Source organism: Triticum urartu, chromosome 4A (genome assembly GCF_056163025.1).
Source record: "Triticum urartu cultivar PI428250 chromosome 4A, HENAU_Tu73, whole genome shotgun sequence".
In the NCBI taxonomy this organism is placed as follows: domain Eukaryota; kingdom Viridiplantae; phylum Streptophyta; class Magnoliopsida; order Poales; family Poaceae; genus Triticum; species Triticum urartu.
Genome location: NC_141876.1, coordinates 529,222,679 through 529,292,113, shown reverse-complemented (window position 1 = coordinate 529,292,113; position 69,435 = coordinate 529,222,679). Strand labels below are relative to the sequence as shown.

The 69,435-nt window shown below is 48.4% G+C and overlaps 8 protein-coding genes and 1 long non-coding RNA gene across 11 annotated transcripts; 5 read left to right on the top strand and 4 right to left on the bottom strand.

The window, feature by feature from the left end:
* Positions 1-5,262: 5,262 nt before the first annotated feature.
* LOC125554078 (B3 domain-containing protein Os03g0212300) lies at positions 5,263-7,110 on the bottom strand. Its single transcript, XM_048717690.2, has 5 exons — positions 6,744-7,110; positions 6,539-6,603; positions 6,174-6,456; positions 5,913-6,082; positions 5,263-5,800 (listed from the first exon to the last, which is right to left on the bottom strand). Exons 1-5 carry the CDS (start codon positions 7,093-7,095, stop codon positions 5,510-5,512), a joined length of 1,161 nt encoding a protein of 386 aa, XP_048573647.2. The 5' UTR covers positions 7,096-7,110; the 3' UTR covers positions 5,263-5,509.
* A 2,730-nt stretch (positions 7,111-9,840) lies between these two features.
* LOC125552528 (DNA-directed RNA polymerase subunit beta) lies at positions 9,841-10,766 on the top strand. Its single transcript, XM_048716127.2, has 2 exons — positions 9,841-10,204; positions 10,277-10,766. The coding sequence occupies exons 1-2, from the start codon at positions 9,963-9,965 to the stop codon at positions 10,413-10,415; spliced, it is 381 nt and encodes a 126-aa protein (XP_048572084.2). The 5' UTR covers positions 9,841-9,962; the 3' UTR covers positions 10,416-10,766.
* A 1,798-nt stretch (positions 10,767-12,564) lies between these two features.
* Positions 12,565-15,190, top strand: LOC125552527 (protein MOS2-like). The gene is made up of 2 exons (XM_048716126.2): positions 12,565-14,482; positions 14,717-15,190. Exons 1-2 carry the CDS (start codon positions 13,886-13,888, stop codon positions 14,735-14,737), a joined length of 618 nt encoding a protein of 205 aa, XP_048572083.2. The 5' UTR covers positions 12,565-13,885; the 3' UTR covers positions 14,738-15,190.
* Positions 15,191-15,304: 114 nt separating this feature from the next.
* On the bottom strand, positions 15,305-15,978 carry LOC147976436 (uncharacterized). The gene is made up of 2 exons (XR_015601502.1): positions 15,896-15,978; positions 15,305-15,804 (listed from the first exon to the last, which is right to left on the bottom strand). It is a non-coding gene; the product is annotated as an uncharacterized LOC147976436 (long non-coding RNA).
* A 16,246-nt stretch (positions 15,979-32,224) lies between these two features.
* Positions 32,225-35,562, top strand: LOC125552529 (RING/U-box superfamily protein). Of its 2 annotated transcripts, none has more exons than XM_048716129.2 (2): positions 32,225-32,457; positions 34,522-35,562. In XM_048716129.2, exon 2 carries the CDS (start codon positions 34,561-34,563, stop codon positions 35,341-35,343), a length of 783 nt encoding a protein of 260 aa, XP_048572086.1. In that variant the 5' UTR covers positions 32,225-32,457; positions 34,522-34,560; the 3' UTR covers positions 35,344-35,562. The 2 variants fall into 2 exon arrangements, with proteins under 2 accessions (XP_048572086.1, XP_048572085.1); XM_048716128.2 differs by having other exon boundaries at positions 32,230-32,457; positions 34,514-35,562.
* A 764-nt stretch (positions 35,563-36,326) lies between these two features.
* LOC147976435 (uncharacterized) lies at positions 36,327-36,896 on the bottom strand. The gene has a single exon (XM_087520860.1). The coding sequence runs from the start codon at positions 36,894-36,896 to the stop codon at positions 36,327-36,329; it is 570 nt and encodes a 189-aa protein (XP_087376986.1).
* A 3,406-nt stretch (positions 36,897-40,302) lies between these two features.
* Positions 40,303-45,478, top strand: LOC125552530 (glucan endo-1,3-beta-glucosidase 4-like). The gene is made up of 5 exons (XM_048716132.2): positions 40,303-40,525; positions 41,626-41,729; positions 43,820-44,740; positions 44,832-44,859; positions 44,951-45,478. Exons 2-5 carry the CDS (start codon positions 41,660-41,662, stop codon positions 45,318-45,320), a joined length of 1,389 nt encoding a protein of 462 aa, XP_048572089.1. The 5' UTR covers positions 40,303-40,525; positions 41,626-41,659; the 3' UTR covers positions 45,321-45,478.
* A 153-nt stretch (positions 45,479-45,631) lies between these two features.
* LOC125552531 (uncharacterized) lies at positions 45,632-50,482 on the bottom strand. 2 transcript variants are annotated; one of them, XM_048716133.2, is made up of 3 exons: positions 49,049-50,474; positions 48,850-48,956; positions 45,632-45,991 (listed from the first exon to the last, which is right to left on the bottom strand). In XM_048716133.2, exons 1-3 carry the CDS (start codon positions 50,092-50,094, stop codon positions 45,906-45,908), a joined length of 1,239 nt encoding a protein of 412 aa, XP_048572090.2. In that variant the 5' UTR covers positions 50,095-50,474; the 3' UTR covers positions 45,632-45,905. The 2 variants fall into 2 exon arrangements, with proteins under 2 accessions (XP_048572090.2, XP_087374916.1); XM_087518790.1 differs by lacking the exon at positions 45,632-45,991 and having other exon boundaries at positions 46,102-48,956; positions 49,049-50,482.
* Positions 50,483-55,588: 5,106 nt separating this feature from the next.
* LOC147976434 (uncharacterized) lies at positions 55,589-56,110 on the top strand. The gene has a single exon (XM_087520859.1). It carries the CDS (start codon positions 55,589-55,591, stop codon positions 56,108-56,110), a length of 522 nt encoding a protein of 173 aa, XP_087376985.1.
* Positions 56,111-69,435: the final 13,325 nt, after the last annotated feature.

Below are 69,435 nucleotides of genomic sequence, written 5' to 3'. Positions count from 1 at the left end.
CCAGGAACTCCTCCGCCCCGTCGCGCCAGCCCCGACTCCTCCTCGAGCCGGCTTTGCTCAACTACAGGGCTCGGTGAGCCCCGTCCTCCCTCTCTCCCCTCGTTCTCTGTCGCCGGCGCCGTCCATCGCGCGCCGACCGCGCCCCGGCCTCCTCGCGGTGCTCGCGCGCGGCCCCGCTCGCGCCCAACACCGCCCAGCTCGCGCCCGCGCTGTGCTTCCCTCGCCCGCTTCGGCCGCCTCCTCCCGCAGCCATCACGCCCACCCGCGCCCGCCGTTCCCTCGCACTTCTCTGCAGCCGCCAACACACGCCGGGCTGCGCCCATCTCCTGCTACCGCCGCGCCGCCCTGCCTCCACCGCTGCTCGCCGTCGCCTCCCTGCCGCTAGCCCCGCCCGACTGGCCTCGCTCGGTCGCTTGGCCGCGCACCCGCGCCCGGGGCTAGCCCTGCTCGGCTCACTGTTCGGGCGATGCCCCATGCCCGTAGCGCCCGAACCCGCGTGCCCAGCGCCCGTTAAGGCCCCTGGGGCCTATGACAGATGGGCCCCACACCCAGAACATTTTCAAAAAAAAATAATATAAATAAAAATAATAATAATAATAATAACAATTAAGTAATTAATTAAGTAATTAATTAACTTAATTAATCTAGTTAATTAAACCTAATTAACTTGCTGATAAAACTAACTACTGTCAATTAGATAACAGCCTATGACATGCGGGACCCACCCATTAGTTGACTGGTCAATGGTCAACTTTGACCACTTGCATCACGCTGATGTCATGATGACGTCATAAATGCCTTTTGATTTAATTAATTCTGTTAATCCTAAAAATGATTTAAATCTTTTAAAACTAATATAAAATAAACCGTAGCTCGGATTAAAAAACTTTGTACATGAAAGTTGCTCAGAACGACGAGACGAACCCGGATACACAGCCCGTTCGTCCGCCACACATCCCTAACCTATCGAACTTGCAACTTTCCCCCTCCGCCTCCTCTGCCCAAAAACGCGAAACACCGGGGATTCTTTCCCGGATGTTTTCCCCCTTCACCGGTATCACCTCATACCACATTAGGGCACCCCTAGCACCGTTACTTGTCATGTCATGCATCACTATGCATATGCTTGCTTAAATATTTATTGTTTCTCCCCCCTCTTCTCTCGATAGACACCGAGACCGACGCTGCTGGTACCCCGATCGACTACGGTGTTGACGACCCCTCCTTGTCTGAGCAACCAGGCAAGCCCCCCCCTTTGATCACCAGATATCGCCTACTCTTCTCTATACTGCTTGCATTAGAGTAGGGTAGCATGTTACTGCTTCCCGTTAATCCTATACTGACGCATAGCCTGTCCTTGCTACTACTGTTGTTACCTTTACCTGCAATCCTAATGCTTAGTATAGGATGCTAGATTATCATCAGTGGCCCTACATCCTTGTCCGTCTGCCATGCTATACTATCGGGCCGTGATCACTCGGGAGTTGATCACGGGTATATACTATATACTTTATACATGATACATGTGGTGACTAAAGACGGGTCGGCTTGAGGAGCACCCGCGAGTGGATCTTTGAGGCGGAGCGACAGGGCAGGTTCCGACCACCTAGGAGAGAGGTGGGCCTGGCCCTGGTCGATGTTCGCGGATACTTAACACGCTTAACGAGATCTGGGTATTTGATCTGAGTTTGGCCATTTGGTCTATACGCACTAACCATCTACGCGGGAGTAGTTATGGGTATCCCGGCGTCGTGGTATCAGCCGAAGCCTTCGTGACGTCAGCGACTGAGTGGCGCGCGCCGGATTGGAACGTAAGCCTGCTCTTGTATTAAGGGGGCTAGTTCTGCTTCCGGCCGCGTACGCAACGTGCAGGTGTGCTAAGGGCGATGGGCCCAGACCCCTGTGCGCTTAGGTTTAGACCGGCGTGCTGACCTCTCTGTTGGTCTAGGTGGGGCTGCGACGTGTTGATCTTCCGAGGCCGGGCATGACCCAGGAAAGTGTGTCCGGCCAAATGGGATCAAGCGTGTTGGGGTATGTGGTGCACCCCTGCAGGGAAGTTAATCTATTCGAATAGCCGTGATCTTCGGTAACAGGACGACTTGGAGTTGTACCTTGACCTTATGACAACTAGAACCAGATACTTAATAAAACACACCCTTCCAAGTGCCAGATACAACCGGTGATCGCTCTCTCACAGGGCGACGAGGGGAGGATCATCGGGTAGGATTATGCTATGCGATGCTACTTGGAGGACTTCAGTCTACTCTCTTCTACATGCTGCAAGACGGAGGCTGCCAGAAGCGTAGTCTTCGAAAGGACTAGTTATCCCCCTCTTATTCCGGCTTTCTGCAGTCCAGTCCACATATAATAGCCTTATTCTAGTTGATACCAATGCATACGCATGTAGTGTAGCTCCTTGCTTGCGAGTACTTTGGATGAGTACTCACGGTTGCTTTCTTCTTCTTTTCCCTCTATCCCTTCTACCTGGTTGTCGCAACCAGATGTTGGAGCCCAGGAGCCAGACGCCACCGTCGACGACGACTCCTACTACACCGGAGGTGCCTACTACTACGTGGTGCCCGCTGACGACGACCAGGAGTAGTTAGGAGGATCCCAGGCAGGAGGCCTGCGCCTCTTTCGATCTGTATCCCAGTTTGTGCTAGCCTTCTTAAGGCAAACTTGTTTAACTTATGTCTGTACTCAGATATTGTTGCTTCCGCTGACTCGTCTATGATCGAGCTCTTGTATTCGAGCCCTCGAGGCCCCTGGCTTGTAATATGATGCTTGTATGACTTATTTTATTTGTAGAGTTGTGTTGTGATATCTTCCCGTGAGTCCCTGATCTTGATCGTACATGTTTGCGTGTATGATTAGTGTACGATTAAATCGGGGGCGTCACATGTTTGTTGTCTTTCCTCTAGTGGTGTCATGTGAACGTCGACTACATGACACTTCACCATTGTTTGGGCCTAGGGGAAGGCATTGGGAAGTAATAAGTAGATGATGGGTTGCTAGAGTGACAGAAGCTTAAACCCTAGTTTATGTATTGCTTCGTAAGGGGTGGATTTGGATCCATATGTTTCATGCTATGGTTAGGTTTACCTTAATATTTCTTTTATAGTTGCGGATGCTTGCAAGATGGGTTAATCATAAGTGGGATGCTTGTTCAAGTAAGGGCAGTACCCAAACACCGGTCCACCCACATATCAAATTATCAAAGTACCGAACGTGAATCATATGAGCGTGATGAAAACTAGCTTGACGATAATTCTCATGTGTCCTCAAAAGCACTTTCCTTTATATAAGAGTTTGTCGAGGCTTGTCCTTTGCTACAAAAAGGATTGGGCCACCTTGCTGCACCTTGTTTACTTTTGTTACTCGTTACCCGTTTCAAATTACCTTATCACAAAACTATCTGTTACCGATAATTTCAGTGCTTGCAGAGAATACCTTACTGAAAACTGCTTATCATTTCCTTCTTCTCCTCGTTGGGTTCGACACTCTTACTTATCGAAAGGACTATGATAGGTCCCCTATACTTGTGGGTCATCATGGGGCCGCAGCACAAACAAGCCCAAAAGAAAAAGAAGAGAAAGAAAAAAGAAAAAATGGCGACGCCGGCAGCTCAACTAAGCAAATATAACCGATACCCGCTGCACCCACCGGAGAAGAACCACCGCCTGCCAAGCACTCTGAAGCCTCGCGTAGGAAGCAACATTTTCAGGAAGAAATGCGATGACAACGCCGCTGCTGCCCGGACAAGTCCTAGGGTTTCCCCCGGTACGCAGATGACAGTGGGGAAGGGGGTATCACCGACACCCCTCAGGAAGGTCCGACAACGCCCGCGGGCGCAGCCGCGCCGATGGCGAACGAGCCGCCAGAGATTTCTCCCGCCCCGAAACCACCACCGCCACCTCAGACAATCGAAAGCGCACCGCCCAACATGCCGCCCACCCGCCTGTGCCACCATGGATACCGCACCATCTTCACCGTTTCACTGAGGTCACCAACACGAGACCCAGGGGTAGGACGAGAAGACACCGGGCTCGGAGGCAACCGCAACGCAGCCGGCAGAAGGAAACAACCTCCACCGCCGCGCGGAGCCGACCGGACATGGCGACAGGGACTTGCCAGGCCACCGGCCTGGCCGGACCCCAACGGGTCCGGACAGTCTCTGCAGCCACGCTGCAACACGCCGGCCGCCGGAGCCACCACCACCGGAGCCACGACCCCCTCGTCACACCACCAGGGAGCCACGCCATCGCGCACCGGACCACAGGCCTGCCCCAGCCCAGATGGGGCCCGAGAGGGCCCAGATCTGGGCCGAGCGGGCGCTGCCAGCCAGCCGCCCACCGCGCCGCCCCGCAGCCAACGGCCACGCCGCCACATCAAGGGCACCCGAGGCCTGCAGAACGCCGCCGCCGGGCCTCGCCGCCGCCAGCCGAGCAGCACCGCCGTCGGGCAGGAGGGAGCCTCGACTCCCCCTCCAGGCGCGCGGGGAAGGGACGTCCGCCGCCGCCGGCGCCACCCGGGCACGCCGGAGGCCACTGCCGGCGGCGGCGAAGGGAGGAGATGGAGGAGGGGCGAAAGGGGGAGGAGGGCGGGGGGCACTCCGCCGCCTCGGGGAGCGACAGGAGCACCGGGGGAGGGGGGAGGAGGGGTAGAGGGAGGTGGACCGGGGGGGCGTGCGACGGCGGCCTGCTCCGGCAGGAGGGGCAAGGGCGGCCGGCGGTGGCGGAGAGGAACCCTAGCGCGGGTCGCGGGAGCCCCTCCTAGCCCGTCTATCCACGCCTAGGTTTCCGATTGTGCCTTTTTTTAACATCAGTACAAACACGAGCGCTTATATACACGCGCATACACTCATGTTTCTGATGGTACCTAATAGATAGATTACCATAGAACATTTGTTGTACGGTCGTTGCTTTAAAAAAATTAAATAAATCAGGTGATGGTGCATGGCTTCATTGGAAATGGGTTTAGTCTCCGAGTTACTCACGCTGCTAGTAGCATCAAGCCGCGCAACTGGTTGGCACATGGATACCACTCCACTGCACTGCATGGTACATGTACAGGACTCAAATCACAGGGGAAGAAAGTTGCTTGGAAAGCCCATGGCAAAACCATGCAAGGCTCGCAAGGCTCCTGAGCACCCCACGTTCTTCAGCTCAGGGTCGGCGTCGTCGCGTTTGCTTGGAATGGCAATGCAGCAAACAATCGATGCAGCAGAGCACCACCCAGCAGCCTCACTGTCGTGCTGAGCGATTGACAAAATGCTCAACAATAATCATTTCCACACGGATAAACACAGCCAGGTTTAGACCCCACTCTCTAGTTACTCACGCTCCTGCTAGTAGCATCGGCAGTGGACTACCGAGAATTAAGGTCTTACAATCATTATTAAGCAAGCATAATAACGCACTGAGTCGTGCCGGCCGATGGCCACGGACGAGGTCACGCCGGCCAACCAGGCCAATGCATGCAACGGAGGCCGGCGGCCACCGCCCTCGCCTCAGACCAGGAAGCTGCCGTCGCGCCTCCTCACTTCCACCTTGAGTAGGTGGTCCTCGCCGCCGCCGCCGGCGCTGCCTTGGCGGAGCGCTCGGAAGAAGCAGGTGTCGCCCTCGCCGAGGGCGTTGTCGACGCAGAACTGGTGCCATCCGTACCTGAAAGACGCCCGCGGCCTGCCACCCGTCTTGGGGTTGTGCTTGAGGTGCACGAGCCACGACTTGCCGCGCATCCGCAGCTCCACCTTGCTCCTCTCCGCGTACCCGTGCGCGAGCTGGAAATCCACCGGCACGTTCTGCACACGGCCGGCGAGCAGCGGATGGAACCAGTGACCAGATAGCACCTCATGGATACATGCATCTGAACACGCTTGACTAGTCATGCTCGAGCATGAAGAACGCACTCACCAGGTACTGTTCCTGCTTCATGCCCAGGTTGCATTTCCTCAGCATGGCGCTGAACTGCCCCGTCGGCCCGTCCTCGACGTCCATCTCCGCCAGGCTCCAGTTGTTGCCACCACTGCCGCCGTCGCTGGCGTTGCTGCTCCCACTGTCACCGTCGCTGCTGCTCCCACTGCCTGGCCAAATGCAAAAACCACCTTCTTTAATTCCTACAAGTTACAACTTACAACCACCCAACTGAAACGGAGAGCAAGAAGAGGCGCGTACTGGTGTCACCGTCGTGCTGGTAGTGCCTGCGGCACATGCTCACGTCGAACACCTTCACGGTGAGCACGGCGTCGCCGTCGAAGCTGAAGACGAGGAAGTAGCCGAGCCGCAGGTCGTGCGCACGGGCGAACTGCTCCCAGCCGCGCCCTAGGTACATGTGGCCGTCGGCGTCCAGCACCACCTTCACGTCCCAGAAGCGACGCCCATGGCCGGCCTCCCGTAGCTTCACTTCCTGGGGCTTGCCGCCGTCTAGCAGCACCCTGGTAAACTTGTCAGGCAGCCTCTGCAGCGAGGGTCAAGCAGTGATTGAGCCGATAAAACACTAGGCAGCACAGCAGAGCGATAAAGAGAGATCATGTATATACCAGCCTGCTCGAGGAGTTGTCAAGTATGATCTGGAAGAACTCGAAACCTTCCATCTCACCTGTCTCTGCACGCATGAACAGATAGCTTAGATGCAAGGATTCGAATCGAAATCGCAAGAGATATCTAGGACACGAGCAACACAACAGGCTGAGAATTGGGGAAGAACAGAGGGATTGCAGCCAAGAACAAAAACAGAGGATTTGCCTGGTCGAAGCGGGGTGGCAGAGAGCAGCCGGCGGTGGCGACCTCCCGGCCCCCTCTCGGCAGCGGCTGGCTGCGAGGGCGGAGAGACTGGTGCTTGCGAAGAAGGAAGAGCAAGAGGCAGAGGTAGGAAGAGGAAGAAGAAAGAACCAACTATGCCATGAATTCCATGCCACGTAGCAAAACCCTCTTCTTCCTCCTTCCTCCTCCTTCCTCTGCCTCTCCTCTCGAATGTGCAGCGGTGATATATACAACGCCTCGCTTCTCTGGATTCCTCCTCCGGGATAGACTTCTTGACCCCTCCACCGAGAAATGGAGATGTGAGAAAGGGCCGGACGGCAATGGGCTCGCACATGCCGCACTGCTATGGGCTCGGGCAGAGAAAGGGACAGGCGGCAATAAATCATTGCACCGATCTGGCCTCTTTTCACGTAAATGGGCAGCATCCATTTTTCTCCCATTCTTGGCTCAACGATGGCGGTGGGGATGCCAGTGTAATGGCAGTGGCAGCGTGCCTACTGTGCATATATTGATAGTGATAGGATATTATTTTACAATCTTGCTAAATCTTATGTCTCTTTTTTTTACAGGGAACTAAATCTTAAGTCTCAGTTGATGCTACGCTCGTAAAATCTTACATTGAATTTTAACCCCCTTTATGGTCAAAGTGTCAAGCCATTGTGGTGATGATCAACAGCTGCTTATACCATAATTTGTGTGTGTGTGCGCGCGCGCGCGCGTGCGTGATCTTCTCCCTATGCACAGAAAAATGATCTGCTCCGTCCCGTTTTTTCTCTCGATCGGTGGATACTGCGTCCTGTCTTTTTTAGCACTGCAGCATGCACTTGAATCTGTTCTCTGCTCCTGAATTTCGAGCAAATGACGGTGTAGTGCATTATTTTTGTTTTAGGGGAAGGTGTAGTATATTCATCCCATGCATTGCTGGGAAAGCCCCATGGCTCATGTTTCGAGAGGAGCATTGATGACTTATCACTTGCAAGTGCTACTGTCCTACTGGCGGTGTGCTAGCCAGCCCTGCTCATTTTCACTGCTTGGGATAGAAAATGGCATGCATCATTTTTCCTTTTTCAAACAAAATGGCAAGCATCATAATTGCACAACAGAGGAATCAGCAAATTAGCAGCTCCATGCCACGGGCCAAAGCTTGATAAGTTGCACGGCGACCCTCCAATAATTCAGCCGACGCTTGCCCTTGTAGGTGCAAACCCTAGCAGCCCCTCCCCCCCCCCCCCCCCCCCCCCCCCGTCCCCCGTCCCACACTCAGCCCCTCTCTCATCCCTCGCCGTCGCCGCGGCCAGTCGGCGGCGGAGTTGTCACATCTCCTCGCGCAGAAGCGTCGGCGCGGGTCATGGCGGTCGGGCCTGGATACGACGCTCGCAGTGGCGCACCAGAGGACATCGGCGACAACATTATGGCAGCAGCGTGACGGGCGTTGTGGAGGTGGGCATGCTTGGAAGTCAGGGACACCGGCTTCGGCTGGATCCGGCAACAGCTCAGCCCGATATGACCCCTCAAGCGGTGCGGGCCGAGGGTGACGCAGGCCGCGGACGACCGTCTCTGCCGTAGCAGTCGGCTGTTACAGATGGTGGCGCGGTAGTGCTGGTCTTGCCGAGAGCGGCGTTGCAGCACCTGAGCACCAGTGCTCTCTATATTTGACTTTTTCAAATTTGTATTTTTGAAATTTCAAAAAAATGTGAAATTATTTCCCGGAATGCATATACACATTCCGAATACCCGTTGCAAGTTTCGGTACAAATCTCGTTTTGTTTTGGACTATAGAAAAAAACAAATTTCTGACAGTATATAGGAGAAAAAAGGTGCCATTTTTGTCAGAAATTTCTCTTTTTTGTATTTCCCAAAATACAAAGTATTTCATCTCTAGATTTCTACCAGTCCTTAGGAATATGTGTACGTATTCACATATTTGTTTGAAGATTTTTTTGAGCATCGAAAGTGTGCTTTTCAAAAAATTCAAATATCAAGAGCAATGAAGCTCGGTAGCTGCAGGCACTTTTCGTGGTCTTGCCCCTCCTTCCTCTACTCATGCGGTCTTGGGTCTACAGCCGATGGCAGACCCTCATGTGTGGTGACGACAGCTCAATGCGCGATGCTTCGGTGGCCAGCCGGTGATGGCAGGAGCGTTCCAATGAGGGAGGCAGGAGGCCTCCCGGTCTTGTTGTCGCCGACATAATGTGAGGCCAGACTGGCTGTGACGATGACCCTGATCCCTGGTGGGACAGTGTGGTGTGGCCGACGACCTCCCCCTCCCTGAATCTAGCTTACCGGGTCCTCTTCCTGCCAAGGGGCTCATTTTGGGGTGGGAGGAGGGGCCTTCTGCCCTTCACCGTCCGGCGGCCTCCATGTGATGTGGCGGCGGTTCAGGGGTGATCTCGGAGGCCGGGGTGGCGACCCTGGTGGTGGGATATTTATTTAAAGACGGAGCTATGTTCAGTTTCTTTCCTTTGTTTTATTCTACGCTCATGACGGAGATCATGCGTTACCATGGCCATGCAAGCGATATGGTGGCCGGTGTTATGCGTTCGATGGTGGTGGTGCGACTGTGTTCTTTCGACTAGTCGTACCTTGGTTGAGAGGCTGAGAGTGCTCATCGGGGGACAAACTATGTCTGGCTTTGGCCAAACTGACGTTGGTGGTATCCGTGGGCGTCGTCTCTTTCGTAAGACGTTGTTGCGGCTATTCTCTGGTCTTCATACTGCTCTGTGTGAAAATCATGATCCTTTGGATCAGTTAATGGCGGCGTTTCGGTGTCGTATGCTTTCTGAAGACACTGCCATGAAGTCCATGGTTCGTTTGGCGGGGACTTGGTCACGGTGGACTTCGACGACTTCAAGGAGTACTCTTGTTGCCATGTTTTGATTGCTTGGAGTGGTTTGAGGTGGTGTAGCTGTTCTTTAGCATCGTTGTATCGTGCGTTGGGCGTGTATGATATGGGTAACGTGTTATATCTTATGGGGCGTATGGTCGTTGCTTTAGCTGTTCCTTTTGTGTAAAATAATAACCTGTGGACCATACGAGCCTGCCAAAGCACTATTATCTCACTTCAGCTGCTGCAACAAGTCAGCAGGTCATACAAAGCGTTCCTCCTCAAAGCGTTCACGGTCAGATCAGCTCCACCTCCCGCCGCTAACACACGTGTGGACGAGAAAGAAACCTCAGCAAAGGGAGCGCACAAGGAGAGCAATGCTGCGCTCCTGCGCCGGCCACGGCGCCAGGACGGTCGCCTCTCCGCGCAGGGCCACGCCGCCGCACCGCGGCAGGCGCCCGCACCTCCTCGGCCCGCGCAGCAGCGCAAAGAAGTCCCCCGAGGAAGCAGAGCGAGGCGGGGGCAACGCCAAGAACAGCCTCGCCGGCGCGCTCCCCAGCAAGACCGTGCTCCTGCGCGCCGGCGCGGTTCTCTTCGCCCTCGGCTTCGTCGACGCCGGGTACGTGAGCTCTCACATCACGTCGGCCGGCGCGCACCGATCGTAAATAAGCGAAGCCTCGTTGGCTTGCAGGTACAGCGGCGACTGGTCCCGCATCGGCGCCATCTCCAAGGACGCCGAGGAGCTGCTCAAGCTCGGGGCCTACGCCGTCGTGCCTCTCTGCCTGGCCCTCGCACTCCGGGCGCCCGGAGACGGCGGCGATGAATCTTAGGAAGCGCGAGAGAGAGCTGCATGCCATGTAGTACTTGCTTATTCATGTAGTACGCGTCAGTACCTTCCTGTACTGCATCCGAGTGAGCGGTAGACGACGCTTTTGAGATAAGTACGAGAGAGTGTTCAACCATGGTTCTGTATTCTGTTGAGCAGTCAGCTGTAAACTGCTGAGTGCTGACAGAGTTTTAGAGGAGCGGGGAGGTTTAGGAACTTCAGCAGTGTTTCTTGTTGCCTGCCTAGCGTCTAATTTTGGCAAATTGAACTGCATATTCCTTCCTTACCTGCACCGCTGCACGGATCCATACACATGCCTCGTGAATTTTCATATGTGGCTAAGTTTAGGACTTCAGCAGTGTTTCTACTTGAAGCCTGACTTGCCACGTTCCTTCCTTACCTGCAAGGATCCATACACGCGCCCGCCTCAGGAATCTTCATGTGTGGCTTGCCATATCAACTACTCAGTCACTCCGCTCTAAAATAATGAAGTTTTATGTTTGTCCTAGATCAAACTATTTTAAGTTTGACCTACTCTATATTATTTTTCTAATATCTACAGTATTAAAAATTTATGGAATGAAAATATATGTTATGATGAATTCTTTTTGATATAAAAGACAAGTGCTCTGCCCATTTCATATTTAATTGTGTCACACTATTTAATTTTGTCATTAAAAATTTCAACTGCTCAAAAATTCAACCTTTCGTCAAACGTGTGCTCAAAAACACCACTCGACATCATTACCATTCGGTCAAAGGCCATTGACTAGGGTGAAGTGACCAAAAATGCCCCTGGGCCCCACTTGTCAGTGCTCCCTTATAACTTGTGGCCCCTGGTTATTAGCATACCAAGAATTAAATTAGAAGAAAATAATAATGACACGTGGGGATTCGATCACCCGCACCCGAAGCTATTTTTACTTCTAATTTCATTCTTTGAGGGCTGAAAACAAGGACCCATAGGTTACAATGAGTTGTTGAGGAAACAACGACAAGTGGGGTCCAGCGGTATTTTGGTAACTTCACCGCGGTCAATGGCCTTTGACGGGATGGTAACGATGTCGAGTGGCATTTTTTAGCACACGCTTAATGGAAGGATGCCATTTTTTTTAGTAATTAAAAATTCTAGTGCCAAAATTGAGTAGTGCGACACAACTAATAGAAAACCTTTCATATAAATAGGGAAAGGAGAAAAACTGTACAATGGTTATTTACAAACCTAGAGAAAAGCAAGCCAAAAAAAATTACATTTCCAAGGGGGCAACCACACAGCCGAAGCAAAAGCCAAACACACGTGGTGAATCTAATTAAGCTAATTTGGTGTAGTAGATGTTGGTATAATATTTTTTTTATAAGGACAACAATGGCGGAGCCAGAACTTTTCTGGAGCCTGGACAAGTTTGAGCCTTAGGTGAAAGAAAATTCGGTGTTTGAAGTACAACATATAAAATGACACCAAATTTTAGAACCATAAATTCTATCAATATATTATATGTTGGATATCATGAGAATACTCACAATTTTTTCGTCTTTCTTGGAAGATGCTCAATCTCACCTGGATTAAATTAATCGGCAACATTAGGTGGTGGTTGTGGCTCTGCTTCTGCTTCCGATTACACTCTATTCACATTTGGAGTGCTTGGTATATTAACCCAAAGGGATAAGTATATTTTTCGTCCTCGGATTTTTTTCGAAAGTTTAGAAATCGTCCCTCAACTTAAAATCGGATAATTTTCGTCCCTCAACTATCAAAACCGGATAGTTTTCGTCCCTCACGCTGCTTCGGGTGGTCCCGTCCGCGTGAACAGTAAACCGATGAACAGTATCTTTTAGAAAAAGCAAAAAAAGTCAAAAAAATCTGAAAATTTGTGGGATCAAAATTCCTCGGGTGCGCAAGGTGCGTGAATTTTTTTTGTGCTATTTAGACATTCCAGGAGCTCGTGACAAAGGAAAAACCATAAATATGTACGTCAATGAACAGTAAATTTATAAAATAGAAAAAAATTCAAAAAATATGAAAATTGTTGACATACAAGATGCTCGGGTGCTCAATGTGCCTGCAAAATTTCGTGGTGTTTGGACATTGTGGGAGCTCGTGGCAAAAAAAACATTGACTATGAAAGAAACTTTGAAAAAGTGCACTATTTTTTGCTAGAGCTCCTTCTATGTCATTTCAGCACGAAAATATGCGAGCACCTTGCACACTCAAGCATCTTTGATGCCAAAAAAATTCATATTTTTTTGCTATTTTTTAATTTACTGTTCACTGACGTACATATTTATAATTTTTTTTTGTCATGAGCACCTGGAATGTCCAAACAATATGAAAATTTGTACGCACCTTGGGCACCCGAGGAACTTTGATCCCACAATTTTTCAGTTTTTTTGGTTTTTTGCTAATTTTTTTAATTTACTGTTTGCCGGTTTACTGTTCATGACGGACTAAAACTGCCTGAAGCGGCGTGAGGGACAAAAACTATCCGGTTTTGATAGTTGAGGGACGAAAACTATCCGATTTTGAGTTGACCGATGATTTCTAAACTCTCGGAAGAGTTCGAGGACGAAAAATATATTTATCCCTAACCCAAAACCTCCTCATCTCCGAATTATTGTTCACAAATTATTATGTGCCTTGGTACAATAGAAGTGGTCTTCGGGGCCAATAAACCTGGACGGAGGGAGTAGACGTCTTCGTAGTCGAAGGGAACATCTTCTGTCACTAGATGCACATCATTAGAAGGTCCAAAATAAATCTAGAAAAATACGAGCATCAATGTCAACTCTAGCATTTGAACTCTTGTGGGCTCGGATACCGCTATCTTCCTAACCATCCAACCACGGTTTGGTTCGCAAAATTACCATGGAGCCAGTGACGGAGCTACACACGCTTCATTGGGCGGGCCATAACCGGCTAGCTTAGGAAATATGTCTGAAATTTTGCTCCGAGAGCCTCAATGCAGCACCACTCTACATTGTAATCTTATCTGACTGGACGGGCCATGGCATGGTTTTGCCCAGCCGTAGCTCCGCCACTGCATGGAGCTAAAACATTGATTCACCAATGATTGAACGGGTTGAGCAGCCTCACCAATGAAGAAGCCCGGCATGACCTCCTCCTCGATGCTTTTTGTGTCGGGTGAGGGAAGCAGGGCTCATGCGCCCTGTAAGCGTGGGCCGGCCCAACAAGCGAGCTTTCGCTCAGTCATCCCCCTTCGATCCCTCGGTTAGCCGGTCAAAATGATCATGGTTCTAACAAAATGTTTGTACATCTAATGGGCCGACCCATTTCAGTTTGCTGGTCTGGGCGCTATGAGCGGGTTGTACTGTTAAGACCAAATAAAGCCCATCCGATCAGGTGTCGAAGACGGTTTGGTCGTGGACTATAATTGATGCCAATCAGACCCCCAATGCCCCAACCCAAACTCCATATCAATCGCACCGGAGATCGCTGACGCCCGCCCGGCCGCGGCCATGGAGGAGGAGAAGAAGATGAAGCTCTGCTTCTCCATCCCCTCGAAGCCCAAGGTCAAGCCCGCCACGCCCCCCGCCGCCTTCTCCGTCGCCGCCGTGGCCCCCGGCCCCGCCCCGCGGTTCGTCACCGTGTTCGATCCCTCGGAAACCCTGACCCCAGCGCCCGCCGTCATCGCGCCCCTTCCCGACTCCCGCAAACCCTCCCCAGCCGCTGCCGCGCCGGCCGCGCCCGTCGTCATCGCGCCCCTTCCCAACACGCGCAGGCTCGCCGAGGCCCCCGCCTTCGTGCTCGGCGCCTCCGACAGCCGCTCCTCCAGCGCAGCCTACGGCCTCACCGTCCGCAACACGGATTCGAAGAGGAAGCTTGAGCCCCAGGACGATGCCGCTAGTCAGCAGCCGCCGCCTCCAGGCCCCAGCGGCGAGGACCTTATGCTGCGGCGGTTCAAGGAGGACATGGCCGTTCTCCCGGAGATCCAAGGCACGGACGAGTATGACGAGGTGCCTGTGGAGGGCTTCGGCGCTGCTCTCCTCGCTGGCTATGGCTGGAAGGAAGGGGATCCTATCGGCAAGAAGTACAAGGGGATGGGGGATGTCAAGGTTCGTGAGCACGGCCGCCGCCGCTGCGGCACGCAGGGTTTAGGCTCGTAAGGTTGCCAGGTCGTGACAGTTCCTGTTTCTTGTTTATTTTCTTGATTTTAGTTATCGTATGTATGTATGGTTTTATCCAGCGAGGGTGGAGCATTGTTCTGAACTTAATAGTAACATCAGACTTTGTATTTACCTATCTAGAAAATTAGTGTTTTCATTCTGAGATATTTCTGATTGGCACAGATTTGGGCATCCAATTCTTGAGTGTGAGCTTGGGAGTTGGGACAAGAGAGTGTCGGAGCGGGCTAGCTCAAGCACTGAAGAACAACACTAGTTCTTCTTGACATGAAAACCCGAAATCATTCAAGAGAGCTTATGCACCCCGGTACCCTTATCCTGAGCGTCCATGCTGCTAGGGATCTGAGTCAGCCTGGTCCGTAAAATGCCACTGCCCCGTTACATTTTCAGGGGATTACAGGGTCAGGCACTCGTGGCCCGCCGCAAGGCCGCTAGGGGCATTGTTCATACTCAGGGCACTGTTTCCTCTGACCGCTGCGCACACCAGATAAGACCAAATGCATGTGGACGTTTTCACCTCTTCCCGGCGTACTCACATGGGATCTACATGTACTGTTTCAAACTACACATATCCATGGCACAAATCGTCTTTGACTTGTAATTTGTATGCGTCATGTACAAGGTCCGTGTTTTGTTTTGGGAGAGGATGGATGTGTGATCCATCGATGATGAGCCAGGCACATGTGTGAACCAAAGCCGTGTCATGTACTAGGTCCATGTTTTATTTTGCGAGAGGAAGGAGCCTGCAAACAATGAACAGAAACGAACATATACCAACCGTTTTGCAGAACCATTCGACCGGCATTCTCCCTCAGGTGAACCTTAAATGTGTAATCACCGCCAGTGCCGATACGGACGACTCGGGGGGGCTTTCCCAGGCACGATCTGAGACAGATTGGGAGGAACGACGGGCTTGCTAAGGCCGTCGCCGCAAAGCACGACACTGAACTGAGTGAAGTCGTCATGAACGCGCTCGCCACGGAAGAAGCCAACACCTGGCTTTCTCCCTTTCTTCTTTCGCCTTGACGAGGAAGCAGCGCCAATATCGGCACCTCCAGCTCCCACGGAATCACGGCGTGCGCCGCTGCCGTTCAGATCGGTAACGCCATGTCCTGGTACATCGTTGGCGTTGTCCCATGGATCCTCGTAGTCGTTCATGACAGGTACACGCACTCTCCTTTGACCATCATGTAGCGCTTGAACCTCGGCAGGCTGTCCCCAATCTGGCATCTCAGGCAGCCATCACGGTGAAGCTGCGAGGAGGAAGAGAAGGCCAGGCGAAAATTTTAGATAAGCTCGAAACAGGAAGGGTACGGTGTACATGTTGCAAAAGCGGGCCAGTACCTGATCTTGCGACGCCGCGGCCGTGCGAGATGCTATGTCGTTTCCCATAGCACGAGTCAAGGAGGAGATGAGGTATAGTGGCTTGGGAGGAAGTGTTTCTGCCGCGTCAGAGTCACGGGCGTGCGTCCATATTCTGGTGGCAGAAAAGAACAAATATACACAGAGCCTTTGCTCGATTAGAACCCACACGCGAGCCTACGAGACCAACACATTCTGCCACAGTAATCGGTTCAGAACAGCAGTTCTAACTGCTGTGCATCTCGAGGTACACTGTCATGAGCCAAGAGTCAGGATAGGAGGACCCGGGTGCGTAAGCTCAAAAAATCTGCATTCCATGAAAACCAATAGTGGTAGTTCTTTTGCTGTCGAACAGCTGAGCCGCGACGCCGCGTAAACCGCTGCCGAGTTTAGGAATCCTCTCTACTTCTCATGCTCACACGTACGTACGTACAATAGCTCGTAGTCGTAGTCACCATCGTCCCGCGCGCTCTGCAAGGAGTTCACGGCCGGTAGCAGCGCGTCTAGCTTGGTGCATCGATCTCTGACTGATTCATGGACAGGCAGAGGTTTTGCCCTTGCTCTCATTAATGTGTTCAGTACACAAGTGACAAGGTGATGCTGCGGAGTTGCTGTCGAGTCGTCGCTTACCATGAATGCTTCACTCTCCCGTCGGTGCACCAGTTACCTCTGCTACCGTCGGCTGGTCTCCTCCACGCGATTAGCTCATTAGCAGTAGAGGGACTGGAAGGTAAGAGACAATCTAGTGCTGTTGACTTGAGAAGATTAACCACTCACAAGCAAGCTGCAGACACGTACTACACTATCTGGTGGGGAAAGATCTAAGCACATATATCCAGTTGGATGTGAGTGATCATGAGTTATTATTGTTGATATCACTGTTCAGATGAATAAGTTGGGAGGCGAAACTATAAACCCCTATCTTTCTATGTGTCTAGTTGAAGCTTTTTGCTCATATATATGTTGTGAGTGTTACTAGTCTCTGGTTGGCTTTGATTCCTTGATCAGCCAAGTGGATCGTTCATTACTGATACCATGATGAAATTCTAGAATGATTACGGGCCGAGCAGATCGTTCAATCCTAATACCGTAATGGAATTCTCAAAAGCGGAAAACCCGAGAGTAATCGCTCATGGATTGTTTTCCCCCGTTGCAACACACGGGCATGTTTTCTAGTAAGACTTATATAAACGAAACTATATGATTTGAAAACGTCACTCGCAAATAGTACGTAATCCAAATGGTCCATGTTGATGTTTGTTCCGGTTCTGCCTCTGGTCCGTTACATTGTTTTACGACCAGGCTTAGAGCCTTCATATATACACCAAGTAACCAACTGCCAATTTATTATTAAGAGGTGGCCTTGCATGATTTTGATCGGGACAATTTTTTTGTCATGAGCAAATGGCATGGCACGAGCGAATTAACCATAGCTTTGTTGGTTAGCTACGGTTCTTCATGCTAGAACCAACTCATCCGAGTTAAGTGTTAGACTTATCACGAGTGTTCGCATATTTCTTGTATTTATTTCAGTCTTTTGTTATGACATGACCGTCTGTTATGAGGTGTCTGTGATGATTTTGTTAATCTCAAAAATCTGCCAATCAAGTCTTCAAGTGGCGCTGATAAGGGTAGAATGTGATTGATTTTGCAAAAAAGAGGTACATGTGATATATTTATAGAGGTGAATGTGAGTGCATGAACAACTTTTCAAAAAAATCTTCTTTTATAATTGCTTATTGCACTAGTAGAAAACAAGGCTTTGGTCCAGGCCGGGTCAGCCCATTAGTCCCGGTTCAGTCCAGAACCGGGACCAATGTGGGCATTGGTCCCGGTTTGTGAGCCCAGGGGGCCGGCCGGGCCACGTGGGCCATTGGTCCCGGTTCATCTGGACCTTTTAGTCCCGGTTGGTGGGATAAACCGGGACTAATGGGCCTCGCTCCTGGCCCACCACCATTGGTCCCGGTTGGTGGCTTGAACCGGGACCAAAGGCTCCCCTTTAGTCCCGGCTCATGTCACCAACCGGGACCAATGAGGTGCCTATATATATCCCTCGCTCGCGAGCAGAGCACCCCAGTGCTCTGTTTTTCTCTGGCCGAGGGGGAGAGGGCTTGGTGATGCTCTAGCTCACCTCCTATGCACACAAGGTGTTCGATGGAATGCCCGAGCCACACTACTTAAGCTTTCTCCTCTCCAAGCTCGACCTCCAAACTTCATTTTCCATAATATTTGTCTAGGTTTAGCGGTCCGTCACGCCCCGTCCCCGTCTTCACCGCCGTCGATCACCCGCGCCGAGCTCATCGCCGGCACCACCGTGGTGAGCCTCTTGTTCTTATCTTCTTTCTGAAAGGAAAAATATTCTTACTTGTATGTTTACATAGATACTTGTATTATTTTCTTACTTTTATTGTTGCATCTTATATAGTGCGATGGTTTTGGTATCCGCCCCCATCGGCCCTCGTCCTGTCTATGATTCGGATGTGGTATATATATTATCTTTATAACTATTGGTTCATTTATTGTTTATAAAAATTATGCCGACCAACGTGACATAGATTTTATTTATGTAGGATGTATGTGAATCGGAAATGCCAACCGACCCTATTGTCGAGAGGTTAAATTTAATTGAAGAAGAAAACAATTTGTTGAAGGACAAAATAAAAAAAATTGAGGAGGAGAAGATGATATTGGAGTTGCATGTTGCGGATGTCGTCGATGATCACAAGATCAAGATGGATGCAATGCGCTTGAAGATTAGAAAGATTAGAAAATATGCCATTCATACCGAGGCTTGGTATCATTATGTTGTTGGATCAATTGTTACCTTGGTTGCGATTATGATCGCATTTGTTTCCGCATTGAAATGTTTTACATAGTTTCAATGTATGGTTTAATTAATTAGATGCTCTGGAGAGCTATATGTTGTTAGATGAGAACTATGTATGCACTTTGGTTTTAATGTGATGATGAACTTTTATTAATTTGGACACTTAATTATATATAATGCACGCAGATGAACCGGCAATGGATGTACGGTGACAGACACACCTGCCAGTACATTAAGGGTGTGCATGAGTTTCTCGATGCGGCTGAGGCAAACAAGCAGAATGGTTTTATGTGTTGTCCATGCACTGAATGTGGGAATACGAGGTCTTACTCTAATCGGAAAATCCTTCACTCCCACCTGCTTTACAAGGGTTTCATGCCACACTATAATGTTTGGACGAGGCATGGAGAAATAGGGGTTATGATGGAAGACGACGAAGAAGAAGAGTACGATGACAACTATGTGCCCTCTGAATACGGTGATGCTGCAACGGGGGGAGCTGGTGAAGATCAAGAGGAACCAGACGATGTGCCCAATGATGCTGCAACGGGTGAAGCTGCTGAAGATCAAGAGGAACCAGACGATGTGCCCGATGATGATGATCTCCGCCGGGTCATTGTCGATGCAAGGATGCAATGCGAAAGTCAAAAGGAGAAGCTGAAGTTCGATCGCATGTTAGAGGATCACAAAAAAGGGTTATACCCCAATTGCGAAGATGGCAACACAAAGCTCGGTACGGTACTGGAATTGCTGCAGTGGAAGGCAGAGAATGCTGTGGCTGACAAAGGATTTGAGAAGCTACTGAAAATATTGAAGAAGAAGCTTCCAAAGGATAACGAATTGCCCGACAGTACATACGCAGCAAAGAAGGTCGTATGCCCTCTAGGATTGGAGGTGGAGAAGATACATGCATGCCCTAATGACTGCATCCTCTACCGCGGTGCATACAAGGATCTGAACACATGCCCGGTATGCGGTGCAGTGTGGTATAAGATCAGACGAGATGACCTTGGTGATGTTGACGGCGAGCCCCCCAGGAAGAGGGTTCCTGCGAAGGTGATGTGGTATGCTCCTATAATACCACGGTTGAAACGTCTGTTCAGAAACGAAGAGCATGCCAAGTTGATGCGATGGCACAGTGAGAACCGAAAGAAAGATGGGAAGTTGAGAGCACCCGCTGACGGGTCGCAGTGGAGAAAAATCGAGAGAAAGTACTGGGATGAGTTTGCAAAGGACCCAAGGAATGTATGGTTTGCTTTAAGCGCATGGCATTAATCCTTTCGGGGAGCATAGCAGCAATCACAGCACCTGGCCCGTGACTCTATGTATGTATAACCTTCCTCCTTGGATGTGCATGAAGCGGAAGTTCATTATGATGCCAGTTCTCATCCAAGGCCCTAAGCAACCCGACAACGAAATTGATGTGTACCTAAGGCCATTAGTTGAAGAACTTTTACAGTTGTGGAATGGAAACGGTGTACTTACGTGGGATGAGCACAGACAGGAGGAATTTAACCTTAAGGCGTTGCTGTTCGTGACCATCAACGATTGGCCCGCTCTCAGTAACCTTTCAGGACAAACAAACAAAGGATACCACGCATGCACGCACTGTTTAGATGACACTGAAAGTATATACCTGGACAAATGCAGGAAGAATGTGTACCTGGGCCATCGTCGATTTCTTCTGACCAACCATCAATGTCGAAAGAAAGGCAAGCATTTCAAAGGCGAGGCAGATCACTGGAAGAAGCCCGCCATGCGTACCGGTGATCACGTACTTGCTATGGTCAATGATTTACACTACGTAATCTTTGGAAAGGGTCTCGGTGGACTAGCTGTTCCGAATGACGCTGAGGGACACGCACCCATGTGGAAGAAGAAATCTATATTTTGGGACCTACCCTACTGGAAAGACCTAGAGGTCCGCTCTTCAATCGACGTGATGCACGTGACGAAGAACCTTTGCGTGAACCTGCTAGGCTTCTTGGGTGTGTATGGGAAGACAAAAGATACACCTGAGGCACGGGAGGACCTGCAACGTTTGCACGAAAAAGACGGCATGCCTCCGAAGCAGTATAAAGGTCCTGCCAGCTACGCTCTTACGAAAGAAGAGAAAGAAATCTTCTTTGAATGCCTGCTCAGTATGAAGGTCACGACTGGCTTCTCGTCGAATATAAAGGGAATAATAAATATGCCAGAGAAAAAGTTTCAGAACCTAAAGTCTCATGACTGCCACGTGATTATGACGCAACTGCTTCCGGTTGCATTGAGGGGGCTTCTACCGGAAAACGTCTGATTAGCCATTGTGAAGCTATGTGCATTCCTCAATGCAATCTCTCAGAAGGTGATCGATCCAGAAATCGTACCAAGGCTAAGGAGTGATGTGGCGCAATGTCTTATCAGTTTCGAGCTGGTGTTCCCACCATCCTTCTTCAATATCATGGCGCACGTCCTAGTTCATCTAGTCGACGAGATTGTCATCCTGGGGCCCGTATTTCTACACAATATGTTCCCCTTTGAGAGGTTCATGGGAGTCCTAAAGAAATATGTCCGTAACCGCGCTAGGCCAGAAGGAAGCATCTCCATGGGCCATCAAATAGAGGATGTTATCGGGTTTTGTGTTGACTTTATTCCTGGCCTTAAGAAGATAGGTCTCCCTAAATCGCGGTATGAGGGGAGACTGACTGGAAAAGGCACTCTTGGAAGAGACTCAATAATATGCAGGGACGGATATTCTTGGTCTCAAGCACACTACATAGTTCTATAGAACTCTACCTTGCTGACCCCGTATGTCGATGAACACAAGAACAGTCTGCGCTCCAAACACCCGAAGCAGTGCGACGACTGGATTACATGTGAACACATCAGGACTTTCAGCAGTTGGTTGGAAACACGTCTCAGAGGTAACAACACTGTTTGTGATGAGTTGTACTTGTTGTCCAGGGGACCATCTTTGACTGTATTGACTTACAAAGGATACGGGATAAATGGGAATACATTTTACACGATCGCCCAAAATCAAAAGAGCACCAACCAAAACAGCGATGTCCTCTTTGATGCAGCAACTGAGAGAAGAAAGGACACATATTATGGTTACATAGTGGACATATGGGAACTTGACTACGGACCTGATTTTAAGGTCCCTTTGTTTAATTGCAAATGGGTCAATCTGTCAGGCGGCGGGGTACAGGTAGACCCACAGTACAGAATGACAACAGTGGATCTGAAAAATCTTGGGTACACTGACGAACCGTTCGTCCTACCCAATGATGTGGCACAGGTTATCTATGTGAAGAACATGTCTACCAAACCGAGAAAAAGAAAAGATAAGGAAGCGAATACATCGTACGATAAGCCAAAGCGCCACATAGTTCTTTCAGGAAAAAGGGACATCCTGAGAGTGGACGGCAAGACAGACATGTCTGAAGATTATGAAAAGTTTCATGAAATTCCTCCCTTCAATGTCAAGGCTGACCCAAGCATCCTGATAAACAATGAAGATTATCCATGGTTAGGGCGCAATAAGCAAATGACACAAGCGAAGAAAAAGTGAAGACTTTCTCCCGCAACTATTATGATGATACCATGCCAACTTTGTAACACACGAACATGCTACCATTGTTCGTTTTGTACATGCACATGCTATGTGGGTGAAATTATGATACCATGCCAACTTTCAACTTTTTCAGAGTTCATTTGAAATGCTTTCATGTCTTATGGTTCGGCCCTCGTAATACCATGACCATTAGTCCCTGGCCCATGCCAACTTTCAACTTTCAACTTTCTAAAACTAATGGGACTAACAGAAAGTTTATAATTTTGCTCCTCGCCCCTGGCCCATGACCATTAGTCCCGGTTTGTGCCACAAACCGGGACTAAAGGGTTGGTCCTCGTTGCGGGCAGAGTTTAGTCCCACCTCGCCAACCGAAGGGGGCTCACACCGGTTTATAAGCCCTTCCCTCTGTGCCTTATTGAGCTCCTCTCAAAGTGAAAATAGATACCCTAATAGAGAAAAGTTTAACCTAAATTCATAATGAATTTCTCTGAAATTCATAGAAATTTACTAGGAATTTAGGTTGAATTTTCTCTATAAACGCGTCTATTCTCATTTTTTAGTAAGTTAATCACAAACTTGTGATTCAAACAATTTTCAAAGAATTCAAATTTTAACTATTCAAATTTGAAAACTAATGGCACTAACAGAAAGTTTATAATTTTTCTAAAACTAATGGCACTAACAGAAAGTTTATAATTTTGCTAACCTAAAAGCAAACAGAATTAAAGCAAAAAACAAAATAAAATAAATAATGCAAAAAATCAAAAAACAGGAAAAAAACTATTTTATAGTAAAGTTAATCACAAAATAAAATGGCACTAACAGAAAGTTTATAATTTTTCTAAAACTAAAAGCAAAAAGAATAAAAAAATAAAGCAAAAACAAAAGAAAATAAATAATGCAGAAAACAAAACAAAAAAACTGGAAAAAAATAGCAACAATAAGTATTTTGTTGTAAGTAGAAACAAAATAAAATAAATAAAGCAACAAAGAAAACAAAAAAAAGTGTTTTCAAATTTGAAAACTAATGGCATTAACAAAAAGTTTATAATTTTTCTAAAACTAAAAGCATAAAGAATTAAAAAATAAAGCAAAAAACAAAATAAAATAAAATAAATAAAGCAACAAAAAAACAAAAAAAATGCCATCTACTGGGCCCCCATGGCCTGAATACGACTAGAAACCCATCAAAGGGCCAGGATTCAGGCTCGCAGGAGGCCCAGTAGGCCCACAGGCATAGCAGTGACAATTAGGCCCGTAAGCCTGCAATGGAGAGAAGCTCGACAGGGGTGCGGCAGTGGGGCTTATAAACCACTGCGTACCCCTCTCAACTAGCAAGGTGGGACTAAACTTTCGACGCAGCAGCCGCACAAGGCCTTTGGTCCCGGTTGGTGGCACCAACCGGGACTAAAGGGGGCCATTGGTCACGGTTCATGTCACAAACCGTGACCAATGCCCCCCTTTAGTCCCGGTTGGTCCCACCAACCGAGACCAAAGGATGCCGCTTCCCGCCCTTTGGGCTGCTGAAAAGAGGCCTTTGGTCTCGGTTGGTGGCACCAACCGGGACTAAAGGGGGGCATTGGTCACGGTTTGTGCCACGAACCGTGACCAATGCCTTTGCTATATAAGCCAGCACTTAGGAAAATTTCACATTTCCCTCGCAGTTGCCCCCCAACGACGCCGAGCACATCGATGCCGCCAGGCTGCCCTAACGCCGCCCGCCGCCCCAGCCGTCGCCGTCGCCCGCGCCCTCGCCCGACGCCGTCGCCCGCGCCCTCGCCCGACGCCGTCGCCCGCGCCCTCCCCCGACGCCGTCGCCCGCGCCCTCCCCCGACACCGTCGCCGCGCGCCGCCGTCCCCTGCCCCGATGCGCGCCGCCCCTGCCCCGTCGCCATCACTGTGCCGCCGTCCCCTGCCCCGAACATCGCCGCCTCTGTGAGCACCGCACGTCTGCCGCCCCCGCCGCCGCCGTGGATTTTTTTATTATACATGCTATTTTTTACATGTTTTTAGATTTTCATATATATGTGTATCTATGTATTTTTTAGATATACGTATTTTTTGATGTATGTTCATATATGTATTTTTTACATGTTTTTTGTATGTATGTATGTATTTTTTCAATTGTAATGATGTTTTAAAAATACATATATGCAAAAGTTAGATTTTTAATTAGAAATTTTTTATCTATATATGTTCTCTGATTTAGTACATTTTAGGTTAGTTTCATTTTAAAAAAAGTTTTATATATTTAGGAAGAAGGAATAGAAGGAAGAAAATGTTTTATATATGAGGGTCGAGAGGGGGTCGATGGTCGAGAGGGGGTCGAGAGGGGGTTGTCGAACATGAGAGGAAGAAAAGGATAAAAAAAGAAGAGGAAGAAGAAAAAAAAGAGGAGAAGAAACAATAGAGGAGATCTTCTCCTCTATTCTTTTTTCTCTTCTTTTTTCTTCTTCTTCCTATATGTATTAGTTTTTTTATTTAAGTTGTTAATTAGTAGATATTAATTTTGTTCATATATGTATGGATGCATGTGATATGTATGTATGTATGTATCGGGTATGTCGTTGTCGATATACCCCCTACCCGATAACTTCGACATGAGGGGGTCGAGAGGGGGTCTAGGGTCGCCGAGGGGTCGAGAGTCGTCGAACATGAGAGGAAGAAGAGGATAAAAAATAAGAGGAAGAAGAAAAAAAATAGGAGAAGAAAGAATAGAGGAGTTCTTCTTCTCTATTCTTTCTTCTCCTCTTTTTTTTCTTCTTCTTCCTTTTTATTTTATCGGGAACGAGGGTCGTCGAGGGTCGCCGAGCGGTAGAGGAGAAACCCTAAATAGAAAGAATCGTCGGTGTGAGATACATGTACCGTTGGTGTCGGACACTACATCCACGTCCCACAAGTGGCGCGGGCTTCGACGTCCACGTCACTTGTGGGACGTGGATGTAGTGTCCGACACCGACGGCCACATGTATCTCACACCCACGATACTTGCTATTTAGGGTTTCCTCTACCGTTCGGCGACCCTGACCCACGATACTTGCTATTTATCCTCTTTTTTCTTCTTCTTCCTCTTTTTTTTCTTCTTCTTCCTCTTCTTTTTTTATCCTTAAAGCATTGTCGAGGCCACCCCAAACCCTAGAGAAGCAGCGTCGAGGCCACTAATTAATATTAGTTCTACGTTTGCCAGTAATATATCCATCTGTCATGTTTGAATAATAATTGCCATGTTGTAAATATTTGTAGAACTATGGACACCGCCCGAGACGAAGTACAAGAAGAGTTGTTGGGGGACATAATCGCACGAGGAAGTGATGCCATCTTCTCGTTGTTTCTCAACGACTTCGATGGTCTGGAAGCAGTTGGCTATGATTATGATGGCTCCGGTGACCTAATGCCGGTGCAATAAGGAGACCGTGAGGATGGCTCCAGTGACCCAATGTCGGTGCAAGAAGGAGACCGTGATGACGTCTCCAGTGACCGAACCGAGTCCAGCCAGGTATATATATTAGTTAAGCTTCTGTTGACTAGCTAATTGATGCATTCATTGTTTTGGTATGTACACATATTAATTAAGTCTTTGTTCTTTTTTCTAGCCCTCCGGATCGAGCACAACTTCGGTAAAGAGACGAGGCCCGAAGAAAAAGTTGAGCTCGGATGAAAAGTTTGAGATCATAGCAATCGCGCCCGACGGCCAACCGATTGAACCCCTCCGGACAAAGAGCGCATTTGTTGCTCAGTGCAGGGTTTTGGTTAGGGACAAGATCCCAATCAGCATCCAGCAATGGTTAAAGCCGGCTACAGAAGACCCTGAGGTGTCTTATGTCAATGATATGCAGAAAAATGATCTTTGGACTGAGCTGAAGTCAAATTTCACCCTACCGCCAGAGGATGATCCAGAGAAGCCAGTTAAAGAGCAATTAATCAAGTCTTTTGCTCTTAAGAGGATGGCAGAACTATTCAGGAGGTGGAAGAAAGAGCTGAATAAGTTTGTCGAAAATAAAGAGACACAAGAATTCAAGGGCAGATATGAGAAGATCAGAGATCACTGGCCCGCATTTGTGGCCCACAAGACATCGGAAAAGAGTAAGAAGATGTCGGCGACAAACAAGCAAAATGTTGCGAAGAAGAAGCATCACCATCGCACGGGGTCAGGTGGCTACCTCGTAGCCCGGCCTAAGTGGGCCAAGACTAAGAATGATCTGGTTGATAAAGTGATCGAACCAGAGACAATTAACTGGCCAGACCGTTGCCGGACTTGGTTCTTCGAGGCTGGCGGAATCTTGGACCCTGTAACAGGGAAGTGCATTTGGAAGAACGATCAAATGGACATACCAGTTAGGAAGCTTCAGCAGTATATCGAAGCAGCGCAGCAAGGGACGTTCTTTCCAAATAGAGAGAACGACGAGCTCACAATGGCCCTCGGGAATCCTGAGCACCCTGGACGGACATGAGGCACGCCAGGCTCCATTCCGTGGAAGGTTGGGTTTCCGGACGCAGGCGGTTACAAATCCTAGGAGAGGAGGAAAAAATTGCAGCAGACCCAAATGCAGGCGCTGCAAGCAAGGGTACAAGCGATAGAGGAACGAGAAGCAAATCGCAGCAAACGTACTGCCGAAGCTTCCCCCGAAGTTACCCCGCCATCTCAGCGGAGAAGCAGCGTGGCTTCCACCGAGCTGCTTCAGCCGGAGCATGCCTTGACGGCTCCTGCCAGCTATCCCGTGGATGCTATCACGGAGTCTCAAAATTGCCACCTTATGACGCAATGGATAAAGTTGAAGGTCAAGGCGGCTGTTGGCTCTGTTTATCCTACTGAACCCGGCGCAACTTTTCACTGCCAGCCGATTCCAGAAGGATATGCTAGGGTGATGGTGGATGAAATAACGGAGGGATTTGAGAACCTCCAGCTTGACCACCCTACCGGTGAAGGGGAGACTAGGCTAGGGTCTGCTCTGAAGACTCCATGCCTATGGCGGAAGGAGCTCATCAACCTTTCGAACTGGACGCCTCCGCCTCCTCCTCCTCCTCCGGCAAGTCAGGGCACTCCGCCTCCTCCACCGCCTCCTCCTCCGGCGAGTCAGGGCACTCCGCCTCCTCCACCGCCTCCTCCTCCGGCGAGTGACGATCAGGGCACTCGACCGGCTCCTTCTCCGGCGCGTGGCGGCACTCCGCCTCCTTCTTCGCCTGCGCCGACGCGCCCGAGCAGCCAGCCTCCTCCTTCTTCGCCTCGTCAGCAAGGGCGGAAGAGACCTGCCGCCGCTCCGGCTGCTCCGGCGCGTCGTAGTCCTTCTCCTCCACCTCGTAAGCAAGTAAAGAAGACAGCCGCTCCGTCTGCTCGGCCGGCGTCTAGTAGTACAGCCAGAGGTGGAAGGACATACAGATTTGGTCCTTCTCTGAAGACTCCAGAGAAGTTACCATACGAGAGGACCCCGGAGGAGAACGCGAAGATCGCGTGAACCGAAGTGGATGACTGGTTTCAAGGGTTGAAAGCAAAGAGACATCCACCTCCAGAGGAGAAGGTAGATCCGGTGAAAGCGAAGCGCACTCTGGCTGCCCTGACAAAACCACCCAAGTCTCCGCCGAAAGGAAACTATGAGCGCATTATTGGAAAGGAATTTGCCGAAGCGGAGCGGTTGGGAAGTACTGTCAGTGATCAAAGGCTGAAAGAACGACGAGCTGGGAAACAAATTGCCCAGCTCGACGAACAAGCGAAGCAATCGTGCCCCCCGCTCAAGGTGCCTAGCGACAACGTCGCTAATGATCCGAGGATGGTGCCCGGTTATAGCAATCTTGCCGATTACCTGCCCGACGATGTACATTATGAACCCATGGAGGTGCAGATACAAAGATACGAGTACGGGAAGCCTCTCATCAAAGATGAAAGATCTCTATCAACGATGATGCGAAGATTGCATGATTGGTACTTGAAAATCTGCAGAGACTCTGGGGGGAGGAGTACTTTGTATGTGAAAGTTAAAAAGGAGCATGACCTCGTTGGAATTGAACTGTTGCCTGTTCCATTTGAAGAGTTCTTTCAGTTTTTCAATCAATTGGCCCTCGATAAAACAACGGTCACCTGCTACTGTCTGTAAGTAATACTACTTCTATCATTGAGTCTCTCTATATAGCTCAGCTCTTTCATTGCATGTATTTATAATCATCCTCACTATATTATGCAGATTGAAGATCGCCGAATTGAAGAAAAGACAAGTCGGTGATATTGGGTTCATTAACACATATCTCATAGATGCAACTCAGGTTAAATTTCATGCCGCAGATACCGAGGCCAACCTGCTACGATCATTGGTAATAAATGAAAACAAAGATATAATACTCTTTCCTTACAACTTCAAGTGAGTGTTACTGTCTTGTGCGTATTCGGTTTCCCTTATATATATGTTAGTCAAGGTTATAGTAATGTAATTGATGAGTTATGCATGTGTGTGCAGTTACCACTATATTCTCCTAGAGATTAAGCTTGAGCAGGGACTAGTAACTGTCTTAGACTCAAAACGAAAAGATCCCCAGGACTATGCGGACATGACTCAAATGCTCGAGAAGTAAGTTAAATCGATCATTATCCACCATATCAGCAACTTTGTTCATTTCCTGATATATCAAGTAATTGTTTTTTTTGTCTGGCAGGGTTTGGAAAAAATTCTCCAAAAAAGCTCCAGGACTCCCGAAGAAGCTGCAATTTAGACACCCGAAAGTAAATACTATAGTAGCATGTTCCGCGCATCTCCTATTGATTTGGCATTCTTGCTTATCAGTTTGATTGACCTCTATTTCTTGTAAAGTGGTTGTGGCAGGAAAAAGGAAATGATTTCTGTGGATGCTACGTTTGCGAGTCCATCTGCCACACGACCTGTGAGCGGGGATACACTGACGAACAATATGAAGTACGTAAATAACAACATTCACAATTTTATTTTATTACCATCATTTGTGTTGAGTTTCATCCATTCATATATATATATATATGTATTGACCCCCTTCTTCAAATTAGATGTTTCGGAAGCGGGATGAACTCCTAGCACCAGCTCGCATGCGAGCAATTCAAGAGGAATTGGCGGCATTCTATCTTGACCACGTGATCGCTGAAGACGAAGAATACTATGTGGACCATGAGTCCGTATGATTATATTTGTAAGAGATAATTATTGTATATATGTAGCCGGTAGTGTCGGATAGATATACGAGAACTTGTTGTTCGACCAATCTCTCGGAGAAGGAGAGGTGGTCGATATCACTTCTCTCTGTATGCATATATATTCATGACGATCTTCTGTTTCCTTCGTTTGCTTACTAGCTAGCTAGCGTGTCTAATCCTCTCTATACGTATGTATAGTACGTAGCGTCGACCAAGCACGGACATAAGAGAGGACATTTCTCTCTATTAATTATAGCTAGCTAACACAATATATGAAACACCTAAATTAACCCCCCAAAACCCCCAACCCTCCCCCCCTTTCAAAAAAAAACAAAAACCCCAGCCACAGAAATGCTGACGCGTGGATGCCTATTGGTCCCGGTTGGTGCCACCAACCGGGACCAAAGGGTCTCCTGCCTGGGCTCCGCGCAACAGGCCACATGGAGGCCCATCAGTCCCGGTTCTGGATTGAACCGGGACTAAAGGGGCAGGGCATTAGTACCGACCCTTTAGTCCCGGTTCAGGAACCGGGACAAAAGGCCCTTACAAACCGGGACAACAGGCCCTTTTTCTACCAGTGTTGGTTTTAAAGCGTTGTTGCAGCACTAACAACTTTTCAAAAAATCTTCCTTTATAATTGCTTATTGGGTTTAAAGTGTTGTTGCAGCAGATCCCCAATATACCCCCTATACTTAGACTAACATATGTACCCCCACCTTTCTCTCTCCCACTCTCGTGTGCAATAAACACAACGGCGAAGCTCGACCTACCGACAACATTCGACGGCGAGCAGAGGAAGGAGTGGCAACAGCGGTGAGGACGACGTGGTTGTCGATGACGGAAGGAGTAGCGGTGGCCGAATGCAGCAGAGGGAGGTGGTGGCGGTGCCACGACTGGCAGAGTTGCAGGCGTCGGGAAAGGCAGGCAACAATTAGTTCTAGCAGTGGCGCAACCAGTCAGTGCCCACCTCCACGTGATTGTGAGCACAAGCGACAATGGATTGCATATGGATGGTACCTGAGAAGCTGACTTCATAGGTTTAACAAAGGGCATCTTTAGCCGATCCCCTAAAACCGCTTAGAGGAGTAAATATCTGGTTTACTCCTCTAACCGGGACATAGCCGAACTCTTAAATCATATAAGGGAGTAAAAAATTTACTCCTCGCGGCGGCCGAGGAGTAAAAATATCCGCTCGCTCGTCCGCCCAATAAATCGCACCCAACACTCTCTCCATCGTCCGACCGCCCAAATCCACCCCCGTGTGTCTCCTTCCATGGTTGGATCCGGCCGGCGTCGCTCGCTGTCACCCATCTGCAGCGCCTGCCCGGTGGATAGACCCCGCACGGCCGCCTTCTCCCGCGCCGACGTCGCCTAATCTTCCCGTACCTCCTCCTCCTCTCGCGTCGTGCCGAGGCCAAACTACCGACCGAGACACCAGGAAAACCCACTGGTTCGACAATTTTCACTCGGAGAAAGCTGCGGCGAGTGCATACGACATCAAGTCAATGCACTTGTATGGCGTCATCGGCCGCCGAAACTTCTCTGACGGCTATCTGCCGCCTCCGGAGCCACCGTTGGACCAGCGTGTGGCCAATGCCCGTGAGCGCCGGGAGGACAGAGAAGCCCGCGAGCGACACGCGCCCGAGGCTGACGGTGAGGCGTACATGGGGGAGCTCTACCGGTGCTACCCAAACCAAGGCGGAGCACCGCCTATACACGGAGTACGCCGCGGGAAGGATCGAGGTGGAATATCGAGAACTACAGGGGGTTTCTGTAAAATTATCGACAGATGGGCAGAAGCACTATTCACTTTATTAGTATAGGTCTGTCAGGTCTGTTTAGGGCACATCTAGATGTGCCATAATTATTGCACATCTAAGTCCTCAATCAAATTAGAAAGAAAAAGAAAAAAAGACAAAAAGAATATTGCACAAATCTTAGTGTAAAACCAATGATATACTACATCCGTTTCAGTTTACAAGTCCTACGCGTATACCTAGATTGCCAATTTTATCACCTTAATATAAACTATATAACACAAAATTATACAGTTTGAAAATAGAACATCTGAAGTTTATATTAGTATATATTTTTTGTAATATATGACTTGTATTAGGTTGGTCAAATTGACGACTTAGGGGCACGCGCACGCCCTATAAACTGAGAGAGGGGTAGTAGCTAGGATTTAGATATGTAAAACTTATAGCACATCAATATGTCCTTTAGCAAAACTGATATAGATTTTGAATCGGCGCCGAACTTCGGCTAGTATGTTCAATAAGTACTTGTTTGAATCGACCTTGTGTTTGTTTGCTCGAATTCGTTTTATACTCGACTAAACTTAGAAGTTCGGCTAGGTTCAACCAAAACTTTGGGAGTAAATTCACTCCAATAATGTTACTCGACGGTTTACTTCGCCATTCTTTAAGATCGACTAGAGATGTCCTAACAACTCAGTACCACACCAGAGCCTTCATAAACCAACTGCCAATTTGTTGTTACATGATTTGGATTGGGACTTTTTGTCAAGAGCAAAAGGCATGACGCGGCATATCTTCTTTTTTCCTTCTCGAAGAAAACGAGATGTATCTACAGCATGGGTGCACCGCCAATGATCATGCCTTTGGACAGCTCGCCATACTTATCTTTACTTATTCTCATCTGATCACTAAGTTTTCCCAGAGCAAACCAAGATAGATAACAACAGAGGAAAAAGTGGCGTCATCCGAGCCATCCAAAGGAAAACGAGCGGTCCAGATATACTGCGCCCGAGCGAGTCGCACGAACGTACGGGAGAAAGAAACCGAAATCAACAACAGGTGGGACGGTCATCTTCCTCCCCCACCCCTCTCGCATCGTCTCCACCCGACCGCTACCCCCCACTCTGCCGCGACCCTCTCGACGCGGCGGCCGCCGCCGGGATGACCGTCTTCTAGCACACCACAACCGATCTCCCGCGGAGTCCCCCGCCCGCCCCTGCGCCGCGCCGACAGAGATCCGGGACCTCGTTGGTGAGCTGCCGACCCCCTCTGCCCCTAATCCCCCCAGCGATTTGTCCCGATTCGTTTCCGGCTCCTGCCCGCGCGTTCGTGATGTTACGGAGTCTCTCGTGACCAGATGCGTGGTTGGGCCGTGGCTTTTGGTCCTCCTTTTACCGTAGGGCGCTTGGGGTGGAGACCTCGCCGATTTGGGGATTTTCATGGCTGTTTGTAGGCACGAAATGTCAGATTGGGAAAAAGTATATATTAAACGATGGTTAGTGAAATCTTTGTGACTTGCACGATGATAGAGACATATGGTTTGTAGCCTGAAGCTGAGGAGTGACCAGTAGGCCGGATAATGTTGTAATTCCATGGGAATTGCGTGACTGGTACCTGCTTAGGATTTTTGGGTCTGATGACATTTTCTAGAAGGTAGGGCACATATAGACTCGATTATCTAAGCAGGGCTTAGTCGAGTTTGCTAGAAACTATCTCTGACTGAACCTGTTTGAGGAGTCATAGGCTTTATTAGGCTCTGGATACCGTATGATTGTGAACCTGTCATGATGCGAATGGCTATTTTATTTTCTCAAGTTGGTTAAAAACAAGAAATCATATCTTTGCTTAATAATTGCCTAGTTTATTGTGATACAATTAAATAGCTCAAATTGGGTGTATTGGCATCAACTCAGAACCTGCTATTGCTTTCATATAAATCATGTAGGGCTGAACTAGACTTGGTGGTCCTACGTTTTGTAATTTATGTTCAGAAGAAGCAATGTTTTCTTTTGACCACTAAGCATTCTTCTTATTGCAACTATTAAATGATGAGTAAGCCATGTGTAGAATTTGTAGGATTTGTTTGATCCTCCCATAGTTCTATTTAGAGATGCTTAGTTGGGCAATAGCTCAGCTAGCCAGCTTTTGCGTTGGTTCTTTTGCTTACCAGCCTTGCCCTGTGAAACTGTTGTGAGGAGTGGGTCATTGGTTTTTCTTTGCGAAAAGTTTGCCATCGGAAGCGAGCCGATTTGGCTTTCCTGATCTAGCAAGGTTTTTGTAGCCCACCCAAGCTAGCTGGCCCACAAAAACTAAGATATTTGAACAGTTCCAAACACCTAGCCTTGCCCGGCAAGGCTATAACTATTCTTGCCTAGGATCCAAAAGAGTCCTTAATGTGCTGCTAGTCCTCTGTAGACTTTACTGAGCGGATTAAAACAATGTCGTGATAATTTAGTTATTTTACCACGATTTTGTAACTAGAGTAATTTCTTCTAGTTTATATGTTACGGTAGGGATAATTAACTGTTTTGAAAAGCACTGCAGGTCTAATGTGATAGCACACATGTAGTTTATCTAAACAGTTCTTATCTAAAACTAGTGAATGATGCTCCTTCCCGATAAGTTTCCAGCAGTAAAAATGTTTACAATAACTTTCACGGATGAATTCCTGCTTGCCGAGTTTCTCACCTTCTTTAGATACCACGGTTATTGTCAATTTATTTATTAGTTTTTTTTATTAGAGAAGTGCTATATGTACTGAAAAATCTGTACAAATTAAGTACTCCCTCCGTTCGGAATTACTTGTCACAAAAATGGATGTATCTAGACGTATTTTAGTTCTAGATACATCCATTTCCGAGACGAGTAATTCCGAACGGAGGGAGTACTTACTCAGGGTAGCTACAAAGCCGACTGAGAAAATCGCCACCTAATCAACTAGGCCACACATTATTAATCCCTCCTCGACTAAAGTAGATACGTATGCAGTCAGTAATATCACTTGGCACTCTCAGCATTTCTGTGTTTGTTATGTGGTTTCTGAAATAGCTAATGCACAGGGAAACTGTATCATTGTTCTAAAAAATAAACATGATTATGTAGTTAATATGACTCATTGCCTGTCTTGTCAATTGGTTGTTTACTTGATTTTTTATGGACTGCTGGCTTTATTTCATTTATGAGAGCATTTCACTTTTTGCTCAACATAAATACTTGTGGTCAGTTTTACTGGAGAAATTGGCATTCCCTCTATGTAGGTATGGTATTATTCGCTTGTGAGGCATTCTGATTTTTTGCTGTACATCAGGACTGCAGATGCACAAAACATAGTGTACCAGCTCTTCCTCACTCAACATGTGGAGTTTTGCATCAAATGCCATAGCTGGAAGCATAAAGAAAAAGGTACAACCATCAAAAGGCAGCTTATCCAATCATGATTGCTCTGATGACGATGGTTCTTCATGTGCAAGTCGAGAAGAAGGCCTTGAATGCCCAATTTGCTGTGAATCCTTCAACATCGTAGAGAACGTTCCTTATGTCTTGTGGTGTGGTCACACAATGTGCAAGAACTGCATCTTAGGTCTTCAGTGGGCTGTTGTCAAGTTCCCAACCCTTCCTATCCAGCTGCCTCTCTTTGTCTCGTGTCCTTGGTGCAACCTATTATCTTTCCGGCTGGTGTACAAGGGCAACCTCAAGTTCCCACGTAAGAACTACTTTCTGCTGTGGATGGTTGAGAGCATGAATGGTGACAGAGCAAAGTTCCATTCCTCTGGTCATGAAGAGCGCCAATCAGTATGTCCCTCCAGTGGCGGCACCAGTTCCAGTCAACACCACCGAAGAACCCCTACGGCACGAGCAGAGACCTCCTTTTCTGCCAGAGATAGAAATGCCACTGCCAACACCTCCAACACTGCCAGCGTGTCTCTCCAAAAGCTTATGGTGTGCTTCGTGCAGCTGACGGCCAAGTTCCCGCTCGTGATAATGTTCCTCCTCATAGTTCTCTACGCCGTCCCTGCCAGCGCCGCGGTTCTGCTCCTGTACGTCCTTGTCACGTTTTTGTTTGCGCTGCCGTCGTTTCTGATCCTCTACTTTGCTTATCCCACCTTGGACTGGCTCGTGAGAGAGATATTCACTTGAGCCGTGCTGTTCTGAAATGTAAGTACAGTTTATATAGCTTTGTGAAGGTGAAAACAAAGCTTGGATATCTATTTCCATCCGTGGCGCCACTTTGCTGTTATGTCCTCTGTATAGATAGCCCTTTTCTGTTCCTTGTTTTATTTTTACCTCTTCTGCTCTGGCCTTTAGAGGCTGTGGTTTGCTGTAACTGTCTGCTCATTGAAATGTTGTTCTTGTTCATGAGTGCCCCAATCTTTGTAATTTTCCTTTTGTTGTGGTCAGGTGTTGTATTCCCTCCTATCCATATTTATTGTCGCTGCTCTACTAGAGGGAGTACCATGTTTTGCCGCTCTTTCGGGAATGCTTGCGTTGCAATGTTCTCATACAGTTGCTTACATTTTGGTACTGATTCTTTGCTTCGGGACATGGCTTTTGCATGTCGAAATGCGGTTCTGTAGACGTCTGCCTTCTCGGACTTGCCAACCAAACATGGAGTCGGCATTGCTGTTCATCAAGTTAACTAACGCTTTATACACTTGTGGCAGATGAGCATGTTGGCCACGGTCCTTGGCCCTGACGAACATTCTCGCTTTCGACCAGTCTGTTGCGGAGAAGGCCTACATCAAATTGAGATTCCGTCAGCCATGCTCCAGCGTGTGCGGTCCGGCCGCTCCGCATGTCTTTTTTAAGCATCTCCAACAGAGCGCGACGCGCTAAAAAGTAGTTTGCAGCGTGTCTATCGTCTGTAAAAGCGTGGCGGGCAGCGCTGGCTTCAGCAGCCGTGTTAAAATTTAGCGCACGCGCGTAGCTCCAGCAGCCGCGTTAAAATGCAGCGCGTATCGCATAAACATTGCGTAAATATTTTTAAATAAAAACGATACTAAATAAAATTCATAGATAAAAACGATACATATATATTTTACATAGTTCCATAGTATACATAGATAAAACTATGGTGCAACGACATAAAAAAAACTACTAGATAGTGCAACTACAACCTATTCTCAGTCGTCGTCATCATCATCATCCTCGTTGGTCTGGTTCGAGATATCGAGCCACATGTCGTCCCAACGAGGATCATTAGCCGAAAAGATCGACTGCCCATCATTTTCAACGATATCGCACTGCGATAGCGCCAGGGCCTTCCGCCGACGCCTCTCCAACCGATCCGCGCGGCGCTTTGCTGTCCTCTCTGCCCAGTAGGCTTGCTCGTTGGCGACGTTCTCCGGATGGCGCCGGTGCCATTCCGCCATGCCTCGCTCGTCCTCCTCGGCGATGAGGAGGCGGCGCTGCCGCCGAGTGTGCTCCGCACGGCCCTCGTCCGTGATAAGACGAGGCGGAGGGGCGACGTCCTGCGCCTGCTGGCGCATGTACATGTCCTGGAAGTTCATCTGCGTGCGCGGCCTGTCTAGGCGCCATGCCGCCACGTCGTACGCGCAGGCGGCGTCGTACGCGCAGTCTGGAAAGGTGCTGAGGTCGAGCCAGATGTCGCCGGACCGGATCTCGGCGTAGTACCAGCCGTTGGGGCGCTGACAGACGCAGCGGTAGCCCGACGCTCCTCGGCGGCGCGGCATGGTGGCGCGTCGGTGACGGGGCGCTGGAGCAGTGAGGAAGCAAAGGAAGCTACGAGGAAGCGGGAGAGGTGCGTGTGGATAGCCGCGCGGCGAGCGTCGCAATTTATAGACGTGCTGAAAGCGGTGCGTCAAAAATAGCGCGCGAGCTGCCGCCTTTTTCCGCGCGCGCAATCGTTTCTGGCGCGCGCTAGTTTTTCGCCCCTGTTGGAGCGCGCGAAAACGTCCTCGCGTGCTAAAAATCTAGTTTACCGCGCGCGCGTCTTTTGACGCGGCTGTAGAAGATGCTCTTAGATGCAGCTGCACATGCTTTGGGTCGTAGAAAGCACGAAGAGCCAATATAACACGCTGATAAGATTATGGATCTGCTACGCAACTAGGCGTCCACTCAGCTCACTTAGCATGCCGTTGTTGTGCCGCCTGCGTCCCGCCTCAACACCGAGCATCGTCAAGCTCTGGCTTCATGTGACTTGTGAGGGTGTGACCAAATCTGCGCTCCCCTCCAAGACGCTTCATCGTGGGTCTTGAATGTCGGATGTATCCGTAACTGTTGGTTTGGCACACCCGTCTGATGTGGTGCTACAGTCCGCTCTGGTGGTTCAAATTGAGCATCTGCAAGGCTTGCTGGCGTGTGTTGGGAGCATCCTACGGCAAGTAAAGGTTGCTTTGAGCAGGCTTTTTTTGGGCCGACTATGTTGCAGACCTCTCTGATGGTGCATCATCTTGGTGAGGTCGGTGTTGGCTCCGTAGAGGATACTGGAGCAGAGCTATATGGTTGTTTCTCCCCTCGTCCTCATGTTCGGGACAACTCCCAATCCATGTCTGCCTTGATCCCTATGTCGTGGCTCTGGTGCTATAGATCGTGACCGAGCTTCTGGAGCTATGCCCGAGCCTTGCTTCGCCTTTGTCAATGGAGCATACGAAGGTGGACTCGGTGATGACCTCGTGCGAGGGGTATGATTTGCCTCTATCATGTCAACAACTCAAGGTGAACTCGACTGGGCACTAGAATGTGGCTTTGGTGCCCACTCCACCCCCAATGTCACATTGGGGCTGTTTGGATTTCGCCCTGGCCAGCTCGACCAACACAGGGCGTGCCAATATTTTGGCGAGAGAAACGGCCGCCTCCGTTCCGCCAGCTCGCGGGCATGGAATCTGAACAGCGAGCCAAAAAATTAGTAAGGCTCCGTAGATTTGGCCACTATCCAAACGAGTGCCCATGTTTCCAGTCAACGCCCATTTTTTGGCGTGGTAGCTCTTGGCTACCATCCAAATAGCCCCATTATCCTGATGCTTTTTTTGCAAAAGGTCTTTGTGACGTGTCTGTTAGCTTGGAGCCGTTAGCCCTGGATTTGTTAAGGCAATTGCTTGTCTCCTAACGGGGACGATGCAAAAGCAAGAAGGGGGGTGGGAGGGGGCGTACGTAAGGTTGGAGGATAATTAGGGGCAAAACCGAGAGAGGGAGCTGGGAACATACTTAAGGTTGGACGAAACGTTCTACCTGCAGTAGAGATAGAGAAGAGAAAAGAAGGCTGGCTAAATACATATCAGAAGGCCGACGATAGCGCAGGTCGACCATCACAAGCGACCGATCCATCACCTCGCGCTTCGCTCTTCGCATCGCTTCAGTTGCTCGATCGGCCCCACAAGTTGTCCCTATCCTTCACCGGTCATCTCCTTCCTCACGTCAAATCCCTCTTCCCCAGAAGGCTCCTCCTGAGAGATGTGCTCCCCTTCTACACCCCGCCCCATCCCTGCAGAGGGATCTCTTGGTGTGGCGGCACTCCAACATTAGCTGTGGTGCCCTTCCCCACATTCTCTCATCAAGCAGGATGTCCTCCCCCCCCCCTCGCGGTTGCAGCATCAACACATACCTCATTGGCTCGCAGCGGCACCACCATTCGGCTCATACCAACACTAGATGTTGTTCCAGCACTGTTGTGCTAGGGTTGCAGCCCCGCCGCCCGATTCCAACAACACCAGCCGCCGGCCCAATAGTGCCGCCGGTAGGTTCCAGCATTTGCCGTGCTGGGGTTGCAACACTCATGTAGGCCCTCATTCCAGCAACACCGGTCGTTGTTCCAGCAATGGCGTCGGCCAATTCCAGCAACGCTAGACGTCGTTCCAACATTGGTATCGACCAATCGTAGCAACGCCCCCCCCCTCCCCCACCGTTCCAACATCGGCGTCGGCTAGTTTCAGCAACGCCAACACCGTTCCAACATTGCCGCTGCCCTCGTTCCAGCAACACCAGCCGCCGTTCTAAAGTATGTTTTGGTGATCCGCATCGGAGTTGCCCTAGAGTACCCAGAGCGGTGTGTGGGCTCTATCGCGTAGCATGGGTGGCGAGGCGGCCAATCACGCACGAGATCGGTCAGCCAATTTGCAACGCTTTTTTTTTTGTATCCTAAAGCCAGAAGAAAGGAGGGAATTTCCTTTTAGCCTTACCTTTTTCTTGGTGCAACTAGACGGAAAACCTTGGCGCTGGTGACACCGGAAAGCAGGGATGGTATGAGGATATCCACGAGTTGGCGTCACCAGACTGTGAAAGTAAGCCGGGATTGGCTAGCTAATTAATCAACAACACAGGCCATGCTAACATGCTTTGCTTTTGAGTCGGCTTAATCAAGAGCATAGGCCATGCTTTGCTTTTGAGTCGGCGTCGGATAAAGGAGGGATAGGGATTATTCGGCGGAGAGATAATAATAAATAAATAAAGAGAAGTAAGGGATCATGCATGTTTCGAGGGGCCGTTGGACGGCGACGTGCGGAGGATGGGTCACCTGCCGTCGATTCGGTTTGACGAACTCGAAGCTGGGTTCGCACTCGCACCGTTGCGGTAGGCTGTCTCTCCGTAGGGTGAGTTTGGGTTTGAAGTTGCACCCAACACCACCACACGTCCACGTAAACTTTTTGAACGCGGTACAGACACAAACGCTCATACATACGCGCATATATTCATCCGTATAAACACATACGCATATTTTATTTTTATGAGCATCTTCAAAAAACTAAGCCGGCATATCATCTTCAGATTTATTTCAGGATTGGTGGTGTGGCGAATGAGAACGCGCATCAAACAATCTTGATGTTTCGGCGACACGCGCAGCGACCGACGCCACGAATTAGAGGCTTCATCTTCATCCGACACTCGTTTAACGAACGGAATGACGGCGGACAACACACACACAAGCAAACTTAACCTGTCTCTTCTTTCCTCCTTTGCCGCGTGCAGTGCGTACGAGCCAGCCACACACGACACAAGTCGGCAAGCACTTTCTCTCGCGGCCTCGCCGCTGCACCGCCTTGGCATCTCTTGGTCGCGGCATCACCCAATCACAGTCAGCCGTGTGTGTGCACGTCAGCGTGATTGTGGTTGCATAGTGCGCGTATAAAAAAGGCCATACGCTTGTGCTCACATGGTCAGGCATACATAGAGCCCCTAGCGAAGGCCTCTCCCCGCTGCCGACTGCAGGCTCCAAGAAACACGAGGAGCGGATCGATCCAGGGGACTAGTCTAGTTAACCGTTAACAACTTCTCGTTTCCACCATACACACAGTAGCTTTTCGTCCGGGAGAAGCAAGCATAGCAAGATCTGGCCAGCTTCTTGGGGCCGGCCAGCCGAGTTCAGGTATGTATGTGTGGCCATCGTCGCCAGTTCCTCCTTCACCGAATTGAGCTTGCCCTTTTTTCTTAAATTCTCTAGCTTGTTTTGAGATACGATTCCTTCTCTTTTAGCTTCACAATTAAGTTGAATTCAACCGCTTCCACATGCATATAGAAAGATTAGGTTAGATTAGATTGCCCGATTACTTTCCTCAAGAATATGTAAGCATGCAGCAGGGTAGCCAAATTAAGCTTAATAACGGTGTCAGGAAGAACCTCTCCAACCCAACAATTGTGTGTTTTTCCTTCTTCCATCCATCCATGGAGCTTACATACCTCAGCTACGAACAAAAATAGCAGGATATGTTCTTACCCAAGAGCAGCGTTTCCTTTCCATGAACCGCCCGTTTGCAGTATTACTCCAAAAGAAGCCGCTGTTAGCTAATTAATCAGGAGCTATAGCTAGATAAACCAGTTAACTAGTTACGCTAAATCGTGATGAGGCATGCTTGTCAGGATAGGGATAGTGTTAGGTGTCCCCGTTTACCCACCAAATTGTGTTGCGCGGATGATATATAAACGTAACTGTCCTTGGACTATGCATGCAATCGTGGCCCTATCAGATGTTGACGCTTTTGATGGAATCGGTTCATCGGTCGGTGTCACACGCGGCCGTAACAACAGTGACCAAAGTGTTCCACTCCATCTTCTTCTCCTCGATCAATTGTATTGTTTCCTTCTTTCCGTGGGGCGTCGTGTCCTGCTGTTGTAGGACTAGCGTTGCTGGTGGCGATCCGTCTGGAAGCATGCACGCATCATGGAGCTCGAATAATGCCGCAGGCCCGCGTATACCATGCCATGTTTTCCGGAAAATAATACTCTCTTCGTCTGAAAAAACTTGTCCAAACCTTATTTTTCAAATACATGTATGTAGCACTAATTTGATGCTGAATAAATTCATTTAAGGGGCAAGCTTTTTCGGACGGAGGGAATAACCACTCACGATAATTCATGGTCTTTCCGAAGTCTCCTTACGGCTGGAATATTACTTTTATGGACAGATTACAAAATTTCATTGTTTGCATAGGTATATGTTCTGACATATCTGCTCCAATGTTTGCATAGGTGTTTGCATCGTCGCACGCAGGAAGAGGCTCCAATGTTGCGCGAGAGATGGCAGGGACGCGTTTTTACCCTCGTCCTTCTTCTTCTCTCCAACGCGGCGTCAGGTATGTGACTGCTTTTGTGCTCCGGCTTCAGCACGGGGTTGCCGGTGCAGGGTTCCATTCTCGCTTTCCTTTCTGTCCCCGGCCCAAGATTCGTAACTTAACTCGACATACGTTCCCGGACGGACGTACGTAGAGCATCGTAGAAAGCAGGAAAGCATGACAGAAAGGATGTAACATGGCGGCACTACATGAGGTGGCGTCTTTTCCCAAAGACGCGACGGCACGGCACACAGACAGACAGAGTTCTATTTTCATTTTCGTTTTCTTGAAAGCGTGCAGCAGCACAAAGGGACTTTCTAAGCTGCGATGCTTGTGCGTTCCCCTTTCAAGACTCTTATCTTGCGTTGAGTCATGAGCAAAAAAGCAGAAGCAGACGCGACACGCGTACTACAAGAGCTAGCTCATCGGTTGTGGCCTCGTGTCCAAGAAACTGAATGATGCGCCTACCTAACTATCTTACGTACTACTCCTTCCGTTCTTTTTTTTAGGAAGGCCTGGCTAGCTTTATTAAAATTAAACAATGTTTACATCGTCTATGAGCTTACGGACAACACAAACACAGCCAAAAGGCTCATCCAACCAACTGAAAAAAGATTTATTACAGAAACAAAATTAGCTAGTGCATGAGCTGCTTGATTACAAGAACGATAACAATGCTTACAAATGACCTTCCCGATCAACGAACTAGTATCCACACATTCCACGAAGATTGCCGCCGCTGAGTCCCACCATCTAGTTTGACCATTACAGAAGTTAATAACCTGTAGGGAGTCTGATTCCGCTTCCAACCGATTGAATCCAAGAGAATTAGCAAAAACTAGACCGTCTCTCATTGCCAAAGCTTCTGTAGTGATCGCATCTGCAACGAAAGGGATAAATTTGCATTGTGCCGCCACAAAGTTTCCTCTAACATCCTGTAGTATGGCCGCTGTAGCCCCCGCACCTTCATCTGGATAAAAAGCTGCATCAACATTCAATTTAATAAATTGAGGGTCTGGCTTACTCCATTTTGCTTCAGCGAAACTAGGGGTGAGCGATGACGCCCTCTGATGATTGCTCGCAATGGATAGCACTGACAACGCGCATCTCCACTGTGGTGGAACCGATTCATTATGCATTATTTGTCTTTTGATCCACCATAAGTACCAACCTCCCACGGCTATAACCTGTTTGAAGTTCAAAGATGGATGCATAGCTACTTGTTGATCCGGCAGTGAGAGTATATATTCAAAGATGGCCGAACCTGATCTGTCAACATGTATCGCTTGGTCAATGATATGAGTTAACCCAAGATGGGACCATGCATTAGTGCACAAGAATAGCAGATGTCGGATGTCCTCGGCGCCTTGATGACAGATGGGGCATGCACCATTTGAACCAACATGCCTATTAGTAAGGATAGCTCGAAGCGGAATAATTCCTTGCAAAATTCTCCAACCAAAAGTCTGCACTTTACGTGGACATTGCAGCTTCCAGAGAGTACTCCATACAGTCAAAGGGGTGGATCCACTTGGGCGCCCCATCATATTTGCATGCCCCCGAAAAGTATGCCTTCCATTCTTAAATATATAAGTCTTTTTAAAAATTCCATTATAGACTACATACCAGTGGCGTAGCCAGCCCAATAAACCAAGATGGTCCATCAATAATTTTTATTTACATAAGTTTATTTATTTACAAAGAAATATATTTTTACTACACTATATACAAGCTATGGGGAAATTCCAGGGTGGCCCATGGACCACCCTAGCCACCCTTTAGCTACGCCACTGCTATATATGGAGTAAAATGAGTGAATCTACACTCTAAAATAATCTATATACATCTGTATATAGTTTGTAGTGGAATCTCTAAAAGACTTATGTATTTAAGAAACGGAGGGATGTAAAAGCTTTTAACTTCAGTTATCCCTAATTATATTTGCCACTCAAGCACTGAACAGACTGAAACCTGAAGCCATGCGTGGCCGTAACGTGCAGCTAATACGAAGACGCTCCAATGATGCGGTCAAACGAGAAAAAATCTTTACTACACACTGGCAGTCACTGGCAAGTGCCAACTGAACTCAAATTTACCTTGATGATGGGCAGGCACTTCTATGAGGGACGACACGATGCTCCCCTCGGAGGCCGAGAATTCTCCGTCAGACTTGGCAAAACTCGTGCAGTCTAAGCAGACCAAGCAGGCGCGCGTGTGCGGCGGAGCAGACCACCGGCTGCTGCGATCCCTGGCCAACACCGGAGCGGAGGTCATGGTCACCGTCCCCAACTCGCGGCTGCACCACATGGCGGAGTTCAAGGAGGAGGCCCAGCTCTGGGTCGCCGCCAACGTGGCGCCGTTCCTCCCGGCGACCATGATCACGCACGTCCTGGCGGGAGACGACGTCCTGTCAAGCTCTCCCGGGGCCGCCTACTCGCTGGTCCCCGCCATGCTGAACCTCCACGCCGCGCTCGCCGCCGCCCGCCTCGACGGCCGCGTCAGGGTGTCCACCGCGCTGTCGTCGGTCCCGCTCGCCCCGTCCTGGCACGCCAGCGTCGCGGGGCACCTCCTGCGGTTCCTCAGCGACACCGGCTCGCCGCTCTTCCTCAAGCAGGCCCGCGCACGGGAGGCCGCCGCCGCCGACGACGCGTACGCCGCGATGCGGGCGCTCGGCTTCTCGGGCGTCCCGCTGATCGCCGCGGAGCCCGAGGGGCTCGGCGGCGCGGTGGTGTACCGCGGCCACTTGCGTCATGCTGCCGGTGGGGGCGGCGGGAGGCGGTCGCTGGCGGCGGGGACGTTCTGCGTGGCGCTGCAGAACGCGGACCCGGCGGCGCTGCAGGCGGGGCTGAGCTGGGCGTGCGGGCAGGGCCAGGCCGACTGCTCGGCGATCCAGCCCGGCGGGGCCTGCTACAGGCAGAACAACCTGGCGGCGCTGGCCTCCTACGCCTACAACGACTACTACCAGAAGGGCGCCAGCACGGGCGCCACCTGCTCCTTCAACGGCACCGCCACCACCACCGCCACCGACCCCAGTAAGCATGCAGTCTGGCACAGCTTCTTCCATCTCCTGTACCGCCATGGATGTATGTTCTCTGATTCTTTCATGGTGATCGCTCCTTGCAGGCTCGGGATCGTGCGTCTTCGCGGGAAGGTGAGCGTCATTTCTCGCGACACTCAGCATACTTTTGCTCCAAGATCATTTCACAAGTCTGACACGGTATCGATTTCGTGCATGCTTGCAGCACCATGGCAGGGGGCTCCAACTCGAGCGTGCCGAGCGCCAGCCCTCCGACGAGCCTCGCGCCTCCGTCGGGTGGCCTCGCGCCTCCGGTCGGCTCCAGCCCTCCGTCCGACTTCGGGCCCCCTCCGACCGGCTTCGGCCCTCCCGCGGGTGGCTTCGGTCCGCCGTCTGGGTTCGGCCCACCGTCTGGCTTCGGTCCCCCGTCGGCGTTCGGCCCGCCGGGGAGCTTCAACGGGAGCGGGACCTTCGGGCCGAGCGGCACCCTCGAGCCTTACGGCACCGGGTGCCGCCACGTCGCCTCTTTGGCCGCCTCCACTCTCCTGTCCGCCATTGTTCTTGCCGTCCTCGTCGCGTCGCCCGATCTGATGTAAATTATGTGAGTGTGTATTTGAATTAGCTATAGAGAGATCACGCCCGTTCTTGTCGGGTGTCACCCTGTCGCCCTGACAACTCCATACTAGTAACATGTACTATTAGCAGCGTTGTAAAATATACTACAGCACAATCAGAACAATATCGATATACGATATACAGGCGAACATACCGATTAAATTGTCGACACAATTCGATGTACTCATTAGTAACGGATTAAATTGTTAGACAATTTGATGTAGTACTCATTAGCATACTCGCAGTCTTGAGCAAACTGAAGTCTGTCCACTGTGTCCAACACATGCAGTTGTAGCAGTACCAGGTACAGAGATTGGCAGGCATACCACAAGATCGCAATCGCGTCGACTGGTTACATACTCTTAGTTAACCTACTGCTTGTGGTTGAACAAAACGCCATTAACGCACTCTCACTGTCTCTACCTTACCCGGCGAGCGCGATACTCATCGTCGGATCAAGGCACACAAGATAAACTCCGGGTTAATGCTAGATTGCCACACCGCTACTACAAGACCAACATGGCGGAATAGTGGTTAATTGTCTGAGTTCGGCATCCGCATTAGCACTACTCTGACTTTGGTGACTCTGTGCTTGAGCTTGCAGCACAGCCTTGTTCCGGTGTCTCCTTCTCAGCCCCGCTGTTTGCAATGCCTGTCCAATATGGCAATATATCAAAATATGAAGTGTATTCAACTGTGGATATTAAACAGCATACGAATAAACAGGAACAGAAGGTAGGCCTTAGCATCGGCAACGCTCGGTGCATCGCTTGCAGGAAAAGCACGGTTAGGGAAACTGAGATGAAATATCAAAGCTTAAACCAAACCACATTGACAAAAGCATGTAAACAAAGAGAAGTGGGTGCTTAGAAAAATAAACTTAAAGCTCTAGAACAGTGTGTAGCTTCAGAACCTCACAAATTACCAAGTATAGCATATACCAAATCTCTACTAAAAACTCACGGTTGCAGTAGCAGCATTAAACTAACTTTACTCTGTGTATCTTCCGTCATATAAACAATCTTGTGATTGGCAGGGGGTCACATGGAACAGTATACAAAGGCAAAGTTCCACCATACAAACGCAACAGTGAAGGTTTCTTATAAGCTCCCTAAAGAGCTGCGGAACTCAGCCGCTACTGCATGAGGTATTCTATTTTACTAGTATAATTTAGTTGCCAACAAAGAAATGTAAGAAAAATAAATGTTCTTCTCTAGCTGCTCATTACCAAGGGGAGATTTTTAACAAAGAGAATTGACAGATTTTAAGATATTCCCAAGTTAATATGAGACACTAATTTTGCATGATCCAATGACGCATATCTACTGTTACCCCTTCATTGGTAAGGACCCATAAATGACTATTCCTCTGCAAACTGTAGTGATCTAAAACGTCTTATATTAGTTTATAGAGGGAGTATATTGTTATGCATATAAGAACGCAAATAGTATCACCATTAAAGCACAGTGGTAAGGAAAAACTAAATTATGATAATTCACAATTTTCAATTTTTATACTTTTCTCGTATTTGATTTCTGTATGGTATCGATTTAACCGTCTACGAGTGTATTGCCCTGATACATAATCACTTCCCTTGTTCTGTAAGTACATTTAACTTCTGCATTTTTACTAATAGGTTTCTGCTGCTGGGGAGTTAGTACCTGGAAGCCATAGTTATCCTGATTATATGTATACTAGTCATCAACCCGTGCAGGCGCACGGGCTAGCATTTTAAAAACATAAAATAAATATACATGAATAACATGTATTCCACGAAAAAGTATGGTAATTTGAAATGTAAAAGAAGACTTACACCACTTTGAGATATTATTATCAAAACATGCAGAAGTTTCCAATGTTATCCATAGACCCTTTAAGATTAACTTAGGGAAGAAACTAATTATGTTTCCCCTTTCTTTCCCATCACCACTTCACATGAAAAAGCAGAAACATATGCATGCAGGTTATAGTGTTAGGAATCCATCTACACCAAACCCAGTATTACCCTGCTTCAAGGGAAGGAGATTAAAAATGCAATTTCTAACCGATGAAGCCTTGAGCTTTTACCTACTTTCCCTCCTCAACTTACAGTGCTGAAAAATCCATTAAAAAAGAAGACTATGTGTAAGGTACACAGGCTGCGTGCAGTGGTAATTTTTGGTGTCGTTTGATAATTTTGTGAGGAAACAGTCAATACTTTGAGATTGTGAAACCATAAAATTTCACATAATTAAAAAACATGTAACCATCCAATTTCTGTTTGATAAAGAATCAATGGTTAGGGTCATCGACTGTCAAATAAGAATTCAGAATAAAGATGTAGAGGTGCACGGATTGACAAACTACTGAATTAATGTCAAACACAAATAAAGAAAGGAAGTATTCTAAGCATCGATCTGAATTAAATAGGGTTTGGATCTCACATATAGGATTATGCATGTCTTACATATAGATGACGAGAAAAAAATGATCTATGGTCTCACTTGTCAGCTATATAAGTTTCAGAACAATGGTTTAATGCAACATCAAGATAGAGAAGAAACTGGTCATAATCACTCGTAATTGGAGAAACTCTTGTACAAATTTCTCAAATCAAAAAATAAATGTCAATATAACACATGTCATATCACTTGTGTTAAAACCATACAGAAAAGTGGACAGCATAAGTCCTGCTTGACTTGACTAAATGTGTCTGAGATAAAACAATCTAAAGGTGAACTGGTAGCAATGTCCTGGTTTAAACTTGCATTCCCTCTACATTAGCTTGGCAAAAAAAAATTGCGGCGCAGTGCTTTCTAAGAGAGACCTGAAGGATTGGAGTATCACCAAAGAGCTAGCTATGGACAGGGGTGCGTGGAAGCTTGCTATCCATGTGCCAGAGCCATGAGTTGGTTGCGAGATCTTATGGGTTTCACCTCTAGCCTACCCCAACTTGTTTGGGACTAAAGGCTTTGTTGTTGTTGTTGTTATTGTTGTTGCAGTGCTTTCTAAAATTCCATGATGCCTCAAGGATGCTACTCATGTATATCATAGTAAGATCCTTCCTTTACTAATCTAACTATCTTGAGATGGCTACTAGAAAATTATTCATATATTCCTGAGCTGAAAGGTAACAACTACCAAATTGTGTAAGCAAGAATAACAGATAACAATAATGAAGTATGCTACTCATGTATATCATAGTAAGATCCTTCCTTTACTAATCTAACTATCTTGAGATGGCTACTAGAAAATTATTCATATATTCCTGAGCTGAAAGGTAACAACTACCAAATTGTGTAAGCAAGAATAACAGATAACAATAATGAAGTATGCTACTCATGTATATCATAGTAAGATCCTTCCTTTACTAATCTAACTATCTTGAGATGGCTACTAGAAAATTATTCATATATTCCTGAGCTGAAAGGTAACAACTACCAAATTGTGTAAGCAAGAATAACAGATAACAATAATGAAGTACCAAGTATGGAGGGAAGTGGGAAAATAAGGATGCAGCACAAAGTTTACCACTTGATATTGTTGGTGTCAACAACAATGATGGTGGAAAGCTGCTATATGCGCGCGCATTGGGGATGCATGAATTTGAGGCAAACACCCTCTCAAGCTGGAATGTCCTGGCATCCAGCGAGAAAAAGGCTCGATCAAGCGATGAGCTTTGGCGCTGATATAGGAATAAGTGCCTCCCTGTTGAACTATCAACACATACCCAGAATCCAGTGAGATTGTCCTCTCCAACTGCCACTGGATGGAACTCCCACAATTGTTTCGCCCAGTGGTATAGTTGAGGTATTTTGTGCCTTCGGTACGCACAAACATCCTGGACCTGCCTTCCCCTGACTCCAAAATGGCTATATCCACACCGTGTAAATATCTCATCTCAGGTGGGGGTTCAGCAATGGAGAACTTCATCCTCCGGGAGTCAAGCGCCAGAAACTTTTCCCTCCAATCTGTCACCCAATAGAAGAGCCCATAGGCGTATTGCCGCAAGGAGAACAGAGCCAACCCTGTGGACGATAGCAAGCCAGGTAATAAATCACTCCAGCTCAGGGACGAAATGGCTCGCCATTGCCCTGTGCTTGACGAGAAGACAATGGCAATCAGCTTAGCATTGCACTGTGCCATCCAGACCACGCTGAAAGACGTCTCTTCTGCCGCGGATGCCTCCTCGTCGCTGTCGCTTGGGGGAGCGAGGAAGGTCTCGCAGTAACGATGCGGTTTTATCCAGAGTGGACGCTTCACCGTAGCGGCTAGGTGGGCAGGGATTGGGGGAAGCAGGAGGTACCGACGGTACAAGGGGTCGCACACCACCAGCTCCGGGAAGACCAGTCTGTGCCTATTATCGATGTCGTGCTGGGGGGCTCTGTCGAGGAGGACGCGGCCGCTGAGGGCGTCCTGGACGCGCCAATCGGTGGCGGGGGCGGGGAGGAAGGAGAAGGAGAAGTCGGCAGCTAGGGCCGCGGCGCCGGCTGCCGGCGCGGAGGGGTGAGGCGGGACCGCGGGGTAGAAGACCTTGCGTTCGTGGTCGAGGAGGCCGATAAGGGGCGGAGCGTGGAGCTTGCGGTACTGCCGGAGGAAGGAGCGGTCGGCAATGAGGCGGCGGAAGGAGACGCAGGCGGCGGAGGCGCGGAGAAGGTCGGCTGGGTTGGGAATGCGGAGGAATATCTCCACCGATAGCTCGTCGGGGATTGTCAGCGAGGCCATTTCCTGGGGTCGAGGATGGGGCTCGCGCTCATCCGCCGCGCCGTCGACCATCGCGTCGCCGGAATCGGAAACCCTAGTTTTTGTTTGGTTTTGGTGAGAGAGAGTGTGAGTCCCGTGGGTGAGGATTTGGGGGAGAAGGATGTATGCACTTGTCGCAGCAATTTGGACATTTCGAGGCCCTTTCTGCAAATGACCCAACGGACGGAGGTGAGGTGCCTGCACAGTTCAATCCTGTCCCTTGCTTTCACATCAAACGGCCAAAATCTCTCCGAAGAAATTAACTTCATTGTACAGGATAGCTCAGTTTTCTTTTTCAGTTTGGGTCTGATTTTTTTTTTTGCGGGATGAAAGGGAGTTTTATTCCAAAATTATAGGGTTACAATCCCAAGCCAACTCCTCACAACATGGAAGACTCGAGTTCAATCATACCGCAGTACAACACTCGGTACGGCTATAATGTGCCAAGAAATGTGATACCATATTCTTCTCTCTACCAATTTTACAAGGAACAAACTCCCTAACATCCAGGTGAGCCTTAATCTCAGCGTCAAGATGACTATAGGCTGATCTGGATAGTGTGTCACCGGTAAGAGTTGCCAATGCATTTGAAGAATCCGATTGAACCATCACCGACTTATTTAAATGTTGGATAGCCGAAGCCATGCCTTGCATTATTGCATGCATTTCCGCTTTAAGGGTGTCATTACAATGAAAGACGTACCTATATGCCGCAAAGATCATAGAACCATCATTGTTCCGCAGTACCATTCCGGCAGAAGCGCGCCTGTCCCAGCTCGAAAAAGAATCATCAACAGAGGAGGCTACCCAACCAGCTGGAGGCCGAGGCCATGGTACAGGTGTTGACAACCGTTTACTACTCACCACACGGCTTCCTCCGAAATTGGCATCTTCCCTTTTTATTATTTCTTTCGTAGTAAAATTTCTTGCTAAATGAAGCGACTTGTAATAGCTATCCAAATAGTCAACTGTAGCATGAATCGAGGTCTCACCCTTTTCATGAGCCATGTCGTTCTGTAGCTGCCATATTCGCCAAATGGTCATAATTACTAAGTCCCTAGTATGTTCTGAACACTTTAATAGCAGTTGCAAGAGCCAATCCTTCCCTGAATCAATTAATAGTGCATCATCAAGCAATGACCAAATCTTGCGTAGACCTTCCCAGACTTGCCGAGCATGCATGCATGTTATAATGGCATGAAAACTACTCTCTTTCTCCTTGCCACATACCGGACAAGAACAACATGCTGATATATGACGTTGAACCTTGCCCAAATTAGTAGCTAATGCCCCGCTCGCCGCCTTCCATGCTAATATGCGCATCTTTAAAGGTGCCCGAGACTTTCATATAGAATTCGAAATTGTCCGGTCGCCGTCCGGCCTGTTACTGCTAGCGCCACCAGCATGAATATCATCATGTGATTCTGTAGCTAGCTTGTACGCCGATTTAACCGTGAAAATACCGTGAGGTTCAGGAAACCAGCCAATAAAATCTTGTTTATTCCTTGAAGAGGTACGAATTTTCAGAATCTCTATAACATCCATCGGCCAAAAGTGCTCCTCGATCCGCTCCACCATCCACGCTCCATTTGAGTCTAAGAAATCGGACGCTCGGTTAAACCGGCAGTTCCTTTTAGGGGTGATAGGACGAAAATCATATCGTCGAGGAATCCATGGATACCTCCATGTCCTCACCGATGCACCATCCCCAACCCTCCAAATAATACCCCTCTTAACAAGCTCTAGTCCATGCGCAATTCTCTTCCAAACTGCGGACGAATTTTCAGTAAATACTGTATCCAAGATGCTGCCATAAGGATAATATTTAGCTTTTAATATGTGTGCACATAGACTATCAGGGAACTCAATCAGTCTTCAAGCTTGCTTGGCTAGCAATGCTTGGTTAAAAGTGCGCATGTCCCTGAATCCCATGCCATCCTTACTCTTCGGCAGCCTCAGTTTATCCCAACTTAGCCAAGCCATCTTCCTTTTGCCTCTTTCCACACCCCACCAATACTGCCTCATCAACTTAGTAAGATCATCACAAACGATACAGGTAAGCGGAAAACACTCATAACATATGTAGGGATTTCTTATGCCACTGATTTATTAATATTTCCTTATTACCAGAGGACAAAAATTGCTCGCTCCAATCAACTAGTCTCTTATTTAATCTTTCTTGAGTAGTTTCAAACCTCCCCTTATACATTCTCCCTTCTGGGACCGGCAACCCTAAATATTTGGGTTCGAAAGCTTCACTTGTTATCTCCAGAATACGTTTAACCTCCACCGACATCATCTCATTGCAATTACTAGAGAAGAGGATGGAACACTTTGAGGGGTTTATGAGTTGTCCTGTAGCTCGTGCGTAAGTGCTCAATAAACCTTTTACAATAGTTGCTTGCTGCTCAAATGCGTGAAAGAACAACAATGAATCATCTGCGAATAACAGGTGAGAGATCATAGGTGCCCGTCGACATACTTCCACTCCCATCAGCCCCTCCTCCGAAATAGCCTTGTTGACCAACAAAGACAAAGCATCAGCAACAAAAGAGAAAAAGAAATGGAGACAAGGATCACCTTGTCGGAGGCTGCGGGAGGGGATGAAGGGCTCCAATAATTTTCCATTCAACTTCACCGAATATTTTACTGACGTGACACACGCCATAATCCAAGAAATCCACTGTTGTGAGAATCCCCATTTACTAAGAGCCTTCTCAAGAAAAACCCAGTCCACCTGGTCGTAGGCCTTTGATAGGTCTAGTTTGTATGCGCAAAAAGCCGGTGAACTGGCTCCAACCTCTTGGATGAAATCCAAGCATTCAAATGCTATGATAGAATTATCTATAATGAGCCTCCCTGGAATAAATGCACTCTGGTTTTTCGAAATAAGTTCAGACAAAATAGGGTGTAGTCGGTTAACCAAACATTTTGAAACAATCTTATAAATCACATTACACGGATTAATCGGTCTAAAATCCTTTAGTTCTTTTGGGAATTGAAATTTAGGGATCAAGACGATGGCCGTGTCATTAACACCATTAGGCATCACTCTAATAACAAAAAACTCCATTACTGCCGCAACAATTTCCTGTTTCAATATCGCCCAATTACACTGATAAAACCGTGCTGGAAATCCATCTGTTCCGGAGGATTTTAATGGCCCTACCTGAAAAAGCGCGTCTGAAATCTCCTTCTCTAAGAATGGAACGCATAACACATTGTTCATCTCATCCATCACTTTTTCCTCAATACATTCGATGACCACATCAGGAGAGAGAGTTGGGTCTTTCGTGAACACTTCCTAGAAGTATGACCGCGTCATCAATTCCATCTTTGAGGGCGCAGTACACCAAGTGCCGTCCAGTTTGCGCAGCCGCTGGATATAATTTCGCCTCGCTCGCCATACAGCTCGCCGGTGTAGATATTTGGTGTTCCTTTATCCCTCTTTCAACCAAGTAATCCTTGAGCGTTGTAACCATAGCATCTCTTCTCGATACAAAAGCTCGTCAAGCTCGTTCATCTTCTGCCTTATAGTCTGCCTATCTGCATTCCTTTGTTGAAGACCAGCTAACTCGAACCGCAGCCTTTCTATATCACGTATCACATGGCCAAAAAAATTACTACTCCATTCTTTGATATTCTTCATTAGTTCTTTCAAGGAGTTGGCCACCGCACCCAAGTTGCTTGTGGGTCTATTTCTTCTCCACGAACTAGCTACTACCTCCTGTAGCATTGGATCTCGCTCCCACATAATTTCGTAACGTTGTGCACCTCTTGGCCTTACGGTCTGATTAACTTCACCGTTTTTGTAATTGCTGTCAAACGTTCACTGCATTGTTATTCTAATATTCCTTTAAAATTATATATTGGATAAACATTCCATACAAAATCTAAATCGAAAAGAAAAAAGAAAATGGAATGCCTAAGAGCATCTCCAATAGATGGTACATATGTAAAAATACCTAATTTTTGGATCGCCTGGGGCAAAAAATGTTGCTTCAACAGACGGTTCATATGCAAAAAAAAGGACCGCGGCCTCTTCATGATGTAAAATACAACACCTCGCGATGCAAATATACATCACCAGATGCATCTGGTCCAAAACTAGCCGCCGCCCGCGAACGCCCAATCGCCACTTCATTTTCTTTCCCGCCCGTCCGCCCGCCCGTGACCCTCCCGGCCACCGCCGCCCCCGCCGTCCGGCGCCGCCATGTCCGATGTCGACGACCCCGCCGCCTTCTCCGTCGCCGCCGCAGCCGGTGGGCTGACCCACGTGGCTGCCACCGCTGCCGCCGCTGCCATCTCGCCCGCAACCGCGGCATGCCCGCGGGCTCGGATTGGTGCCGCCCCGGCCGGTGGCCACCACGCAGGCGGCGAAGCCGGCGAAGGGACGAGGAGGCAGCGTCAAACGGCCGGCCAACCGCAGTCGCAACCCGGCCGACAGTTCTACGCGGCCGGCGAAGGTCTCTAAGGCGGCCGCAGCGGCTCGGGGCGACGACTCGCGGACGGTGCGGCCGGCGGCCTCCTCCAGCAGCCACACATCCATTCCTCAACCTCCCCCGCCGCCACCACCAGCCGTGGAGGAAGATGTGGCCACGCCGACGGCCACCGCCTCCAACATGTTCGAGGAAATGTCGCAAAGGTATAAATTTTCCGGTTGTGCTCTCGTTTGTTGTTCCAAATTTTTTGTGTTCTTGATTGTTTGTGCGTGCAATTGTAGTGTTGATGATGAAGATTTCATGCACGCAACAAATGTGGCAAATGATGATTACATATATGAGTCACAAGAATATGAAACCCAATATGATGATGACAATCTTGATGAAGTGGAAATTATAGCACCGCGGATGATGTGTTGATATGCACCGCTTGGAAGAAAATCTCTCAAGATGCAAGCGTTGGAAGCGACCAAACGGTCAGCACCTATTGGAAACGCATCAAGGAGTATTTTGATGAGCGCAACACAAGTGGTATCTTCCGTTCGAGCGACTCTCTACACCAACGTTGGTCCACCATCAACGCCGAATGCTCAAAGTGGGCCGGTTGCTTGTCAAACGTTGCTCGCATGAACCCAAGTGGTTGCGGTGATAGTGATTTGGTAAATATTTCCTCTTCGTCCGTGCTTTGTCAAATATTTCCTCTTTGTTCAACATGTTGATGATGATATATTTTATTGTAGAAAATCATTGCACAAGGATTGTTTCGGGAGAGGAACGTGAAAGGCGAGAAGAAGAAAAGGAAAGGAAAACCTTTCACTTTTCATCATTGCTACAAAGAGCTCAAGGATGTGGAGAAGTGGAAAACTAGAGAGACTTTTGAATTGTCGAAGAAGAAGAGTGTGTTGGTTGAGGATGAAGAAGATGTCACCATTGAGGAGACGAGCCCCACTCCTCACTCCCCGACAAAATCTTATAGGCCCGATGGAAATAAGAAAGCGAAGGGAACCAAGGCCAGAGACAATGATCTCAAGGAAGGATTTGATGCCATTGTCATGGCAAGGAAAGAGTATGCCGAAGAGAAAAGAATGTTGAAGCTGAAGGAAATAGAGGAGAGGAGTGAGGCCGAGCGGAGAAGGGCGGCGGCCGAGGAGAAGAGGGCGGCAGCCGAGGAGAGGTTGGCCGCGGCCGAGGAGAGGAAGGTGGACCTAGAGGAGAAGAAGGTCGCGGCCGACGAGAGGAAGATGGTAGAAGAGAGGACACTCAAGTTTATGTTTATGGACACATCAACTCTTAATGCCAAGGCAAAGGCATATGTTGAACTTTGTCGCGATGAAATGCTCATGAAGAAGCAAATGCTCATGAGGCAAATGATGATGGGAGGAGTCATGGGAGGTGCCATGGGAGGAGGCATGGGAGATGCCATGGGTGGTGCCATGGGAGGTGCCATGGGTGGTTACATGAACATGATTGGAGGTTCCATGAGTGGTGCATTTGGCGGAAACATGGGAGGTGGCTTCGGTGGCAACATGGAAGGTGGCTTTGGCGGCATGGGAGGTGCTTTTGGCGGCAACATGATGGGTGCACTACAAAAAAATACACTTCCGTGATGACACGTGTTTGTCACAGTAGGTCGCGTTTTTTGTCATGCATGTACATCCATGACAAATTTATGACAGAATCAAGATAGTCATACCTGTGCTGTCGTAGAAGTATTCCATGACATTACCAAAATTATCATCACGGAAGTTGTAACACACTCGATGCGACTATATCTCCCACGTGTCGAGGCACGACTTAGAGGCATAATCGCATTGAAGGCATATGTCGCAAGTTAGGCAATCTTCACAACATCCCATGTAAAATAAATCATAAAGGGGAGATAACAAAGTTGGCTTACACTCACCACGTCAATCAAGTACATAAATAACATTACATCATCAAAACACTCATGGCCCGACTACGGCGCCAAAATAGAAGAGAACCCAACATGCGACACGGTCCCGTTCACCCCCAACTGGCCACCACTACTGATCATCGGGAAAGGAAACATAGTAACGCTGAGAGTCTTCGTCGAACTCCCACTTGAGCTCAAACGCGTCTCCTGGAGCGGAATCATCAGGCCCTGCATCTGGTGTAATAGTAATCTGTGAGCCACAGGGACTCAGCAATCTCGCACCCTCGCGAACAATACTATTTAAGCTTATAGGTATGGCAAGGTAAATATAAGTGGAGCTGCAGCAAGCGACTAGCAAATATGGTGGCTAACTTATACGCAAAAGAGAGCGGGAAGAGGAGGCAAAGCACGAGCGAGAAACTAGAGAACAACCTGCGCAGACATTACTCCAACACCGTGTCCACTTTCCGGACTCCGCCGAGAAGAGGCCATCACGGTAACACACTCGGTTGATTCATTTTAATTAAGTTAAGGTTCAAGTTATCTACAACCGGACATTAACAAATTCCCATCTGCCCATAACCGTGGGCACGGCTTTTGAAAGTTCAAATCCCTGCAGGGGTGTCCCAACTTAGCCCATGACAAGCTCTCACGGTCAACGAAGGAATAGACCTCCTCCCAAGACATTCCGATCAGACTCGGTATCTCGGTTATTCAAGACACTTCGACAGGTTAAAACAAGACCAGCAACACCGCCCGAATGTGCCGACAAATCCCGATAGGAGCTGCACATATCTCTTTCTCAGGGCACACTCAGATTGTCCTAGGTACGGGTAGGCCAGCCCAGAGTTGCCCCTGGTGGCCACTGGTAGCTGACAGGTGGACCAACACTCAGAGGAGCACTGGCCCGGGGGGGTTAAAATAAAGATGACCCTTGAGTCTGCAGAACCCAAGGGAAAGAAAAGGCTAGGTCGCAAATGTTAAAACCAAGGTTGGGCATTGCTGGAAAAGGTTTAATCAAGGCGAACTATCAAGGGGTTCCCATTATAACCCAACCGCGTAAGGAACACAAAATCCGGGAACATAACACCGATATGACGGAAACTAGGGTGGCAAGAGTGGAACAAAACACTAGGCGAGAGGCCGAGCCTTCCACCCTTTACCAAGTATATAGATGCATTAAGATAACATAGCAATATAATGATATCCCAACAAGTAAATAAATGTTCCAACAAGGAACGACCTTCAATCTTCACCTGCAACTAGCAACGCTATAAGAGGGGCTGAGCAAAGCGGTAACATAGCCAATCAACGGTTTGCTAGGACATGGTGGGTTAGAGGTTTGACATGGCAATATGGGAGGCTTAAAAACAAGTGGTAGGCATCGTAGCAATGGCATAGCAAAAGAGCGAGCAAACTAGCATAGCAAAGATAGTAGTGATTTCGAGGGGTATGATCATCTTGCCTGCATAGTTGTCAGAGTTGACTGGATCCTCGAAAGCAAACTCAACGGGCTCCTCGTTAGCGAACTCGTCTCCCGGCTCTACCCAAACAAGACAAACAAGCAACAAGGATACAATCAACCACGTGCAAACTCAAACAACGCAATGCAAAGATGGTATGCTATGCGGGATGCGATGCGGGATGCGAAATGCAAGATATGACAGGAAATGCATGAACCTGGCCTCAACTTGAAAAACCAAGTGTGCCACTGGAAAGATGAGATGAAATCTCTTGAAAACGATATAAAGAACGCCAGAATCGGAGTTACAGTTTGGAAATGGCAAGCGATTCAAAAATGACACCGGCCTGCGATTTACAGCAAGTAGCCATCTAAATGCAATGAGATGAACATGCTACAGCACCCAAACATGACAACAAAATACATGGCAGTGATGCACACAAGATGCTTAACAAAAGTCTAGCATTGATCTACGGCCAATTCATCCATTAACATGTTCAAACAAGCATGGCAAAAATGCATATGGCAAACAGATTTCAGACTTGGTGAAATTAACACTTGTCTGGAATTTCAGATCGGGTAGCACTCTTCGGAGCAACAAAACTACATGATACAGGACCTGAACATGGCAAAGTAAAGCATGGCATGGAGCTACTCAAAGAGCTTAACAAAAGTCCCTTAGTGACCTTGAGCCAAAAGGGATCATAAAATACAATTGCAAGCATGTGAACATAGCAAAAACATAATCAGTTTTCAGACTTAGTGAAAAACTGACACATGCTGAAATATAACTCAAGTAGGCATGTTTACGAGCTCGATGCACTCACTACGGTGCAAGTCATGGCAAGACAAGCATACATCCATCAAGAAGGCACAAAATAAAAGCTAGACATGGCAAGAAAAAAAGCATAGCATGCACGGATCAACTACAACATCATCGGCAAAATTGCAAACAAGTTGACAATCTGCCCAGATTCACAAAGTAGCAAAAGTAGAGCTCGATTGACTCAAGCTAGGGTGCTCCATAATTGCAAACAAAGGCATGGATGGATAGAGCACTACAATATTAACAAAACATCCTTACTGATCATCCTCAAAAGAGGCACGGATCACTAGGAAACAACATGAACATATGACATCATGAGATAAACAGATCAAGGACTTGGTGGAAATGCTAAGTCCCTGAAAACAGAATTAGCAAGTGCACCACTTTGCAAGCTTGCACTAGTCACCACACACATCACAAAAATACATGGGTTGCACCTCTGGAAAGATGACAAAACCCTTAACAAAACATATGTAGAGCATCAGGGCATATCATGCACACATTAATCATGGCAAAAATGACAAAAACCTAAATGGAGTAGCAGATCTGACAAATAACTCAAGTAGCCTACTTCTAACAGCATTTCGGGCATCAACATGAACTCAAATGAAAATGATGCAATTGAATGAAATGATGTACTCTCTGAGATGAACATTTCGGTATGCTATATGCATGAATCGGAGCTACGGATGCAAAGTTACGGGGTCATGAACATGTGCACTTGTACTAAAATTTCTGGGACTTAGACGAATTTGACCTAGGGTTTTTTTGGATCTAGATCTCGCGCACGGAAATCGAGGCGGCCGGAGCACTGTAGACCGGCGGCGGGGATGACGTCGGAGGAGGTCGCCGGAGTGGCCGGACGACGAGGAGGCGGGGACGACGGTGGCGGCGGTCGGCGGTGGCCGCGGCGGGGTCGAGCGGCGGCGGGCGCGCCAGCGGACGGCGGGGTCGCGGCACGAGGCGCCGGCCGGCGACGATGGCGGGCGGCGGCGCCGATGGCCCCGGGTGGCCGGCCGCGAGGAGGGAGGCGGCGCTCGGGCAGCGGGGCGGAGGAGGAAGAAGGAGGCGGCGGCGGCGGCTCCTCTGGCCCGTGCGCGGGCGCGGGCGGGCCAGCCACGGGCCGCGGCGGGCTCCGGCGGCGGCGGTGGAGAGAGAGGGAGGAGGGCGAATAGGAGGCTGCCACGTGGCGGCGGACACGGCGGCGGACACGTCCGTCGGCAGGGAAAGTGTCCGGCGGCGCGCGAGGTGGATTTTAGGGTTTCGGACGAGGGGGGATCCGGATTTCGGGGAAGGGGTCTTTAAATAGGCATAGAGGGAGCTAGGAGAGTCCAAATGAGGTGCGGTTTTCGGCCACGCGATCGTGATCGAACGCTCTAGATGATAGAGCAGAGTTTGGTGGGTTTTGGGCCAAATTGGAGGGGTGTTGGGCTGCAACACACACGAGGCCTTTTCGGTCCCTCGGTTAACCGTTGGAGTATCAAACGAAGTCCAAATGATACGAAACTTGACAGGCGGTCTACCGGTAGTAAACCAAGGCCGCTTGGCAAGTCTCGGTCCAATCCGGAAACGTTTAATCCCCACACACGAAAGAAAGCTAGAAATGACCACCGGAGGAGAACGAAACGCCGGAATGCAAAACGGACAACGGGGAAAAAGCTCGAATGCATGAGATGAACACGTATGCAAATGCAATGCACATGATGACATGATATGAGATGCATGACAACGACAACAACACACGGAGACAAAACCCGAACCCGAGGAAATAAATATAACTTAACGCCGGAAACGGCAAGAGTTGGAGTACAAATTGAGAAAGTTACATCCGGGGTGTTACAACACTCCACCACTACGAAAGGATCTCGTCCCGAGATCTAGGACTGAAAGAACGCCGGGTACTCAGAACGGAGGTGATCCTCGCGTTCCCAGGTAGCTTCACGGTCGGAATGGTGTGACCACTTGGCTTTGAGAAATTTGATTGACTTGTTGCGAGTCTTGCGTTCAGTCTCTTCAAGAATCGCAGCTGGGTGCTCACGATAGGAGAGATCTTCTTGGAGCTCAATGTCCTCGAAGTTGACGGTGCGGTCAGGAGTCTTGAAGCACTTTCGAAGCTGAGAGACATGGAACACGTCATGAACATTTGCAAAGTTTGAAGGAAGCTCGAGTTGATAGGCGAGGTCGCCTCTCTTGCTGACAACCTTGAAAGGTCCCACGTATCTGGGGGCAAGCTTCCCTTTGATACCGAAGCAACGAGTACCTTTCATAGGAGAGACGCGAAGGTAAACATGATCTCCGATCTCGAAAGCCAAATCACGGTGCTTACCATTATAGTAGCTCTTCTGACGGGATTGGGCTGACGGAACGGAGGAGGAGGAAGCCAAAACTTCTGCTGCTTGGCCACTTGAGTAGAGGAAGAAGGAGTAACATCTCTGACTCGCTTCTTGGAAGCATCACACCTCAACTGAGCAGCCTCTTGCTTCAGTGCCATGTTGTAGAACTCATCGTATCTCAAGGGCTTGAAGAGAACAAGAGCGAGCTGAATTTCTTCTCTGAGACCACCCCTGAACTAATATATCATGCTCTTCTCATCAGGTACGTCCTGCTTAGCAAAGCGGGCGAGCTTCTGAAACAACTTGTTGTAGTCATAGACAGACAAAGAACCTTGCTTCAGGTTACGGAATTCCTCACGCTTGCTTTCAACCACGCTTTGAGGAATATGATGAGCTCTAAAATCTCGACGGAAATCATCCCAAGTGATAACACGTCCACCTCTGGAGTCCTTGTACTGCTGGAACCATTCTGCAGCTTGATCTTTGAGTTGGAAGGAAGCGAACTTAACAAAGTCCTCAGGCCTGACGTTACTGCACTCGAAATGCTTGCACATATCCACTAGCCAATCGTCAGCATCGATTGCTTCAACACAATTGCTGAAAGTCTTTGGCCCGTTAGCAAGGAACTGGTTGAGTGTAGCAAAGTGATTCTGATTGCTGCCTTGATTCCCTTGGTTGCCTTGATTGCGCTCTTGGAGAATTTGCATGATCAACTGTGTGTTTGCATTGGTTGCGGCCATCACAGCTTGCCATGCCTCCGAAGGAGGTGGAGGTGGTGGCGGATCAGGATTCGGAGTCGTGCGCTTGGAGGAGCCATCCTGAAGAGGTTGACCACCATTAGCACAATGATAGACAAATATTGAAGCTGAATCCAACGGAATGAAAATTGCAACATATAGTCTTCACATCCGAACAAAATGAACGAATGCATTCCTCTTGAAATGGTCACATATCCATAAATTGCGAAGCCATGTAGAATTAAGGTAGAGAAATAATTCAACAAGGTACGGATCAAGAACGAATAATAGGTAAGAAATCCCAATCTCAAACCAATATCCGTGGAAGAAGAACTAGAGCTACTAGAATTCCCACCTATGAAACTCCCGAACCTTTCCGGTTATGCAATCAAGTGTTGGGGATACAGGGGAAGCATAATATCTCACCCAAACTAGCAAATCCTACATCCAGCTGTATCCATCCTTCAACACATAACCAAGAAACCTTCGGAAACCATCTACCTCAACCTTCAAAAAGCATCCGCTATACAAGTTATGGCGATACTCCCGAACTCCCGTCCCAGTACTGGGTGGCGTCGAGGTTATCTCACCAACGAACTGCATAAAAGAGATTTTCGATGTCGGCGTACTAAACTCAGGTATTCCAGAACTGCAACGATAACATTATGATGACAACACCTCAGAGCTCAACTCCTCGGGACACTTCCACTAAACCCCTGACAGGAGGCACCAAGACAATGTTCTCATCATAAAACCATCGGAACGATTTCAAGATACCCGCGTGATCCTAAATTTTTTTTTAGTGAAATTTGAGAAGAGAAGAGTCAAAACTCTACGTCAGGATGCCTTACCAGAGCGATGAGGAGACTGGGAAGTAAAAAGAATTCCTAATCTCTCCGATATATAATTCCTAAAAGACTCAAAACATTTTTCTAGACACAACTCGGCCGCTAAAAACGATCAAGCAATGGGGCTCCTAAGGTCGGGGAAGGCTCTGATTAGCAACTTGTAACACCCTCGATGCGACTATATCTCCCACGTGTCGAGGCACGACTCATAATCTCATTGAAGGCATATGTCGCAAGTTAGGCAATCTTCACAACATCCCATGTAAAATAAATCATAAAGGGGAGATAACATAGTTGGCTTACACTCGCCACGTCAATCAAGTACATAAATAACATTACATCATCCAAACACTCATGGCCCGACTACAGCGCCAAAATAGAAGAGAACCCAACATGCGACACGGTCCCGTTCACCCCAACTGGCCACCACTACTGATCATCGGGAAAGGAAACATAGTAACGCTGAGAGTCTTCGTCGAACTCCCACTTGAGCTCAAACGCGTCTCCTGGAGCGGAATCATCAGGCCCTGCATCTGGTGTAATAGTAATCTGTGAGCCACAGGGACTCAGCAATCTCGCACCCTCGCTAACAAGACTATTTAAGCTTATAGGTATGGCAAGGTAAATATAAGTGGAGCTGCAGCAAGCGACTAGCAAATATGGTGGCTAACTTATACGCAAAAGAGAGCGGGAAGAGGAGGCAAAGCGCGAGCAAGAAACTAGAGAGCAACCTGCGCAGACATTACTCCAACACCGTGTCCACTTCCCGGACTCCGCCGAGAAGAGGCCATCACGGTAACACACTCGGTAGATTCATTTTAATTAAGTTAAGGTTCAACTTATCTACAACCGGACATTAACAAATTCCCATCTGTCCATAACCGCGGGCACGGCTTTCGAAAGTTCAAATCCCTGCAGGGGTGTCCCAACTTAGCCCATGACAAGCTCTCACGGTCAACGAAGGAATAGGCCTCCTCCCAAGACGTTCCGATCAGACTCGGTATCTCGGTTATTCAAGACACTTCGACAGGTTAAAACAAGACTAGCAACACCGCCCGAATGTGCCGACAAATCCCGATAGGAGCTGCACATATCTCTTTCTCAGGGCACACTCAGATTGTCCTAGGTACGGGTAGGCCAGCCCAGAGTTGCCCCTGGTGGCCACTGGTAGCTGACAGGTGGACCAACACTCAGAGGAGCACTGGCCTGCGGGGGTTAAAATAAAGATGACCCTTGAGTCTACAGAACCCAAGGGAAAGAAAAGGCTAGGTGGCAAATGGTAAAACCAAGGTTGGGCGTTTCTGGAAAAGGTTTAATCAAGGCGAACTATCAAGGGGTTCCCATTATAACCCAACCGCGTAAGGAACGCAAAATCCGGGAACATAACACCGATATGACGGAAACTAGGGTGGCAAGAGTGGAACAAAACACTAGGCGAGAGGCCGAGCCTTCCACCCTTTACCAAGTATATAGATGCATTAAGATAACATAGCAATATAATGATATCCCAACAAGTAAATAAATGTTCCAACAAGGAACGGCCTTCAATCTTCACCTGCAACTAGCAACGCTATAAGAGGGGCTGAGCAAAGCGGTAACATAGCCAATCAACGGTTTGCTAGGACATGGTGGGTTAGAGGTTTGACATGGCAATATGGGAGGCTTAAAAACAAGTGGTAGGCATCGTAGCAATGGCATATCAAAAGAGCGAGCAAACTAGCATAGCAAAGATAGTAGTGATTTCGAGGGTATGATCATCTTGCCTGCACAGTTGTCAGAGTTGACTGGATCCTCGAAAGCAAACTCAACGGGCTCCTCGTTAGCGAACCCGTCTCCCGGCTCTACCCAAACAAGACAAACAAGCAACAAGGATACAATCAACCACGTGCAAACTCAAACAACGCAATGCAAAGATGGTATGCTATGCGGGATGCGATGCGGGATGCAAAATGCAAGATATGATAGGAAATGCATGAACCTGGCCTCAACTTGGAAAACCAAGTGTGCCACTGGAAGGATGAGATGAAATCGCTTGAAAACGATATAAAGAACGCCGGAATCGGAGTTACGGTTTGAAAATGGCAAGCGATTCAAAAATGACACCGGTCTGCGATTTACAGCAGGTAGCCATCTAAATGCAATGAGATGAACATTCTACAGCACCCAAACATGACAACAAAATACATGGCAGTGATGCAGACAGGATGCTTAACAAAAGTCTAGCACTGAGCTACGGCCAATTCATCCATTAACAGGTTCAAACACGCATGGCAAAAATGCATATGGCAAACAGATTTCAGACTTAGTGAAATTAACACTTGTCTGGAATTTCAGATCGGGTAGCACTCTTCGGAACAACAAAACTACATGCTACAGGACCTGAACATGGCAAAGTAAATCATGGCATGGAGCTACTCAAAGAGCTTAACAAAAGTCCCTTAGTGACCTTGAGCCAAAAGGGATCATAAAATACAATTGCAAGCATGTGAACATAGCAAAAACATAATCAGTTTTCAGACTTAGTGAAAAACTGACACATGCTGAAATATAACTCAAGTAGGCATGTTTACGAGCTCGATGCACTCACTACGGTGCAAGTCATGGCAAGACAAGCATACATCCATCAAGAAGGCACAAAATACAAGCTAGACATGGCAAGAAAAAAAGCATAGCATGCACGGATCAACTACAACATCATCGGCAAAATTGCAAACAAGTTGACAATCTGCCCAGATTCACAAAGTAGCAAAAGTAGAGCTCGATTGACTCAAGCTAGGGTGCTCCATAATTGCAAACAAAGGCATGGATAGATAGAGCACTACAATATTAACAAAAAATCCTTACTGATCATCCTCAAAAGAGGCACGGATCACTAGGAAACAACATGAACATATGGCATCATGAGATAAACAGATTAAGGACTTGGTGGAAATGCTAAGTCCCTGGAAACAGAATTAGCAAGTGCACCACTTTGCAAGCTTGCACTAGTCACCACACACATCACAAAAATACATGGGTTGCACCTCTGGAAAGATGACAAAACCCTTAACAAAATATATGTAGAGCATCAGGGCATATCATGCACACATTAATCATGGCAAAAATGACAAAAACCTAAATGGAGTAGTAGATCTGACAAATAACTCAAGTAGCCTACTTCTAACAGCATTTCGGGAATCAAGATAAACTCAAATGAAAATGATGGAAGGGAATGAAATGATGTACTCTCTGAGATGAACATTTTGATATGCTATATGCATGAATCGGAGCTACGGATGCAAAGTTACGTGGTCATGAACATGTGCACTTGTACTGAAATTTCTGGGACTTAGACGAATTTGACCTAGGGTTTTTTTGGATCTAGATCTCGCGCACAGAAATCGAGGCGGCCGGAGCACTGTAGACCGGCGGCGGGGATGACGTCGGAGGAGGTCGCCGGAGTGGCCGGACGACGAGGAGGCGGGGACGACGGTGGCGGCGCTCGGCGGTGGCCGCGGCGGGGTCGGGCGGCGGCGGGCGCGCCGGCGGACGGCGGGGTCGCGGCGCGAGGCGCCGGCCGGCGACGATGGCGGGCGGCGGCGCCGATGGCCCCGGGTGGCCGGTCGCGAGGAGGGAGGCGGTGCTCAGGTAGCGGGGCGGAGGAGGAAGAAGGAGGCGGCGGCGGCGGCTCCTCTGGCCCGTGCGCGGGCGCGGGCGGAACAACCACGGGTCGCGGCGGGCTCCGGTGGCGGCGGTGGAGAGAGAGGGAGGCGGGTGAATAGGAGGCTGCCACGTGGCAGCAGACACGGCGGCGGACACGTCCGTCGGCAGGGAAAGTGTCCGGCGGCACGCGAGGTGGATTTTAGGGTTTCGGACGAGGGGGGATCAGGATTTCGGGGAAGGGGTCTTTAAATAGGCATAGATGGAGCTAGGAGAGTCCAAATGAGGTGCGGTTTTCGGCCATGCGATCGTGATCGAACGCTCTAGATGATGGAGCAGAGTTTGGTGGGTTTTGAGCCAAATTGGAGGGGTGTTGGGCTACAACACACACGAGGCCTTTTCGGTCCCTCGGTTAACCGTTGGAGTATCAAACGAAGTCCAAATGATACAAAACTTGACAGGCGGTCTACCGGTAGTAAACCAAGGCCGCTTGGCAAGTCTCGGTCAAATCGGGAAACGTTTAATCCCCACACACGAAAGAAAGCTAGAAATGACCACCGGAGGAGAACGAAACGCCGGAATGCAAAACGGACAACGGGGAAAAAGCTCGAATGCATGAGATGAACATGTATGCAAATGCAATGCACATGATGACATGATATGAGATGCATGACAATGACAACAACACACGGATACAAAACCCGAACCCGAGGAAATAAATATAACTTAATGCCGGAAACGGCAAGAGTTGGAGTACAAATTGAGAAAGTTACATCCGGGGTGTTACAGAAGTGTCCACTTCCATGACGATAAATCGCGCGTCACAGAAGTGCTTTCGTCAAGGGTGACCGACGCATGGCATCCACCGTAACGGAACGCTGTTAAGCTATCAGGTCGGGTTTTGGATCCGATAACCCATTAACAGCCCCGACCAATGGGAAATTTCCACGTGTAAAATTCTTATTGGCCGGACGAAACACGTGTCAGCTCGTAAGTGGGTTAGATAGGCGCCTATGATACGTCGACACGTGGCACGACCCAACAGAGGCCCATTCCTGTGCAAAGGCCGGCCCGTTTGACTTGGTCAAAAGGTGGCGGGCCGGCCCATGTAAAGCCTGTTAACGGCCTGTTCGAATATAGCCCATTTACAGCCCGCTAACCCAAGGCCCGTTACGCCCTATCCGAATTAGGCCCAGTAGCGTCATCTGGGCCATCCAATATGATTCCAGTCCGTTTTCACTTCTGGCCCATGTATGGCCCATGACATCTTTCGGCCCATATGAGGCGCTATGTAACTCTTGGCCTATTAACGGCCCATGGTGAAACTGGCCCGTAATGAACAGTGTATCACTTTACACCCATTAACGGCCCGTGGTGAAACTGGCCCGTAATGAACAGTGTATCACTTTATACCCATTAATGGCCCGTTATTCCGTTGGGCTGTTTCCAGCCCATGTTATCTTTCGGCCTTCTCAGAGCCCATTTATTCTTGGGCTCATTTCCAACATTCGTTTACTTACGGCCCGTTACTGTCATTTTCTGCTTGTGGGCCAAACTCGGCCTGTGGTTACAGTCGGCCCGTTTGTGGTCCGTTAATACGTTGGGCTGTTTTCATAGCGTCATCAAATACGGCCTATTAACGATGGCCCGTTACGGTCGGCCCATGAACGGACGATTCCAACTCTAGCCCGTTTACGACCATAATGCGGCCTGTTATTGGCCCATGTTTGGCCAATCGATCATACGGCCCGTATAAGGCCCATTGATGATACGACCCGTAGAAGGCCTACTGTTTCTACGGCCCGTAGAAGGCCCACTATTTCTACGGCCCGTAGGAGGCCCAATGTCACTACAGTAAATATTAGCCCATGGTTATTGTGGCCTAGTTCTAAAAAATAGGTTATTGCAGCCACTAGTTAACCGCGGAAAAAGAACTGCAATGACTACAAGCAAACAAATAAACAAGACAACAAGGAAATAAATAAGCAAGCAACTAACGCTAGGCTATCACGGCTATTACACATATTACATCCACTAGGCATCAAAGTTCGCCACCAGTGCAAATATAGGGAACAAAGCAGCATATCATATACACTGGCCGTCAAAATTGGCCACCAGTGCAAAAAAAACGCGACAGCAAAACAAGAGCATAACTGAAACAACTTCAGAAGAGCTCAAGAAACGTTATCCTGGGTATCCACCATGCTGGAAATAAGCTTAGCAAGCTGATTAGCTTTGTCCTGTTTGGCGCTAAAATCCTCCAACGCTTGCTATTGCACCAGAAAGTATGCATCTGAATGCTCCAGGGACTTTTGTAGTCCTTCCGCTTCTTGTCGCAGCACAACTGATCGATATCTTTCAACTTGTAGTGGAGACTCAAGAAACCGAACTGATTCAGACAGTGAGTTTGAATAGCTTGTGCAAGCGGTAGTGGCCAGTAACTCCAACACTAAACCAAGACAGGATGTGTCACTATCCTGAACCTTATCTGCATTACTTCCTTTGCCGTTGCTTAATAAGGCACTCTTCCCCAATATTCTGTCTGCATTCTAAAAGAAGAAACAAGCAGACACATAACAAGTTTAGCATGTACTAGTATATGAAACTCATTTCGGTGAACCAGTTCATTAGTAAAGTGGACAGGATTAAACTACCAAGTCTTCTATTGCCAAGTACTAGTACATAATAAAAGCATCAAACAAACATATATCTATGTCCTATGGTAGCAATGGAATCTTTAAATTAGAACAGTTGTTCTTCAGGTTTAGGCACTTGTTCTACATGAACAGAGTACAGTAAGACGCAAGAATATAATACTTAAAAATAGAAAATGAGCTCATAGACCTTACCACATTCTTGGTTCGGGACCAGTACAGAACAAGGCGTTCCCAGTCATCGTCCAGTAAATGTGTCTCAGGAGAACGTAAGGGAATTTGATGAGTTTCTTTGCCGGTGAAGTACGTTTTCTTTAGGTAATTCCGATACTGCCACCAAGCATTCTTGAAGATAGTAGAGGTATTAGCACAGGTTACCTCATCCCAAGTTTCCAAATCGGTCCTTCTCTATAGAGAAAAATGGGAAAATTTGCTATATTATAACCATCACGGAGGTAGGATGTATGGGACGAAGCAAAGTAATTGCCATGAATAACATTAATTACACATAACACCTGGACAAACACCTGCAACTGGCA

Bases quoted from the DNA above. Each gene is read 5' to 3' on its own strand.
- LOC125554078 (XM_048717690.2), bottom strand. From the start codon at position 7,095: ATGTGCGAGCCCATTGCCGTCCGGCCCTTTCTCACATCTCCATTTCTC. The intron at 6,604-6,743 runs GCAAATCCTCTG...TCATGCGTGCAG, and splicing joins TGCCACCCCGCTTCGACCAG to AGACAGGTGAGATGGAAGGT. The intron at 5,801-5,912 runs GTGAGTGCGTTC...GGCCGTGTGCAG, and splicing joins TGAAGCAGGAACAGTACCTG to AACGTGCCGGTGGATTTCCA.
- LOC125552528 (XM_048716127.2), top strand. From the start codon at position 9,963: ATGCTGCGCTCCTGCGCCGGCCACGGCGCCAGGACGGTCGCCTCTCCG. The intron at 10,205-10,276 runs GTACGTGAGCTC...GTTGGCTTGCAG, and splicing joins CTCGGCTTCGTCGACGCCGG to GTACAGCGGCGACTGGTCCC.
- LOC125552527 (XM_048716126.2), top strand. From the start codon at position 13,886: ATGGAGGAGGAGAAGAAGATGAAGCTCTGCTTCTCCATCCCCTCGAAG. The intron at 14,483-14,716 runs GTTCGTGAGCAC...TGATTGGCACAG, and splicing joins AGGGGATGGGGGATGTCAAG to ATTTGGGCATCCAATTCTTG.
- LOC125552529 (XM_048716129.2), top strand. From the start codon at position 34,561: ATGTGGAGTTTTGCATCAAATGCCATAGCTGGAAGCATAAAGAAAAAG.
- LOC147976435 (XM_087520860.1), bottom strand. From the start codon at position 36,896: ATGCCGCGCCGCCGAGGAGCGTCGGGCTACCGCTGCGTCTGTCAGCGC.
- LOC125552530 (XM_048716132.2), top strand. From the start codon at position 41,660: ATGTTGCGCGAGAGATGGCAGGGACGCGTTTTTACCCTCGTCCTTCTT. The intron at 44,741-44,831 runs GTAAGCATGCAG...CGCTCCTTGCAG, and splicing joins CACCACCGCCACCGACCCCA to GCTCGGGATCGTGCGTCTTC. The intron at 44,860-44,950 runs GTGAGCGTCATT...GCATGCTTGCAG, and splicing joins TCGTGCGTCTTCGCGGGAAG to CACCATGGCAGGGGGCTCCA.
- LOC125552531 (XM_087518790.1), bottom strand. From the start codon at position 50,094: ATGGTCGACGGCGCGGCGGATGAGCGCGAGCCCCATCCTCGACCCCAG. The intron at 48,957-49,048 runs GTATGTGTTGAT...GCTGGATGCCAG, and splicing joins ACAATCTCACTGGATTCTGG to GACATTCCAGCTTGAGAGGG.
- LOC147976434 (XM_087520859.1), top strand. From the start codon at position 55,589: ATGTTGAAGCTGAAGGAAATAGAGGAGAGGAGTGAGGCCGAGCGGAGA.